The 72,089-nt window shown below is 32.5% G+C and overlaps 2 protein-coding genes and 1 long non-coding RNA gene across 3 annotated transcripts; all 3 read left to right on the plus strand.

The window, feature by feature from the left end:
* The first annotated feature begins 1,602 nt into the window (after nucleotides 1-1,602).
* LOC123660179 lies at nucleotides 1,603-31,082 on the plus strand. Its single transcript, XM_045595280.1, has 12 exons — nucleotides 1,603-1,751; nucleotides 6,237-6,349; nucleotides 7,156-7,244; nucleotides 7,823-7,941; nucleotides 20,695-20,963; nucleotides 21,349-21,440; nucleotides 21,624-21,782; nucleotides 22,243-22,351; nucleotides 22,878-23,047; nucleotides 27,945-28,093; nucleotides 29,553-29,660; nucleotides 30,490-31,082. The coding sequence occupies exons 1-12, from the start codon at nucleotides 1,603-1,605 to the stop codon at nucleotides 30,632-30,634; spliced, it is 1,671 nt and encodes a 556-aa protein (XP_045451236.1). The 3' UTR covers nucleotides 30,635-31,082.
* Nucleotides 31,083-31,869: 787 nt separating this feature from the next.
* On the plus strand, nucleotides 31,870-33,938 carry LOC123660350 (zinc finger protein 277). The gene is made up of 2 exons (XM_045595447.1): nucleotides 31,870-32,142; nucleotides 32,672-33,938. Exons 1-2 carry the CDS (start codon nucleotides 31,893-31,895, stop codon nucleotides 33,730-33,732), a joined length of 1,311 nt encoding a protein of 436 aa, XP_045451403.1. The 5' UTR covers nucleotides 31,870-31,892; the 3' UTR covers nucleotides 33,733-33,938.
* A 28,871-nt stretch (nucleotides 33,939-62,809) lies between these two features.
* On the plus strand, nucleotides 62,810-69,734 carry LOC123660144. The gene is made up of 3 exons (XR_006744139.1): nucleotides 62,810-62,839; nucleotides 65,236-65,238; nucleotides 69,657-69,734. It is a non-coding gene; the product is annotated as an uncharacterized LOC123660144 (long non-coding RNA).
* Nucleotides 69,735-72,089: the final 2,355 nt, after the last annotated feature.

Consider the following 72,089-nt stretch of genomic DNA (forward strand, 5'->3'; position numbering starts at 1 on the left):
AAGCAAAGAGAATGAAAACAGCAAGCGATCAATCTCATCCACCACTGAAAGTTGGAGACAATGTCACCATACCAATCCCAGACGTAGACAAAGGAAAGGCAGAGCTTCGTAATTTAATTGGAGTTGTATTAGAAGTTACTTGTGAGCAGTTATACAGGATTGGGACAAAGAGTGGGATTTTGGAGAAATTGTACTGCAGGTACGTACCTACTAATTCAAATTTAATGTGAGTTTACTTAGTGAATTTGTAAAAATAAATGAATTTGTGTGTGTGTGCGCGTGTATGCGTGTGAGTGAGTGTGCGCGTGTGTGCGTGGGTGTTCGTTTGTGCGTGTGCGCGTGTGTGCATTTGTGTGTGTGTGCGTGTGAGTATTTGTCTGTAGGTTTTAACCGTTTTTAACATTTTATTTTCCAGATCCGAATTTGATGGCTGCAAAGAAAAATTTATCCGGCAGGATGAGGTGCCCAACGTAACAATTACATTACGAACAGCTGCAAAGAACGCTGCTATCGGAACAGGACAAGGTTTTGCACGATGTGTATGTTCTACAGGCTGTAAAAACAATAAACGTTTATGCAAGAAGAAAATATTGGTGTGTAATTCAAAGTGCCATAATAGTTTGAGTTGCATGAATAAATAAAATACGTCATTGTAGACTGATAGCCTTGTAAAGTTAATTAAAAAAACACGTATGTTGCTTACGATGCATAAATAATGTGTAATAAGTAAAACATATAATTTACAAAAATCTCATTATACAATCTCGAATTATGTTTTGATTTTTTAAAATTTTAATTAAAGTTAAAAATTATTTAAGAGAAGCGATTAACGTAATATAGATACTGTGTTCTTATAACCAGTGAATTTTCTGATTACCTATTTTAATGACAAGTGTGTGTCTTCTTTGTATTGATTGTAATGCCAAATTTTTCGTAATAAACGATTTCACATTTAATAAATATCTTTTTATTCACATCTAACGAGTTAATAGTGCTTTTGACTGACGTTTTTTTGCAGTTAAAACTACTTTTGACGGAGAGCGTCAGTCAAAAGTATTTTTAACCGCGAATTTGCAGTCAAAAGTACTAATAACCAATAATTTTCAGTCAAAACCACTTTTGACCAACTTGTCCAGTCAAAAGTACTTTTGACTGATTTCGCTAGTCAATAGTACTTTTGACTGGTTAAGAGTTCTGACTGCAACATATACACAAGTTAACAGAAATATGGGCAACTGGAAGTATCATTGTTAAGGAGTTATTTTATGTTTCATTATGTCACAAAAATTAATACACCTATTCATTTTTTTTTTTTTTTAAGTGAAAACGTATTTATTGTTTTGCTTTATCATAATTATGTATATTACATAAGATATACGTAAAACATTTCATTTTTTCAAATTAATTCACTTCAAGTAGGTATTATTTGTTTTTAGTGTGTGTGTTGTTAATTGAAATAACAAGTAAAACGGTGAGCATTTATTTTAAAAATAAAAAATTTCGTAATCTTTAACAAAACGATCATCCAAATCATCCTATTATTTTTGCTTAATATATATTTATGAATTATTTTACAGAAACCTAGACATCCTTACAATCAGGATGACTGTCCTGGTCATCATCAATGCAGCGGGCGCCGGTTTCGCTGCACCGAGCGTGCTGGTTACGAGACCTGTATCCAGGGTGTCACTGGAGTGGTTACCGATGGACAATCAAACTATATATAGATTAGAGGAAGGGGAGAGTCGAAAGTAAGTGATACAATTTTAAGATTTATATTTTATATTCATATCTAGATAAATATATCTCCTATTTGCAAGATTTATAATATGTAGGTACTAAAGACGCGTTGGCGCAACGGTCTGGTTCAGCACTGGTTTGTGGCTGTTGCGCTGGCGGTTGCGCGTTCGATCCCCGCAAATGACCAGCATTTATATTGGCCATAGAGATGTTTGCCATGGTCTGGGTGTTTGTGCAGTACTTGTGGGTCTCCCCGCCGTGCCTCGGAGAGCACGTTAAGCCGTCAGTCCCGGTTGTTATCGTGTACACCTGATAGCGATCGTAGTAGAGAACTCATAGTAGGGAATATATCCGCCATCCCATATTGAAGCAGCGTGGTGGATGAAGCTCTGATCGTTCTCCTCCATGGCGAAATAGTTCTATCAGTAGTGGTAATTACAGGCTGAAGCTTTAGCTATATAAAAAGTACAAATGATTTTAAATTGACCAATCTCGGCATTTAAATGTCGAACTTCTTTTATTTATTTATTTATTATGTTATGGGCTTACTCTTGACCTCAGTCTAGCTCTAGAGCACAGACGAGGTCGAAGATGGAGCGAGTTCGCCCAGAAGAAGCCTGTTCACTCGCGCTTTAAGCATTTTCGGGTTGTATGAACTCGGAAATACAGACGCCGGCAGGGAATTCCATTCCTTGGCTGTGCGCATTAAAAAAGACGATTCGAAGCGCTTTGTACGTATGAAAGGTATATCAATCAGGTAGGGATGAAAGCCCGCGGTACGTCTGTAAGTCCGATGGAAGAAAGGCGATGGGGGTATGAGCTCGTGCAGCTCCAGGGCACACTTCCCAAAGTACAATCTGTAAAAGGCCGTTAGACTGGCAACCTTTCTTCGGTGAGCCAGAGTGTGAAGAGATTTCACCAAACTGGCATTATCGATTAGCCGCTTGGCTCTGCGTTCCACTGAGTCCAGTGTGGCGAGTTGATATTTAGTTGAGCCATCCCACAAGTGACTGCAATATTCCATGCACGATCGGACTTGAGCTTTGTACAGCGTAAGAAGCTGTTCAGGCGTGAAATATCGCTTAACCTTATTTAAGATGCCAAGCTTTCTGGCCGCAGTTTGCGCTTTGGACTCAATGTAATTGCCAAAGTTGAGGTTAGAATTCAACTCTATGCCAAGGAGGTCGAGGGTATCTGACACAGGGACAGGTGTACCACGGAAAGTAGGAGTCAAGTTGAAAGGACTCCGTTTGGCGGAGAACAAACAAGCCTGCGTTTTGGCGGCGTTGAACGTGACCAGGTTGCAGTCGCCCCATTGGGATACTTGCCCCAGTATTGAATTTGTTAGATATAATTATTTCAGTGTAAGATTGCCGCTTTTAAGAAAGATCTCTGTCTGATATCTCATAAAATAAGTTGTCTTGTAAGGAATGGCACATTGACGTTTGTGACACTATGCTGTTTCTTAATTTATCAATTAATAATAATTTTTTTCTTTGTTATGTTCAATGAGCCAACCAGTACTATCCAAGCCGATTTAAAAAAAGAAATTTCAGTAAAAGCTTACCTACAATAAATGTTAAGGTCGGTTTAAGAAGAAGGACTCTCTGACCAAATATATTAGTTAATCTGTCCAGTATTAGACCTCAACGCGGGTTAAACAGAACACGTTTAGTCGTATGATAAAGCAACTATTTTCGCTACATGTTTCTGTTTCTGTACAAGGCATCGAGAAATTTCTTATCTTAAAAGAATACGCAATTCTTCAGGGAATTACCGTATCAAGATAGAAATCTGAGCAATTGCGTGCAGACGGTTATAAATCAAGTAATCCGAACGAAACGAAATACAGGGTAGCTATCATTACTATACTAAGCAAAGCGCCTGATCTTATCCATATTTATGATTGTTTTTCCATCTCTATGATGCCTGCCCATCACGTAATTTTCTCACCAACAAACTGTTTAGCGAAAAAAATTTGAAACGTTTTCCAAGATTGTAAAATTGTATCGTACATGGTGTTTAATATTTATGGACAGTAGAAGTTACTATTATCATAAATTTTAAAGTTTCCATCGATATATTAATACGCGATTCAATCCCGTCCTTCGTAAGACATCGACAAGAAGTTCGTAAGACTTTAGAACGCTGTCTGAGTTGATTTCTAAGCTTCAACATATGCTCATATATGTCCAGTGTAGTGTAATAAAAATCTTTTGATCATTAAATTGAAATCAATAGAGTTTCTTTTGATTCTCCGTGACTTACACTTTGGGTCACTAAAATAAATACTCCTGATGAGTTATTGTTTTCTAATGTTTACGCTATTTTCACAGATTATATAAAGGCTTATTAAGTTTTTTATATGCCCCAAGTTTCAGATATTTTACAGCAACCATGGTCACGGATGGACCGATGAGTTTAAAAATAACAATAGTGATAAGTCACATCGAATTAAAAGTATTCAAAGTGACGGTGTAACAGACAAAACATTTAATTTTAGACATTCATACTTATGTTTAGAGGCTATGTAGCGGTATTACAAATTTAAATGTGAAGAGAAGTTAGATGGCGAGTTTCAGTTCGGATTGCAAATTGTTTAACTTGTAAGTTTTAGTTGGTATTAGACTATATTAGGATTCCAAAGTTAACTGAAATTACTGGTCTAGTTAATGAGTTACTGTTACTTATTAAGCTAGTACCCACTTTGGGCGCCATTTATAACTTTATTAATCGACTTTAAAAAAAAGGAGGTGATTTTTTTTTTATATAACTAGTTCGGCAAACAAGCGTACGGCTCACCTGAGGTAAGAGATTACCGTAGCCTGCAACACCAGAAGCATCGCAAGCGCGTTGCCGATATACTGCTTGAAAACAGTATTATTTAGCTGTGATCTTCTGTAAGGTCGAAGTACCACCGTCGGTCTGCTCCATATTTTGAGCAGAAAATTCCTGCTGTGCCCGCCCTACCTCAGTTAAAATTTCATTCTCAAAATTTTTAATTGGAGGACTAACTTCGATGATTTTCCTAAATCGAAAGCTGATGCTTGTCGTATGGTCTCATTTAAATTTGATCGAGATTTGAGGGTTTTTTTTTTTGAGTAATCTTTGATAACGGGTATATACTTGACTATTTTTTGTACCTACAGTGTATTACTTGTCGATATAATTAAAGTTGGGTTTTTTTCGTTTGCTAAAAGAACAAAATTATTAATACGATAATATTCTTACTGTTTTAGGCAATCTAATTAAATACAATATTTATTTTATGGTTCACCCTTATTGTCTTTTTGGCTATGGCTCTGGTACTATCATTATTACAATTTAAATCGTTCTATACCTAATTATTTATTGATTATAATGACACATTTTTTTTCTTAATAACATAAAGTCGTATAATGTAATATAATTTTGGCTAGAAAAATGTTGATTTTTCAAATGTTCAAACTATGCGTCAAGTTCATTTATATGAATGCTATTCTTGGAGGATTAATATTAGTTTTAGATTATGTGACCTATAAATCTCAATAAAATAATCAGTTTGTCTAAATCGAACGTTCTGTAGAAAAAGAGTAAAATTTGTTGAGTAGTTCTGAGTAAAATTTTGTCGGTACATTGTAGGATGCGTACATCGATCCGCTTTAGAAGAATGTAACTCATTTAAAACATGCAATGTACGATATAATTAAAAATATTTGTGAAAGATCAAATTCAATAAATGTACGAGGTGATTGTAATGTGTATTAAAAGAAACTAGGACTTCAGTTGCAGCGATAATTAATCCGTTAAAATAATTTTACATTTGACCTATAATACCATCTGTTGGGATAATTCTTAACCAATCAAATAATACAAATGCCTCTATGTCTTGGCACTGACATTGCGTATTTGATATATCACTGCTTTGAACTAAACATTATCTATAAGCACTACGATTCAGCCTGTAACATCCCACTGCTGAGCATAGGACTCTTTCTCCATATAGGAGAAGATATAAAGGCTTTATATAGTTTATTTTGATTATGTTTTTAGAGCAAGGTTTTAAGAGCAAGGAGTCGATATTTTAATAGTGACAGAACAACATGATCGTACCATTTTGTAAATATTAGTAAGACACATAATAAACGTACACTCAGCGGTCCTCAGTAAGAATATTTCCTGTATCATCTAACAAACGCCCAGACAATATTAGTATAGCCTCTACAAAATTTTACCGTGAGCGTGAATTGAACCGCTACTGCAAGAAGTAGTGACATGTCTTGTCACCGCTGCACCATCGCGTCGTCGAATTTCTAGTTAAAATTCGATGATAAGTTGCGAAAGAAACCTTGAGGACATATAGTTTTTTTTTTTTTTTTTTAAATTATAGCACAATAGTCAATATCCGAAAAATTATAATACTTAATACTATCAAAAAAGTTCTTTTTTTTGCTAAGGGAGTAAACAAAGAAACCAAAATTAAGTGGATAATATTAAAACGACTTAATTTATTTCAGCCTGGAATTGAATACCACACTGATATCACAGACAGTGGTATATATTACAGTGAGCCCGTGTTCACGACACTTGCACTGGGCGTTCTATCGTGGACCGGCAGGCACTAGTAATAGTGAGTAGTGATAGTAATGTTCAAGTAAATGGAAGTAGCTTTGCTGACATATACATTAATGCAACGTGTGTGCGTGCGTGCGTGTGCGTTTGTGTGTTGTTTCCCCAGAGGTATGGCCTAAAACCTCTGGCGCCAACGTTCTCTACCCCCGCGGAACCGCCGCTAGGCATTAATTCGTGGAGGAGGGCTCTAGCTACTGCTCTTCCGTCGTACTAATGTCACGGGTTTTGTTTTCCAACCGCTTTCTTTCCAACCTGTTCCTGAAGAACTTCCGTCGCAAAAGCGCTTGTCGCTTGCCATGCTACCGCCAATGAAAGCATAGCTTTTATCAAAGACTCCGGCTGAATTTTCTTCGTTAGGGCCCCTGCCCAGGTATTGCTTACAGGTCGAAACAAGGACACAGAAAGAACGCGTGCTCCGAATCTTCACTTAATCATGTGTGTGTGCGTGTGTGTGTGTGTGTGTGTTTGTGTGTATGTATGTGTGTGTTTGTGTGTATGTATGCGTGTGTTTGTGTTGTTTGTGTGTGCGTGAGTGATTTTGAAAATGTCAATTTTTGTTTTAGTAGCATTTGTTTTGCTCTTTATTAATGAAGTATGTTAGCAATGAAAACTGACCTTAAAAGCTTTTGTTTTATGCTGTTACAATACGCTAACAGTAGCAAGTTTGTCGTAGTTGATCATGACAAATATTAATATTTTATATGTGAGTGTTTACTTTTACTCAACATAGTGAAAGAAAAGTTTAAGATTTAATTATTTTGTTATTTAAAATGCAAAATTATAAATTTTTAATGAAATTTGCAGCTCAACTTATACTGGTCGAGGAAAATGGTGGCGGAGAGATGCACACGATTAAATTTCTTATATCAAAACAGGAAAGATATGTGTTGCAGGTAGATATATCATTTATCTTTTTATAGATAAATATATAAATATTTATAGTTTACACCCGTCACATATCTATAGTTTTATTTGATTTCTCTTGGCCGGTTTTTATGATAATATAGAAGCCATTGATATACGTTTAATGGTGTTTAATTATTGAATTAGTGACGAATATCCTAATGTAGTGGTGTCGATTGGTCCTTTGAGATTTGTTGATCTGTGTTAATACATAACATATAATTTACACTTATTATTATGTTTTTATAAATTATACGTTTTAATAGAAATGGATAAAACCTTAGTTATAGTTATATATATTATGTATTAATTGCACTTTTACAGTGGAGTTTTTACGGTACGACTCATAAGTGAAAAGATAAAGAAAGTATTGACAAGAGACATCCAGTTATAGATAATAAATGTAACAACATTTTTTAAAAAAAAGTTAAACACTTGAAATAAAAAAAAAGGTCATCAAATTATGTATTCGTATTTTTACAACGCTGGATACTTGTTTTCAAAAATAACAAATTATATATTTTTTTTAAAGAAATAAATTCCTGAGGTAATACTAATTTGTTTTCAGTTGTCATCACCTAAGGGCGGTGCGGCGGCGGTCAGCGTCCGCGGTGAAGCTACCCGTTTAGTGCGTGTGCGTTTGCGTGTCAAATCTAAGCGGAGATTATCGGCCAACTGGGACCCTAGGTAAGCTTATATATTTTAACTGGAATTGTTACTGGTTTATAAAATTGTACAGTATTTTTCGTCAAATAAATAAAGAATTATTATTATTATTATTATAAATTATTATTTCTTTAAATGAAAGTACTGAAACAGTAAATATAGATGTACCTATATACCTATTTGTGTATGTCTAATAAGCAAATATATCTTGATTTTACCTAACCTGATTTTTTGTGATTATTCATACCTAATCTGTATCGTTAATGTAATATTCTCATTACTCATATGTTTACTTAATTAATCATCATCATCATCATCACATCACACAATCATCATCATAATCATCATCATCATCATCATCATCACTTCAGCCTATCGCAGTCCACTGCTGGATATGTCCAGCAGTGGACTGCCTCCACAAGTTCGCGTCAAAAATGGCGTGAACTCATGTGTGTAGCCCATAGTCACCACGCTGGGCAGGCGGGTTGGCGACCGCAGGGCTGGCTTTGTCGCACAGAAAACGCTGCTGTCCGTCTTCAGCCTTCGATGTATTTCAAAGCCATCAGTTGGATTATTATTCCGTCATCGGTCGGTTTTTTTAGTTCCAAGGTGGTAGTGGAACCTTGTTATCCCTTAGTCGCCTCTTACGTCAGCTACGGGAAGAGCGCGGGTGGCTATATTCTCTACTATCGTAGCCACACAGCTTATTTATATTATATATATTTACTTAATTAATATTACTTGTAAAATCACAAACATAAAAGTTCGTCAGTATCTTCTGCGTTGCGTAATCACGGATGAACCTGTCCACTCAATTTTTTTTAATGTTAAGCAACCCAACCACTAAATAAGATATCAAGTGAAGTTTACCGCTTGCCTATCGACCGATCTGACCAGTATCGAAATTGCGTGAAACAGCGACGAGGATCTCATTATAATAACAATTTTATATCGGTTGTTAGTCGAGTTCTTAAACATTATGAAGACATAAACTTGACCGAACAACGATAGTTCGGCATCGGTCCATATCATTACGAGATAGGTTTTACTATTAGTTTTATTACAAACAATATATAAGCAGATTATTGTTTTATACAATGATGTTTACATGGAATTTGTGTGAAGGATAACTGAGTCTTTAATTTTTTTTTTTTAATTTACTTTCTGTATGATTACAAATCTTATAATCTTTATAGATTATTTTATTTATTTTTGTATTTAAGTTCAATTGTTGAACTTTTTACCAAAGCTATTTTCTATCAAAATAACTGAATATCATACATAAGAGGTGCTAATACTTCCTTGTATCAACAATCTATCTCAAGAGCTGTTAGCACCAAAACAACATTAGGTTAAAATCATCACGAATATAATCATATTAGGTTTCGTAGCAGTAGTAAATTCATTAATTAATTTGGTATGACCATTATTATTTTTATCTATCTCTGTTATGCTCGTTAAACGTTTGTTTGAAAGAGACTGATTTTACTTATTCCGTATGTTGTTTAATACTATTTCGTACACATTTCACAGACACTACACAAGTGCAATATGTGCGTGTATAACACGTGTCGGCTTTAGCTAATTTACCTGTACGTAAATGTCATTTCACTAGAATTAACAGCCCTGAAATACGAAATATATGAGTGACGGTCCCATTATTTACTAAATATAATGTGAATTTACATCAATGTTAGAAATAAATCAACTTACCTATATTTACTGATACTACTTTATCGATGCATTTATGAAAATGAATGAAATGAACTAAAACAAAAAAACAACACCGTAAAATAAAAATAAAATGAGTTTAATTACTTTTCATAATTAGTTAAAATAATAATATAGTTATTCCTAACCTCATTCGTTTCTTATTCGTCTAAATATCGATACGCACATAATTAATTATACGACATTAATTAAATGATTTTTAATTTTAATAAATAATTTATACCTCGAATGTATAAATAAATAAAAAATGTCTGTAAACTTTAATATAAATACATCGCTATTAAAGTAATAGGTAACAAATTAAAAAAAATGTATTTTATAAATAAAATATAATAATTGATTTAATTAATTAAGAAACATTGTACCTGATTTAATACCCTGAATTGATACTATTTTTCGTTTCTGTGTTAGATTTATAAAAAACAATAAGTTTTAGATGTAAAAAAAAAATTGTAATTCTAAGGATACGATCGTCATTTGTTGTTAAAAAAAAAAACTCTGTTATAATCACTCATAATATGATTCGATTTACGTCACGTTTTCGCGCTTTTGATTCAAACAAACAAAGAACTATTTTCTAAATAAAACATTCGATATTCAAAATGGTAATTTTAAAAGTTATACTAAATATAATAAAAAAAAAATTGCAATAATTGCAGTAGTCCTCTGACAGAAACGTCAGATGTATTAACGGGAAAAACGTCTTAATATATAAAACCTGTAAGTGGAATAGCACCGTTAACCATAACTCTCCCAGGCCATAAATCTAAGCTGTCCGTCTGTTCGTCACAAGAACAAGTATTGATCAATTATGATATGCCATGTATGGTGTTAGATATGACTCGATATACTGAGCTTAAACTGTGTGTTGCAATGTATTTGTGAATTATTGTTGGCGTATTTGGTATACAGGTAACTAACTGTATGTGATACTTTTTGAGTATTACTTTTTACTACTATTATTAATACTATATATTAATATTAATATTTAATTTAAAAAAAAATTACTATTCACCACGTGCATGTAAGGGATAATTCGTTTTTCTACATTTTTTTTTTTTGATTGAGAAAAGTTTAAACATCAAATTAATTGATTGATATTACGATTTATATTTGCCAGAAAATAAGTTTTAAATTTTTGTTATGAAGAATTTAGTAGCTGATACATTTTATTCGGTTCAATATTATATTATTCATAGAAAGAGATGAGGGCTTAGTAGCAGTGTTTTTTACGTAAGACATGACAAATTATGATTGACAGTTTTTTTAGAGTAACTGCGGAATTTTTGCCGATGCTCTCCTCATTTATCCGAATCGATGACACCTTCACTATATCTGAAATTACTTAATTGAAAATGTCTCTGATTTCGATTTGTAAAATGATTGTAAAGTCCGTTTTTCTATAATGATTAAAAATTTTGATTTTGATTTTTATTCTTTAAATTTAAATATAAAAATATGTTTTTAGTTCTAAGTGATAAATAATAAATTATTTTATATTTGTTGCGTACGTCATTTAATATGGAGCTAATAAAGGGAATAATATACCTAATTATGAAATTGTCTTTCGTCACATTATGAATTAGTGTCACTCAGGGTTGTCGATCGAATATCTCCTAGTTTTAAAGATACACATGCACATTAAATTAAGATGAAGCTAAATATTGCAATATTTACATACTTAATAATGTCGTAGCTAATATTTACTAAAATATATAATTATATACTAGAAATAAAAAGAATAAAATACTCTATGAAATTACATAGCAAAATATGTTTAAGTCCCATCGTCCGACAACCCTTTTGTCACCTATTAAGAAATATCGCTCAACTTGCAACGTAATCTACGCACTTTTGACAGGCTAATTTTCTTATAAGGATTACTCAAGAACGAATTATTAAATTTGTTTTCTATTGCATTTTATAACTTGATAACATTTTATTTTTAGAATATTTTTGAAGTAAAACTACTTTAAGCACGCTCATCTTGGGGATTAAGCTGGTAAATGCGTGACGAGAGTGTTACGAAACGTGTGATCGGATGTGGCGAACGGAAGTTGAGAGGGAGATATAAGTTAGTAAAGATAGAAAGAGAGAGTGTTACGTTTCGTAAGTTTTACTTCAGTCGTGTGGTCGTTCGATTTTTTAGAATAAATTTATTTTTAAAAAGAATCAAATTCAAATGATACAAATTCTTATCTTTATTAGAAAATCGAGAAAATTTGAATGCTATAAAAAGCAGTCCTGTAACGAACAGGAGCAGACTAGTTAGATTAAACGTTGCTTAAAACTCGTTATCTAAACTATCTAAAGATTATATTCTTTATCATACCTCATCATCATCATCATCATTACAGCCTATACAGTCCACTGCTGGACATAGGCCTCCACAAGTTTACGCCAAAAATAACGTGAACTCATGTGTTTATCATACCTAAAAAAAAATATTTATTGAAAAACAAGAAAAAGTACAAAAGGCGCTTAAGGCTTACCGCAAAGAGCAATTTTATTCCAGGCAATCTTTGAATGGAAATTGAAAAAAGAATTTGCTGTACTGAAACAACAAATTAGTATAAATAAATATAAAACATTATCAAATATTATACTAAAAACATTATTATATTTTACAATATTATTTTATTTAGACTTCTGATATTGTTCTTTACAGGACTAAAAAAATAATAATTGTGTTTGCTCGCGAACGAAAAAAATAAGACTTCAATTACATCGACAAGTAACACAACGTAGGCAGACGATAAAATAGTCAAGCCAATACGCGTTATTACTCAAAAAGTAGTTATTAGCTCTCGGTCAAATTTAAATGGTACCACCAAATAATCATTAACTTTCGATTAAAACAAGAATCATAAAAATCGCTACACCCATTGAAAAGTTACGCGTTTATAATACAAGTTAAGTCGATGAAAAATAGTGCAGTACATACGCATTATTAGATATAACTCGGAAATTAGTCGTTGGATCGCAGTTAAATTTAAATGAAACCATATAACATATGCCCTTCACCTTTCAATTAAAATAAAAATTATGAAAATCGGTAAAACGTAGTGGTTATATCCTCTTTGAAAATCGGTCCACCCAGTTAAAAGTTCTGAGATAACATACATTAGAAAAATATACACGAATAGAGAACCTCCTCCATTTTGAACTCCTTTTTTGGAAGTTAGTTAAAAAAAATAAAAATAGAATATGTATAAGGATATGTATAAGGAGCCATTTTGCAGTTGACGTAATACTTAAAATCTTTTTTTTATTAATAAACGGTTTTATAAGACACCTACCTACATCATACCGGTTTATAATATAAATTTGAAGATTTTATTAAAGATAATCCACTACTACTTACTATTGGTCAAAATAACTTTAGCATAACAAAACTTTTTTTTAATTACAGTATTATAAAATATTGCAGACCGTAGCATAATACGCTACTATTCAAACACATGCTTAGCAATCATAAACGAGAGTGAAATCGAACGAGTTACATAGTAATAATTTCCTAATAGGCTCGTAATTGGAATAATTGTCGATATAAATTACATCCACTCCATTCTTACTAGCAATATAAACAATGTCAGTTGGTGTCATTCATCTTTCATCAAACTACTGACTTTAAAAAATATACAGTGGTACAAAACAATATAGCTACATCATTCTTTATTAAATTTACAATTTTCTCACTAGGCATTTCACTTGTGGTCATTGATCTGTGACATAAATATTTACTTATCTATTCCTGTCAGGCGCAATGTGCTGTATTATAGCCTACAACTTACATACTTAATCAATAAGCTTTTCCAAAACAATACAAAAACAATATTCAGTGAAGGTCATAGTCTACTAAAATTATTACCGTAGTTCGCTGGGAAATTCATTTAGCTTGCCTTGAACCCAAGTTCACTGTTAACTTATATCACAATCGTCAATCAGTGGTCGACATATGACATTTTGGTAAAATTGGCAGTCTTGGTAATCTACTAATTCCAATATATCATTATAACACCATTATGGTGATATGAAAACAGTAGACTACCAAACTGTCATTATTTTAATAATTAATCATTTATAGCCTGCTTTCGCGATAATTATGAAGAAATAGATTCGGGAGCTAATCGTATAATTTTCATTGAACCTTAATAATGTTTAAACGATCATTTTTTTATAACACAGGTAATAAAAAAATAAGAAATTGACTATAAAAAATATTTATAATTGGTTACAGCAATGCGAAATAAATACATGGACAGACAAATTGAGATATCCCTTTTTATCTCATAAAACATTAGTAAAAGAATACTGACATTTCGACAGGGCATTGAACTATTGTTTACAATTTGCTTCATTACAGATCGAACAACATTCCGAAATGCAATGCATTTTTGCCTTTTTTTTTATAACTCAAAGGAGGTTTTTTATACTTATTTTTGCCATAAAACTTTTTGCTACATTGTAGTAATGCTCGGAACATAGGGACTGTTTTAATTGTATACGATCATGGACCAATACTGCCTCCGTATCTACATTCCAATATGTAGTAGATCGCGTATGTAATGGCTGTTTTATTTTATAAATAAAAATAAAAAATATGTAAATTAAAATGTTAACGTGTGCACTCCTACTCAATAAAGAAGAATTATCCCAATCATGCAACTGAATTTAAAATCTTTTTTTTTAATATTCTATTCCATAATACGTATATTTTTTTTGCATTAAAGGTGATTTTAATGCTATAAAAATTCAGTCTCAGACAATCAAAGCTATGCGCAATCTAACTTCCTCTCTTATTAAATAGCGCCAAAAACCTGAATGTTATTGTCCATTTTTTAAAGTTTTTCATTTGCGTTTGCGTAATGATTCTTAAATATAAATAAAACTCCAACAAACAAATTTGAAGTTATGTTTATACTTTTTTGACCCCGAGTAAAAAGTTATGTGGAAGTCAGATAGACGAGAACTTTTAAAAGTTTAAAAAGAGTTTAATGTTACACAAGTTGTAGATCTCTTTAAGACTTCAATATATGAATTTTATAGGTTGACTAGCTGACCCCGCAAACGTTGCTGTGCCATATATGTTATTAACCCGCTTGATCCCCTCCCCACCTTATAACTTAGGGGTATGAAAAATACATTTTGGCCGATTCTCAGACCTACCCGATGTGCCCACAAAATTTTATTAAAATCGGTCGAGCCGTTTCGGAAGAGTTCAATGTTTAACACCATGACACGAGAATTTTATATATTAAAGATAGAATAGCTAAATAATTTGATTCACCATAAATTGCTTAGAAGTCAAGAATGTTGAGCATCTTGTGAGAAAGAGCTTCGCGATGTAACCTTAGTATTTTTTCTATCTCTCATCTACAATAAAAAGTATTAAAAAAAACATTTGAATTTACATATCGCAATCACAATATACATTCACATTAACGAGCGAACCTACAACACGACAAAAACGATCCAAAGTAATTTTATGTTCGCATAAATTTTACTAGTATCAATAAAATGTATATAAAAAAAAATCTGTATTCCTAGTAACGCCGACAACACTCGTAAGCGCTATAAAGATAATAATTAAGAGTAACTACGGTACTCGTGTATATCAAATGCCAATATAAGATGACTACACTATTTGCTGGAACGCTACTGGTATACAACGATAAATAGAAATACACGTACGGACACTCGGCAAAGGCAAGCTTCATTCCTTCAACTTTTTGCGCCATCTCATTTCAAATATCAAAGGAATTTATCTCCTTACATAAAGGATTAAAGTCAATATTCCATTACCTTTTAAATCCTTGAACTTGAACGGGAAATTTGATAGGCAATTTAATATTTTAATTCTATATAACGTAGGTCTAATTTTGTTTGAACAGAAATTGTAACCTCCGGCTCCATTGATCGGGCTTGATAAATTAAGTTTTAGTGACACTTTTGTTTATATGAAGAGGTAAGTGTAAATTTAATTTTGAATAGTACATTTAAAGCGGATTGCATTACTTGATACTATGAGGGCATAATTTTATTACTCGAGTTCTGACGTAAGTCATAATGACATTAAATATGAGAGAATTTTAGTACGCGGCTTTGCTTGTGTAATAATATAATATGAAGACTACTTTTCTACCTACTTTTTATATCATTGTTTAATTGATTTTTTAACTTTTTATGGGTACTAAGACAGAAGTATCATAATTTTGCGTCCTATTTTTCAACTATAAACAAAAAAATTATAAGGGGAAGTCTGGCTTTTTCGCCGAGGCCAGCCCGTCGCTGAAGGGATCCTGTTGGCTGCAGATCCGGGACCCTCCAATTAAAGCGGCTGAAGTCTACCGCAGGGGTTTGGTCGGTATACGGTCTAGGACTGCCTACCCGGGCTTCCTGGATATCACCCGTAAATGGGTTCTGTGCGATACAAAAAAAAAGGCTGAAGCGTGTAGCAGCAATAAAAAGAGTTGGATATTTTTTTTTTTTTTTTTGAATTAAAATAATTTATGTACTAAAAATTAAGAAAAATAAAATAATAAATATTCAATATTTGTATACTTGTTTATCTAATTAATAAAAACTGAAAGTTTCTAATCGATTACAAATGTTCATAATCCATTAGAAAGCTGAATAATGCAGAAATAACAGGCTATAAAAGATCACGTTACGATTTAAGCGGCATAATAGCCATAAATGTTAATACGGGTCAAATTTCAAAGCCTAGACTTTATAGGTCAGTTTGGTCAATCCTAGTATAAAATTACTCAAGCTATTATAAAACAAATAAATGGGCTTATAATATATCTGAATTTTACTAGCATGTTAAATGAATTAAAATACTACATATTTACTTCAAATTAATTTAGTTTTGGGGTGACGTACAGGTGAGTTATAGAAACAGGCAAAATAAAAAAAAAATTGGATGTCTGTAAAGTGAGTTTACGGACGATAGTTTAACGTGACAACATCTATACTTACTTATACTTTTAGGCCAATCGAGTAATTTATAGTATACTATTAAATTTTTATAGTATACGAACGGAACGGGACAATGCGGAGCGTAACGCAATGAGTCATCGTTTTTAGTGAATGTCGCTGGCATTCATCGATTTATTAGACGATGTCAGGTCAAAAATAAAAAATAAAAATTGACAAAGAATTTTCTCAATATTTTGAATGACATCGTTACATTTTTTTTTTTTTTTGTAAGTTTGTATTGTTTTGACTAGCCCGTTGGTGCAGTTTGTAGTGACCCTGCTTTCTGCTTCGAGGGTTGTGGGTTCGATTCCCACCCCGAATCTGGGTGTAATATAAATATTTATTTATATACTTATATATGTATTATTTATAAGTACGTTTATCGAAAAAAAAAATATAGCTATATACCAGTCGGCTGTTCCCTATAACACAAGCATTAAGTTGCTTACTTTAGGAACAGACGACCGTGTGTGTATTGTGTAAATGTTTATTTATTTATTTATTTATTATTGTTTGGTAGAATTGGTTAAATAGCCATTAGTCCACCCATTGTACTTCACAATTTGTTAATATAAAGCAATGTTTATAATGTGTTTCATATAATTGCGGTGTAAAATAAAGTACAAACGAAAAAGTACAGACAACTAATAATAATTCAGATATTATATAGGCAAAACTTCATAATCTAATATTTTTTTTATACAACTAGGTCACTCGACAGTAAGTGATTACCGTAGCTTATAGACCCTGCGTTGCCAACCCTATCCCCCCCCCCCCAGATATTCTGGTCACTTTACTCACTAAGAGGAACATAACACTGCTTGAAAACAGTATTATTTAGCTGTGATCTTTTGTAAGGTCGCGGTACTAAGGTACGAGGTATTCCCAATCGGGCTGGTCCAAACTTCCCGCTGTGCCCTACCTCAGTTAAACTTTTTTACAAATGGTATCAAGAAACTGTTTAAACTTAAATAGTGGCGTTAGTATTCGCTTGAAGCCGTTAATTGTTTCTTATCGAACATCAATATATACTACAGTTTACAATTAATTCTGCAATTATATTCACATCTTACTACATGTGTTTTGAAATAACAATGAAGCTTGTAGCGTTACAAAAACCAGTATTTAATCTTCAGGGTTATACAATAGACTAAATTAAGGATAAGAGCGGACTCTGCGTTTTTGAAAACAGTATAGCGATGATGCGCATGATCCAATGAAAAATTACGAACAAACGTTATGTTAGCTATGTTAGCTTTTATACTTTCACGTCACGTTTCTGGGATTAGCACATTTTGTTAATGTCACGTAACATTTGTTACAAATTGTTTTTAAGCAATTTTTGACTAGTGACGTGTATATAGAGCCCACGAATCACAAATTAAGTCACCAAAAACATATTTGTTGTTCCTTAACAGTACGCACACTAAAAATAAGTTATTATACCTTTGAAATGTATACATCATATACGTAAGAACGTTTAATCCGACGCGTACGAGACTACAAATATCCTTGAACGCACAGTCCATACATGGCTGAACATTTAAAACTAACCAGGTATACCTAGCGTGTCGATCTATTAATTGATTTAATAGCGGCTTCTTTAATTATTATTTTTTGTTCTTAAGTCGTTATTTGGATGCCATCACATACGAGCACCGTGTGATAGTTTTATGGCTAAGTTATCGCTTCGAATATAGCCACAGAAGATCTTAATGGACGAGGCATATGAGCATATGCTACACAGCCGTTTTCTTTATTATTTCACATTTATTATATTTTAAACATTTTTGAATATCATATAAAAATTGACCGCTCCAGCGGGGTTCGAACCCGCGTCTCCGACTGACCGTGTCGGCGCTCTAGCCAATTAAACTATGGAACGATGTACCCGCTAGAGCGAAATTTTTGATATGATGATTTTTATTTTCGGTTTAAGCGAACCGTGGCGCCGTCTATAGTGAGTTATTTACAGAGACCCGTAACTATTCAAAGTTTCATATTACAATGAAAATCTTTGACAGGAGACGACACCATGCTATTTTTAATATGTACGATTTTTTTTTTTTTTTTTTTTGTGGATAACACATAATATTTTGTCTATTATGTTCTAAAACTTTAAATTAAAAGGTTTTTTAAGTTTTATTTCTTAGTTAATTTACAAATATTTCTAATTTACTTAGTATATTTCTAGTGTATCAAAGAACAAAGCTATTAAGAACGCCCGTGTGTAAATGATCACTTGGAAATTAAGGTTCTGCATTTAAAAGTTTATCAATTTTTTTATAGGACTTCTTTACATTTCCATTATTACGAATAAATAATACCATTTTTTATTCGTAAATATTATTTTCACATTTACTTTTTCTTATATTCAATAAGTAATTAGACTAACGATGCCATCACACGATGACATTCGAATAAAAACTCAAAGGCTTACGACGTTCTATAAACGTAACTCACTTTACCTTTAATGAAATTGAATAGAATTTTTCAAAACGCATTACCTACTTAAAACATAGTCTTAACCGACAATTAACTTTTTTATTATAAAAGAATTTTGTTAAATGGTGCCGTGCATTTTCAGTTTCTAAAACGTTATCTATAATTTACACCTTAATAAGTAAAATATTTTCATCGTATGATCATTAAGGGCCTTAAAAACTGAATTAATTATATAAATTACTAGCTGACCCCACAAACGTTGTTTTGCTTTATATTTTATTAACCTTCTCAATCCCCCGCCCCCCTTATAACTTAGGGGTATGAAAAACAGATGTTGTTCGATTCTCAGATCTACCCGATATGCACACAAAATTTCATGAGAATCGGTCAAACCGTTTCGGAGGAGTTTAGCTACAAACACCGCGACACGAGAATTTTATATATTAGATTAATAATTATTTCGTAATAAATCGACCGTATAAAGGACATCATCAAATATTATCACTAAAAGCTGAACATAAAAAATAGCATTGCTATATAGCTAGCATTACTTGTTCACTTAAAATTTTGATACTTGTAAGCTTACTAGACTTTTTAGTAACCTTTCTTATAATCATTATTTACTTTAAATTGTGACTAATAACAATGCTTAATAATACGTTGTTTATATGTGCATTGCTATATAATACCGTTTCATGCGAATTGGACTTAGTGTCCATCATTTTGTCAATATCAAGAATTTTTAACCAGTTCTCTTGATTGTCAATAATATCAAAGCATCGGTGTTGAAGGAGTTACTATACGATTGTAGATGGCAAAGTAACTACCACATGGATGTCGGATCGCTGACAGATCGCAATGTCGTGAACATACGGTTTTTCTGCAAAGAGGTTACTTCACCATATTTAGAAAACTGCGTTAATAATAAGCAGATTTCTAGTCTTTCTGAACAGTTCTAGAACTTTCCATATAATCATCAATTACTTTAAAGAGTTTAGGTCCAACAGCCCGGTTATATGTTTATATATGGTTGTGGACTTAAATACGCACCAGCACTAAAAAATTTAGTGTTAAATTAATTTAAAAATTCAATTGTTACTGAAAAACGCAAATAAAATCAACATACTTACTTTATTTGAAGCATTGAGAGATTTTTGGAAAAACAAAAGCCGACATATACGCGTATATTGTATTATTAACATTTAAACAAAAATAAATGTCGCACCGAAAATATCTAACGAGTGAAATATACCCAACAGAAGAAATATAATTATCACTGACTAGCTTCTGCCCATGACTTCATCCGCGTGGAAAAGTTTCTTTGGGCTAACTGGTGAAGCTTTCAAAAGAAAAAAAAAAACGATTTCGAAACATTCTTCATTGGTGCTCCGCTTCTATTGGTCATGCATGATGATATATATAGCCTATAGCCTTCCTCGATAAATGGCTATCTAATACTGAAAGAATTTTTTCAAATCGGACCAGTAGTTCCTGAGACTAGCGCGTTCAAACAAACAAACAAACTCTTCAGATTTATTATATTAGTAAATTAGTAAATAATATTAACTTTAAGTCTTAAATAGGTTTAATATTAACTGAATGTATATATTTCAGCCCAATAGATCCTCAAGAAACGACATACTGCGTAGTCACATCCCACAGAAAGAACTACACATCTCTATGCGCAGCTCAATACGACATTAGATCCAGTCAAGCGGAGAAGCAGAATCGCTTCTCAGATGAAGACCCATCAAATGAAACTGATCGGTCAAAATCGAACTCATTCAATAATACCATAACACAAAGTAACAGAATTGAAATCGATGACGGTTTTAATATTTTCGAAGAGAATTTCAAAAGTCTTTACAGAAGAAAGAAGTTTGGTAAGAAAATATAATATATTTTTTTTTACATCAATTCGGTGGCATCCGGTCTATTTGATCACAAATCCATTGGGTAGGTAAGGTTTACCCTAATCTTGCTGTCAAACACATTTTACCACAGAAAGACTACACTACTTGAAAGGAATATTCTTGACTTTGTATGACTTCCTCTGAGAAAGTATTTACACGTAATTAACATTAAGAAAAAAACTATAAAACTATGTTTATGAAATGGAATTACTACTTATGCATAAAACGAGCTTATTCAGGAAGATAGTTTTTTTTTGTATTGTGTCTTAACCTCTAAATGTAGAAACTACAATAAAGCTATAAGCCATAATAACAAAATTTTAGTTATTATAATATCTTAATTTTCCTCAAATAGGTCGTAGTACAAAAGTATCAAATGAGGATCCGGTAGTCGCGTGTGTTGGAGATAGAACTCACCATTTAATTGAAAATTTAGATCCAAGCACGGTAAGTGTACAAGCTTTTTTTTGTAATAAATTGTTATTAAGAACTAATCTTCCATAAGTCGAAATAGAACTTGAACTTTTGATGATGCACCAAATGCCAAACCAGATGATTTATGCTAAGGAGTTTTGCCACTTCTGATTTCTTGAGTAATATCGTTGCTACATTTCTTTTGTTTTCTTTCAGACATATTTTGTAAGTGTTTTCGGCGTGGCACGAGATCGAAGAGCTGGTTCCTTACTTACAACTGGCACTGTCCGACCTCGAACATCAACAGCTAAAAGACTGAGAGAAAATGTACCATATAGAGCTGATATTAAAGGCAAAAATGTTTATTACCTAAAGGTAACTTCGCTAACCATCCATTTTATTAGTACTGAGGTGGAGTTAATGTGACTTTATTATAATACATTTTTCGTAATACGAGTTTGTGAGCCTCACTTTGAGGATACTTACTTTGGGTAATTATATGACATTTACACCTTATAGTAATTTTTATCACGCGTATTTAATCCGAAGACGCCTTAACTGAACTTAATGCTTATTCTGACCGATGTCAGTAATCGTAGACGCAACATTACAGTCTCATAAATTTTACCATTCATTTCATGGTGTGATAACTTCAAACATTTCATTAGTATTTACTTTAAAATCAGAAAGAAAATACGAAATAGTTCGATAAAAACATTTCGTGTACATAAAAAAAAAAAAAATCCTTAATTTATTAAACGACTTTGGTTTAAGATTTTTAAATTTCTTTTTTTTTTGTATAATTAAAAATACATCTTTTTTTTTTTTGTTTTAGACCTCATCTGGTGGATCAGGTATATGGTTAGTAGTATCAACTTGCAGTGGGTCTGTGGACATAGAAGTATCTGTTAGAGGGAAAAGATTGTACGTCGCCAAGAACATTGGTATGTAACAACTCTTACTAAATAATTTCAGAAAATAATGTTTTAATGCTCATCAAACTTCAAATGACCCATAAATATACTAAAACTAGCTGAAACCCCTCACCCTGAAACCTGAATGCCCCGCAAACGTTGTTTTGCCATATATGTTAATAACCCCCTTAATCCCCCCTTATAACTTAGGGCTATGAAAAAAAGATGTTGGCCGATACTCAGACCTACCCGATATGCATACAAAATTTCATAAAAATCGGTCCACCCGTTTCGGAGGAGTATTTTAACTAACAGTGTGACACGAGAATTTTATATATGAGATACCGGCTAGTAAACATTAAATTCAGAGCAAATTTCTTAATTTAATTTAAACAAAATGTATTTAATGTTGGTTCTCTTTCACGTAGAGAACTTTATCATTATTACGTTAACTCTAAAATATTTTTCCAAATTTAGTGTTGCCATTATTGTCTAAGCGTTAATTATTTTCTCATACTATAACAGACGTGAAATACAATACTAAATATTCTTACAGAATCACATTCGAAGTTTTATATACCGCCACCAGTAACAAGTTCATCTATACAAGAAACTAGCGATGAAGGCTCCGTTCAATTCGATTCAAGCTCCGAAGAGGCTAAAATAAGATATGTTATGCGAGTTTTTCCGAACAAATGGTATCGAGATGAAGCAGTCACAGTCGAGGTAATTATACAACTAGGGTGCAAGCAAGCTGATAAGTAAGTGGTTACCGTAGCTTATAAACGTCGGGGACATCGCAAACACGTTAGCGACCCTACCTCCGCTGTCAATCGTCTTATAAAATTAGATATATATATATATATATATATATATATATATATATATATAATAATAATTATACTTTTTATGTTCCTTTTAATAGAAATCCCAAAATAAAGACTATATTTGCGTTTCTCTAAAACAAGAAATTTATTTATATTACCACATATTTTCTATATTTACAATTCTTAGCATTTTAACTACATTATAATTACAATATTTACTTACCTAAAACAAGAAAAACAACATTTAAAGCCTTTATTTAAACTAATTTCTTTACAATCTTAATGTAAAAATAATTCTGTCATCACAACAAAGTTTTATTTTTCTGTCCTGACAATAAAATAAACAAAAAGGTTCTAATTAAAAAAAGTAACAAAATATAAAATGAATGTTGTGTTTTCTTTACATATATATATATATATATATATATATATATATATATATATATATATATATATATATATATATATATATATATATATAAGTAGTAAGTAGTGGTATATTATGTTTCTATTATATCTTCTTCCATATACATATAAAAATGAATGTTTGTCTGAATGTCCTTTATAAAATCGTAAACTATGCATTTGATCATGTCATGATCTTCAGCAAAGCGCTGTGCATGAGCCCATAAATGTTTCTGAGTTGGTACGACCAAAAAAAAACGTAGCAACGCGTGCAGGGTACAGCTAGCTAGTTATATAATATAGTACGTTTTAAAAATTGGATTTAATTAAAGACACGTTCTATTTCCTTGAATCTCTTTGTAGTGTGTACCTACATCTAATAGTTAATAGGATGCGTGTTTCTTTGTCTATACATAATTACCTACTGAAGGTATTGACGATTCATAGAAATGACGCTTTCAGATGGTTTCGCTGATTAAATTAGTATTTAACATTTAATTTACCTATCTGTTAAAAGATTTTATCCCGTGAAACTTCCTTGATTCCAGCTATAATATATACGCCTGATAATAATCATTAATCTTACTACATGATTTGCGAAGGGCGGGTGATAATCTGATAGTACACTAGAATAACAAACCCCACTAAAATCCTTAAGAATTATACTTATTAGAAAATAGTATGTTTATTGGTAAAAGTTATATGTGATAAAACATTTTATGATTCATAGTAAAGTTAATAACTACATAAATATTGATCTGATAAGCATCGTAATCCAAGTGGGTGGGAAATTCGACGTTTTATTAGCGATATATAAGGAAGTTAAGTTGATAACCTTAATAGCATATTAAAATAAAGTAAAAAAAAAGAAATTTAAATGCTATAATATTAAACATTTTTGAATATCATATCAAAAATTGACCGCTCCAGCGGGATTCGAACCCGCGTCTTCGACATACCGTGTCGACGCTCTAGCCAATTAAGCTATGGAACGATATACCACTAGAGCGAAACTTTTGATATGATGATTTTTACTTTCGGTTTAAGCGAACCGTGGCGCCGTCTATAGTGAGTTCTTTACAGAGACTCGTAACTATTCAAAGTTTCATATTACAATGAAAATCCTTGACAGGAGACGACACCATGCTATTTTTAATATGTACGATTTTTATTTTTGTGTTACCCACAATTAGGAATTCTAAACATTTTTGAATATCATATCAAAAATTGACCGCTCCAGCGGGATTCGAACCCGCGTCTTCGACATACCGTGTCGACGCTCTAGCCAATTAAGCTATGGAACGATATACCACTAGAGCGAAACTTTTGATATGATGATTTTTACTTTCGGTTTAAGCGAACCGTGGCGCCGTCTATAGTGAGTTCTTTACAGAGACTCGTAACTATTCAAAGTTTCATATTACAATGAAAATCCTTGACAGGAGACGACACCATGCTATTTTTAATATGTACGATTTTTATTTTTGTGTTACCCACAATTAGGAATTCTAAACATTTTTGAATATCATATCAAAAATTGACCGCTCCAGCGGGATTCGAACCCGCGTCTTCGACATACCGTGTCGACGCTCTAGCCAATTAAGCTATGGAACGATATACCACTAGAGCGAAACTTTTGATATGATGATTTTTACTTTCGGTTTAAGCGAACCGTGGCGCCGTCTATAGTGAGTTCTTTACAGAGACTCGTAACTATTCAAAGTTTCATATTACAATGAAAATCCTTGACAGGAGACGACACCATGCTATTTTTAATATGTACGATTTTTATTTTTGTGTTACCCACAATTAGGAATTCTAAACATTTTTGAATATCATATCAAAAATTGACCGCTCCAGCGGGATTCGAACCCGCGTCTTCGACATACCGTGTCGACGCTCTAGCCAATTAAGCTATGGAACGATATACCACTAGAGCGAAACTTTTGATATGATGATTTTTACTTTCGGTTTAAGCGAACCGTGGCGCCGTCTATAGTGAGTTCTTTACAGAGACTCGTAACTATTCAAAGTTTCATATTACAATGAAAATCCTTGACAGGAGACGACACCATGCTATTTTTAATATGTACGATTTTTATTTTTGTGTTACCCACAATTAGGAATTCTAAACATTTTTGAATATCATATCAAAAATTGACCGCTCCAGCGGGATTCGAACCCGCGTCTTCGACATACCGTGTCGACGCTCTAGCCAATTAAGCTATGGAACGATATACCACTAGAGCGAAACTTTTGATATGATGATTTTTACTTTCGGTTTAAGCGAACCGTGGCGCCGTCTATAGTGAGTTCTTTACAGAGACTTTTACTTTTTTCTTACAGAGAGAAAAGTTTCGCTCTAGTGGTATATCGTTCCATAGCTTAATTGGCTAGAGCGTCGACACGGTATGTCGAAGACGCGGGTTCGAATCCCGCTGGAGCGGTCAATTTTTGATATGATATTCAAAAATGTTTAGAATTCCTAATTGTGGGTAACACAAAAATAAAAATCGTACATATTAAAAATAGCATGGTGTCGTCTCCTGTCAAGGATTTTCATTGTAATATGAAACTTTGAATAGTTACGAGTCTCTGTAAAGAACTCACTATAGACGGCGCCACGGTTCGCTTAAACCGAAAGTAAAAATCATCATATCAAAAGTTTCGCTCTAGTGGTATATCGTTCCATAGCTTAATTGGCTAGAGCGTCGACACGGTATGTCGAAGACGCGGGTTCGAATCCCGCTGGAGCGGTCAATTTTTGATATGATATTCAAAAATGTTTAGAATTCCTAATTGTGGGTAACACAAAAATAAAAATCGTACATATTAAAAATAGCATGGTGTCGTCTCCTGTCAAGGATTTTCATTGTAATATGAAACTTTGAATAGTTACGAGTCTCTGTAAAGAACTCACTATAGACGGCGCCACGGTTCGCTTAAACCGAAAGTAAAAATCATCATATCAAAGTTTCGCTCTAGTGGTATATCGTTCCATAGCTTAATTGGCTAGAGCGTCGACACGGTATGTCGAAGACGCGGGTTCGAATCCCGCTGGAGCGGTCAATTTTTGATATGATATTCAAAAATGTTTAGAATTCCTAATTGTGGGAACACAAAAATAAAAATCGTACATATTAAAAATAGCATGGTGTCGTCTCCTGTCAAGGATTTTCATTGTAATATGAAACTTTGAATAGTTACGAGTCTCTGTAAAGAACTCACTATAGACGGCGCCACGGTTCGCTTAAACCGAAAGTAAAAATCATCATATCAAAAGTTTCGCTCTAGTGGTATATCGTTCCATAGCTTAATTGGCTAGAGCGTCGACACGGTATGTCGAAGACGCGGGTTCGAATCCCGCTGGAGCGGTCAATTTTTGATATGATATTCAAAAATGTTTAGAATTCCTAATTGTGGGTAACACAAAAATAAAAATCGTACATATTAAAAATAGCATGGTGTCGTCTCCTGTCAAGGATTTTCATTGTAATATGAAACTTTGAATAGTTACGAGTCTCTGTAAAGAACTCACTATAGACGGCGCCACGGTTCGCTTAAACCGAAAGTAAAAATCATCATATCAAAAGTTTCGCTCTAGTGGTATATCGTTCCATAGCTTAATTGGCTAGAGCGTCGACACGGTATGTCGAAGACGCGGGTTCGAATCCCGCTGGAGCGGTCAATTTTTGATATGATATTCAAAAATGTTTAGAATTCCTAATTGTGGGTAACACAAAAATAAAAATCGTACATATGCTATAATATTAATTAAAAAAAAAAAACATAATTAAAAACCTTCTACAAAAATTACTTTTGTGTGTTTATCGCCATATGGAACGAGAATTTCCGTTTTTTATAGCATTAATATTAAAAAATAACATTTTTTTTAATAATTATAATGTTCGTATTTATCCCTGAAAATAGTTATGCTTTGTACATAATAAATTGTAATTGGTTAACCATCTTTGGGAATCCAATATGTTTGATTTAGAGCAATGTCACTTACAATTTATTAGCTAATTCTGCAATGTCATTCAAACCAAATGTCTGTGTAACTGTTGTAAAAATAAGTTACACCAAAAAAACTAGTTAACTAATAAATAAGTTTATGATGACCTTAAAAAGAATTGAATCAAGCATGAATTAATTTCGGACGATTTCTTTTTTCCTTAATTTTACGGAAACAATAACTTACAGGATACGTAGGGATGTTTGTGGTGCAGTTCTCTTTGCCTTTACTACTATATAGCCCTTTTAAACCCTATTGAAATATAGACACATTTATTTAACAAATAAACTTAAAATAGGGCTTTCGACGAAGCAAAAAAAAAAAACAGTTCCTATTAGTAGGTATTAGTAGTTTATAAGCACTATTTTGTATTCAGCTCACAGCGTCAACGTCAAGATGGGGCATGAGCATTCCCGAGCTTGTGGAAGATGGTGGAACTGTTCGTGAGCTTAGACCAAGGAGATCGTGTAGATCCGTGGACATCGCCTTCCTACCCGCAACACATAATGCTACTGATGTTATTAGGTAATGTATCATCCACTCTCTTTCTCATCTTTAGGTCCTTCCCTTAATCATTTTAAAGGTAAAAAGGAAAAGGTAAATCCTATATTCTTTTTACCGTGAAGCTATTTGCAAATTTATCTGGTTTGTATGTGTATAATCAGTAGTAGTAACCAAATACTGGGGATTCCCATCTTCTCAATTGTAGTAACTTTGTTTGACTATTAACTTTTACGATTATACTAATGAATATGTTATAAATACTTTCACGACAAAATTCACTATTAAAAAGGTTCTGTAACTGTCCTAGATCTCAATATGAATAACCATACCATTATAATAAATAAAACCCACATTGGAACAGCGTGATGGATTAAGCTCTGATCTTTCTCCTACATGGGAAAAGAGGCCTGTGCCCAGCAGTGGGATGTTATAAACTGAAGCGTATAATAAATAAAAAAGTAATTGTCTTTACTGGCAAACGAAAAAATTGACTTCAATTTATATCGACAATTAATACTACGTTCACAGTCGAAAAGATGTTCAATTAAATGCGTATTATTAGGAATAACTCTAAATTAAATTTTTATAGGATTACAAGACAAGCTCAAGCTTTCGATTAAAAATAGAACGATCAAAATCGGCACATCCGCTATGAAGTTATGAGGTAGCACCAGTAACAAAAAAAAAAATACAAAAGGACGTTATGCTTATAATCGATTTTTCTTGTCGTTTTTTATATGTAACTATATCGTTAATACTACCAACAAATAAGAGTGTAATGGAATTTGCACAAAATACCGATTTTAAGAGTTAAAAAATTTCGGTTAGTAACGAGTATTAAATTGCGTTCGAAGAGAAAGCCGATATACATTACGAGCCTACGACCTTCTGAAAAACACATAAATATTATTAAAAATGTAATCGCCATCTGCAACTTTGTTGCATGTGATGTACGATGAAACAATAAAAATCGAAAGATAATAACAGCGGTTAAACTTCGTGTTTCAATTCCTTGAGCAATAATAAATTTCTACCTTGTGAGTAACTACCCTCATTTTTATATCAATTTGTAAGGCTATATTACACGAATTAAAGTTCACAGTATTATCCCTTATAAGAAAATATACTTTTAAGTGCATCACTATTGTATGTCCTCTCAATAGTTGCTTACTTGTAAAATTTTATTATATTTTAGTTTTTTAAATACATCTTTTTTTAAATGTAGGTATCATAATTTTTAACTAGCCAGCTTCAATGTATATTTGAGAAAAACTAGTGTTAGTTTATAATTTTTCTAAGCCACGGTAGGGGGTCAAACACAATAATAGATATGAATAGATAAAAAACAATTGTCCAAGCGGGAATTGAGCCTGAAACCGTCGGCGTTAATAAAATTCATCCCAGAGTGGTTGATGAGTACGCTAAATAATATTTTTATTTCTTATATTAATTTTTTTGTAATGTATGTTCTTGTTTTCAGATATTGTATTTTATCTCGTGAAATAACTGATAGTGACGTCACAATCTGTGCTTTAACAAAAAAATCTGTAACGAAGACTCAGTGCATAAGTCATATGCAGCGACCTCCGTAAGTAAAGTAATTTTTTACTTTTTTTTTTATAGCAGACGTAGCATGCACATTTATGAGTACCTATAAAAAAGTAAATATAATACTAATTATTATAAACTTGGTTTCATAGTACTTTTTAGTATCAATCGTGCTTAAAAAAAATGTTAAAATTGAATTATTTAATTTCAATATTTTTTTTTCTTAAAATAATTGTTTGCTCGCAAACGAAAAAAAAACGACTTCAATTATAAAAGTCAATGGGCCCAAGAGAGCAGTATCAGATATCGATTAAACAAAGAATCATAAAAATCGGTGAAGAGTTATGTGGTTTAATACAAACGTAGATCGAAGAAAAAATTATTATTACATATATAGATATTATATATATATATATATATATATATATATATATATATATATATATATATATATATATATATATATATATATATATATATATATATATATATATATATAAATATTATAATTATATATACTTGAATAGTACTTGTCAATTAAATTTAAATGGGACCCATATGACACGCACGACCTTTCGATTAAAAAAGAATCATCGAAATCGGAACGAAGTAAAATGGTCTGCGGTAACATACATTTAAAAAAATACAATCAAATTGAGACTCCTCCTTTTTGTAGTCGGTTGAAAATAGGAAAACACGAGAGATGGTGAAAAAAAGTAAAACAACGAAAACATAAATATAACAAACCCTACTGCCTCCTTTTTTGGAAGTCGGTTAATAAATAAGGAATACGATATAATTTATTATACTCTTGGTAATACATCAAGAGTCGAGTGTGTGTATATTTTAATTGTATTTTTTTGTTTCAGAACAAGGGTGATCGTACAGAAAGTGGTTGGATTGAAAGCTGGAAGAAAATATGCCATACAAGTTACTGCTTCATCAAAAGGAAGTCACGTGCCATACAAAATTTTGTACGTTGATACAAATGTGTCATGTAAAGATGAATATTAATTATCAACTATTAAGCGCATTAGAAAATCAGTATTAGGTATATTATTATTTTATTGTATGTGTACTGTGAATTTTTCATAAATATTATTTCCAACCAGTTTTACTGGTTTGAAGCTTTCATGTATATAAAAACGTTGAACAAATATGTATTTATTTTTCTAAATCATACTATAATAAATTTAAAAATAAAAGTGAAATAATTAGTTGTAAGCTACATGTAAGTTTTAAAGTTTATATCAGAGAGGCATTTTTTGTAATTATCATAAAAATTGTCAATAACATAGATATTATTTAAATTTAATACCGTAATGAATTTCCTAATAGATTTACATGAATTCACCCTATTATAAATAAGTTTCTTGTGGCATTTAGTTGAACAGATATGTAAGTTCCTACTATTTTTATGCAGAGTGTATTTAAATATATAATTATTATAAGTGATAAGAAATTATTGTTTTATTTTCCCCATTCAATTCAAGTCAGTAGTTAATTTTAACATTGTATCATTAGTTTTACAGAGTAGCGAATCTTAATAAATTAATGTTTTCATATTAAATAGACAAAAAATGAGCTACTTATCTTACTTAAAGTCCATGTAAAAGTTATGAAGTAATATGCAAAATAATAAAACAAGCCAACCTGCGTAGGTTATTTCAATGAATCGCTTGTATAGGTAAATATAATAATTTGAATTCCCTAATTTCAAAAGAGTTTACTTTGACCTAGACTTTATCATACGTGTACAAAGTTAACAAAATAGTTTCAATTATTATCTACTCTAAGTTACAATATTCACACATTAATAATACAATATGATTCTATGTATTCTAGTAGTGAAATACCTACTAATAATATCTTCCTCGCATTGTAATATTTGCAAGTTTATTCATACAGTCGTATAATAACATATTTTTATATAAGTATTTCCTTTTTATAATTAAGTACATATTTCATACTTTCTTTCTTCTTATACAGATAGCCCACCTACCTAATTCAGTCAAATATTAGGATACCTCCTTATTGTTAGTTTTCTTAAACTTTATAGTTTCTTACCTATGCCTGTAACCAAATAATTCGCGTCTATAATCACATAATATCAATGTCATAATGGTGACAATGACAATGTCAATATGAACACTTTGCTGTCACTATAGAGGTTACCCTCCGTAGCTGTAAGTAAATAAATTACTATATTACTGCCAGCACATCGTAATAATAAAATAAAGCACAATATAAAACTAGTAAAAAGTTTCGAAACATGGGAACAAACGAGAAACAGTTCTTTGGTCCTTTGACTTTGCATCAAAAAAGTGAAAAACCATCAATTTTTAAGTGCGATAAACCAACAGAATGTTCTTGTGTTTTATGTGATGAAATATTCGTATTACCGTCCTCTGAACAACAATTCCTAACGCACTTGTTCATGGAACATCGACTGGTTATCGCAGATGTGAATGAAATTGCCGATTTGAGAGATTATATGAAGTATTGGAAGCTAAGATTCAAAGGTAACGTAGGTTACGTTTATTCAAACGTTACTTCAATATTGCTTTTATATTTATAGATAAATTTGATTATGTGTTTTGATTTACATATAATAGAGCTGAAGGGTTAAGTACCAAAATCTTCTTGATCTGAAATAACTAAGAAAGTATTGTATGCCCTTAATTTGTAAATAACCTTATATTAGGTGTAGAATTTTTATGTGTATGTTTTTAAACAATTCACTGATTGCTGAATCTCTATGGCTGCTTAGTATCTTTATTAATGCCTCACACTCAATGGCCTCTGATTTACTCCTGTGTCGGGTGTCTGAATAGGAATAAATACTAATGAGGGCTGTTAAGTGACTTAGATCCACAGAGGAATGTAATAGGTGGTGATGTAATTTGATCTGTGCTGAGATATTTTTTTAGGGATATCTGTGGGATTTGTTATTGTGTAATAATGTTAGAAATGCTAATATTAGAAAAAAATGGGATCAGTCGGAATATTAGTTATCTATTGTTACCAATTCTTTTTTTTTTTGTTTTTCAGATCAAAATTTACCATACTTTTGTACGACAATGCTTCTTGATAACAAACCAGATGGTACAAAATCTAAAAACGAGGAATACTTTCTTTTAAGTGATATTTTACCTGAGGATAAAGAACTACGACAAAACCTTAGACAGAACAAGTTAGAGACATTGTTAGAAAGACACGCTTTTGAAAGAGAAGATAAAAATTATTCAAAGGAGTGCCTCTTTTGTCGACATGTTTCAAATGGCACACGAGCGACTTATTTGAATCATTTATATGAAAAACATAATTTTCATATTGCTAAACCTGATAATTTAATATTTGTAGATGACCTAGTTGATTTAATAGCTTCAAAATTAGAAAAACTTCAGTGCATCTATTGTGAAGGACTATTTAAGGATCGGACAATTTTAAAAGAACATATGAGAAAGAAAGGACACAAAAGAATAAACCCAGCTAATAAGGAATATGACAAATTCTTTCTAGTCAATTACGTAGGTGATAAGCAACCAGTGTCGAAACCTAAATATAACCAACCAAGTACTTCTAAATACAAAAATAATTTCAAAAGAGAGGATTATGATCGTGATTCCAATGTCGACAGTGATCCGGACTGGTCAGAATGGACCGACGAAAACGGACCATTAATTACGTGTCTTCTTTGTGACCAAACTGAAATGGAATATGAAAATATCCTAGACCATATGGAAAAGAAACATGAATTTTCATTCACAAAAGCAACGGTAGGGCTAAATTTTTATCATAAAATTAAAATTGTCAATTATATCCGACGTCAAATACACTTAAAGCAATGTCTATCTTGTGAAACAAAGTTTGATGACTCTAAGAATTTAGAAAAACATTTGAAGGAAATGAAACATTGGGAGTTGCATAAAGAAAAATGGGATCAGCCTGAATATTATTTCCCAACATACGAAGATGATTTATTTCTGTGTTTCATTCATGATGAGGATGAAAGTTGGTGGTCAACTGATGAACAAGAAACTGAAAAGCAGGATAATAATCGGTCTGATGATATATCAAAAGCAATGGCGATGTCTGTTCTTAATGACTGAATAAAAAATATTTTATTTAAAATCACAATAACTATATATTGAGTGAGTATTTAGATAAATATTTAAATATATTCTATCTTTATAATGGACTTAACTGTTTGTCTTTTGTGTATTGTAATAAATTTGATAAAAGCAATATAATCTGTAATTATATAAGTAGAATGTAATTATTGCATCAGTGCTTTACGGTAAAGACTTAAGACAACTGTTTTTATTTTATATTCAATCTTATTATTAAAAATTAGGATAATGGTAAAAAGCATAATTCTATTATACACGTAATTATGTATATATCATTCAATGTTTTTCTCAAATATATTTTATATAGCAACAAACATATGTATTTGTATCTCTTAACTGTGCCTCGGAGACCACGTTAAGCTGTCGATCGTGGTTGCTATAATGTCCAACTGAAAGCGATTGTTACTCATAGTAGGGAATATATCTGCCAACCCGCATTGGAGCAGCGTGGTGGATTAAGCTCTGATCCTTCTCCTACATGGAGAAAGAGGCCTATGTAGCCAGGCCAGAGCAGTGAAATATTACAGGCTCAAGTGTGTTTGTGTGATAACATACACATATATGCGACAACACGCAGTGGAGCAGTGTGGTAAATTGAGCTCCAATCCTTCTCCTACATGTAGCAAGTTGTTACAGGATGAATAATCATGTCTTTTTGTAAAAATATTTTACATTGTTAAAATATTTTTTTAAAAGAAATAGCAATAATTAATCTATTATAGAACCTTTAATATAATTGCTTACAGTTAATATAATTGCTTACATTTGCATGTTATTAATATTATAATATGGAAAAATAACCTTGCATTTTCATTATTTTAACTTATTTTAAAGTTTAAATTATTGATTATCTAGTAAGGATGAACATGAATAAACTGCTATTCACCTGATATCATGTAGCGCTAGTGACACTTATAAGCACTCCAGCACCACAGAAGCCTTAATTGATCTGCTTGCTTAAGAGTCTAAGAGATAAAACAAAAGGAACCTTAATTGATTTTCTCGTTAAAGTTTAAATGTGTTTATGAAGTTAAAAAATAAGAAGAGTAGGTACATTTACTAACATAAATACTATATATTATTCTATCAAAGCAAATGTCGTATGCATATTTTAGTTACCTTGATAGTACATACTTTGCTATTAAATAGAAAAACTACTTATAATAATAATAATAATTTGCAAGAACATGGTGTTGAAGTTGTACAGAATTAACATATATATTTATGTCAATATATATATATATATATATTTATGTCAACAAAATAAGTCGTACGAAATCTCACATTTCCGAACCTGTTCCTGTCACGCTGCATAACATTTTCGATCATATGAACCGAATAAATTTTCAGATATTGTCACTAAGCAATATTTCGCACCTGCTACACCTCTTCAACACTAAAGGCCAGAGTTCACTCAACAATGAAATCCTCACTAAATTGAATTTAAAGGCATATTCTTTAGATTTATTGACATGACCTATCCAGCAAATTTAGGATCAGAATAAGTTGTGCTTTTACAAGATTTTGATTTGAAGATTTGGTGATTTTATGGGTAATCTGATAGCGATCTCTTTTAGATATAAGTTCGCTCTTGGCAACTGCCATTGTCATATTGCTGTAATGTGTTTTTTAAGTGCAATAAAGAATATAAGATTTCACTGCCCATCTTTTTTTCATACCGTGGGCCTTATACTATTACTTTAAGAATAAATTATAATACCTACCACACTTTGTTTTCGCGGTAATGGGTAGCAAATATACATTTTTAAGGTCCACTTCTGGTGTTGCCGGCGACTATAGGATAAGTGTAACCGCTCACCCTCGGGTAGGCGTACGCTTAATTACCACCCAAGGCAAATAAAAAAAAACTTTTTTAACTTGATTATAAATGAATGGAAACGTGTTCTACCCCAAATAGTTTAATTTCACAAATAAATGGATACACATCGGCGTAGAAAATCTAACACGGTTTTCTAGCGACCCTTTTGAACTATTAAGCATTGAGGCGTCAACGAATTGCGGTTTACTATGTATTTTATGGTAAAACAATTATATATACATACTGTAGGTACCTATGTAATAAAATAAAATAATTCTCGGTACAAAAACAAACGAGGTAGGTAAAATAACTAAGTTTCTTAAGGCTAAAAGGTTCTAATCACATTCTTTACTATGTGAATTTAAAACACAATATTATTATAGTTGGTAATTTCTGAACATAATATCAGAATTTTTTTAATTTTTTATTGACGCTCTATACAGTATCTTGAAGCTATCAGCGAATAAAAAAATATTTTTGAACTGTTAGTAAAATTCTTACAATAGTATTATTAGTATTATTTATTAGCATTATTCAGAATAATGAAATTAGTACCTAATGCATTCTGCACAGTTTTACTAATTAATAAGAAACATTAAGTTTTAGACCTATACCTACACATGGTTAAAAAATGGAGACGATCGAAGCAGTCAGATTTAGTTAAATGTTTTTTTTTTTTTTTTTTTGTAAATATCTAATAACTAAACAAAGAATAAGAATACCTGCCAGATGGAGTAAAGGAACATTGAAAATTAATAGCCTAAGGGGATGAAAGTTTGTGTGGTCATTTGTCATCTGTGAACTTGTGGGAAAGGATTTCTTATGTTTCTTTTTAAACATAAAAGTCACATAAATATTTTTGGACCTTTTATTGATAGGATAAATGTAAGGAGCCAAAGAATATATGCGCACGGAAATACAATATATTTTATCTAATGCATGATTCACATTATGTAATAAAGGTTTTTCTTACTCTGAACAAGCTAAATGAATGTTTAATTTTTTAAATGTGTAAAGCATTACTGCATTATATATGTAATGTAGCATTGTGTAATGTAGCATTTACTGCATTTATATGTTACTAGCTGTGCCCGCGGCTTCACCCGCGTTGAAATCAGTGTGTCACAAAGTTTTCCCGGCAAACTTCCAGTGAAACTCTCATCAAAATCGGCTTAGCCTTTACGTAAACCTTCCTCTTAAACCGCATGAAAATCCGTTCAGTAGATTTTGAGGGAATCTATCACATACGCTTTTGGAGACTTTGTTTTATAATACACTAACTGTTGCTCGCGACTACATCCGCGTGGCTATAAAGATATGCATTACTATTAAGATGTTTGACGCAAATTATTGTTTTATTTCAGTTACTTGAAATGCTTATCACACTGAGTAACTTTTTAAAAGGCACAATTTAGTATAATTTAATAGTTGTTTTTATAAAACCTCTCTATACACCACATTCTTAGTTTTATTTTCAGGCAGCAGTATAAATAACCTATCAGGCGAACTTATATGTTTCATACAAACTATCAACCACAATTAAGCCCTTTAGCGGTGGAATATCGCAAAATCCGTTCTTAGCGGACGTCTACTAACTATAATCTACCTCCCTGCCAAATTTCATCTTTGTCCATCCTGGGTGGATGAACCCTCCAGCGGTTTTTGAGTTCTCGTGATGACTGAGTCAGTGACCTTTCTCTTTTATATATATAGATTTTATGCATTATTTGGACACCATCTCATCATCTATAGAGCACACATTTTACATTTCAAGTCTCTTACTTCAAAAATATAGAACTTTCATACAAACTTCTAACCCCCGTTTTACCCCTTTAAGGGTTGAATTTCATAAAACCAGTTTTTAGCAGATGTCTACACCCCATAAGGAAACTACCTGCCAAATTTCAAGTTTGTATCTGTTATAGTTTCGGAGATTTCGTTATGAGGGAGCCAACCTACCATCCCCCGGTTTAACCCCAAAAAGGAGTTGATCTCTAAAAATACATTATTTGGACACCTTTTCACCATCTATAGAGTTTACATTTTAAATTTCAGGTCTCTTACTTCAAAAACATAGGACTTTCATTCAAACTACCAACCCCCGTTTCACCCCCTTAGGGGTCGAGTTTCGTAAAATCGGTTCTTAGCAAATGTCTACGTCCTATAAGAAACCTACCTGTCAAATTTCAAGTTTGTATATGTTATAGTTTCGGAGATTTCGTAATGAGCGAGTCAACCTACCATCCTCCATTTTAACCCCAAAAGGGTGTTGATTTCTTAAGATACATTATTTGGACACCTTTTCACTATCTATAGAGCATACATTTTAAATTTCAAGTCTCTTACTTCAAAAACGTAGGACTTTCATACAAACTACCAACCCCCGTTTCACCCCCTTAGGGGTCGAGTTTCGTAAAATCCGTTCTTAGTAAATGTTTACGACCTATAAGGAGCCTACTTGCCAAATTTCAAGTTTTTAAGTGTTATAGTTTCTGACATTTCGTGATGAGTGAGTCAACCTACCATCCCCCGTTTTAACCCGAAAAGGGAGTTGGTTTCTAAAGATAAATTATTTGGACACCTTTTCACTATCTATAGAGCATACATTTTAAATTTCAAGTCTCTTACTTCAAAAACGTAGGACTTTCATACAAACTACCAACCCCCGTTTCACCCCCTTAGGGGTCGAGTTTCGTAAAATCCGTTCTTAGTAAATGTTTACGACCTATAAGGAGCCTACTTGCCAAATTTCAAGTTTTTAAGTGTTATAGTTTCTGACATTTCGTGATGAGTGAGTCAACCTACCATCCCCCGTTTTAACCCGAAAAGGGAGTTGGTTTCTAAAGATAAATTATTTGGACACCTTTTCACTATCTATAGAGCATACATTTTAAATTTCAAGTCTCTTACTTCAAAAACGTAGGACTTTCATACAAACTACCAACCCCCGTTTCACCCCCTTAGGGGTCGAGTTTCGTAAAATCCGTTCTTAGTAAATGTTTACGACCTATAAGGAGCCTACTTGCCAAATTTCAAGTTTTTAAGTGTTATAGTTTCTGACATTTCGTGATGAGTGAGTCAACCTACCATCCCCCGTTTTAACCCGAAAAGGGAGTTGGTTTCTAAAGATAAATTATTTGGACACCTTTTCACTATCTATAGAGCATACATTTTAAATTTCAAGTCTCTTACTTCAAAAACGTAGGACTTTCATACAAACTACCAACCCCCGTTTCACCCCCTTAGGGGTCGAGTTTCGTAAAATCCGTTCTTAGTAAATGTTTACGACCTATAAGGAGCCTACTTGCCAAATTTCAAGTTTTTAAGTGTTATAGTTTCTGACATTTCGTGATGAGTGAGTCAACCTACCATCCCCCGTTTTAACCCGAAAAGGGAGTTGGTTTCTAAAGATAAATTATTTGGACACCTTTTTATCATCTATAGAGCATACATTTTAAATTTCAAGCCTCTTACTTCTAAAACATAGGACTTTCATACAAACTTCCAACCCCCGTTTTACCCCCTGTGGGATCGAGTTTCGTAAAATTCATTCTTGGGGTAGTTTGCGCTGTATAAGGAACTTCCTTGCTAAATTTCAAGTTTGTAGGTGTTATAGTTTCGGAGATTTCGTGATCAGTGAGTCAACCTAAGATCCCCCGTTTTAACCCCAAAAAGGGGTTGATTTCAAAATATTCATTATTTGGTCACCTTTTCACCATCTATAGAGCTTACATTTTAAATTTTAAGTCTCTTATTTCAAAAACATAGGATTTTCATACAAACTTCCAACCCCCGTTTCAGCCCCTTAGGGGTCGAGTTTCGTAAAATCCGTTCTTAGCGGATGCCTACGTCTTATAAGGAGCCTACCTGCCAAATTTCAAGTTTGTAGGTGTTATAGTTTTGGAGATTTCGTGATGAATGAGTGACCTTTCGCTTTTATATATATTATATATTATAGATTTGAAACTATATATTTTTAAAACAGGAAATGAAAACTTACTACCTTCCAGATATTTATTTACTAATAACATTGAAACAGTCGAAACTTTTGCACATAATTTGCTGTACGTGATACAAATAGGGCACGCCAACTATAATGTCTAGTACAATGTCTTCGTAAATGTTATAGATCAGGTAACTTATAAAATATTCAAAACACCAATGGAGTTTCTTTGTTAATTCATCTCCATAGTATTTACATTCCGAATTGGTGGAGACTTCACAGTAAATATTTACTCCATTACTCCCCTGCTGAAAGTTTCAAATAAAAAACGATGATTGTATGTGAAGCTATTGTAAACTATTGTATGTTTGAAACAGGGATTCTGAAATTTTGTTTTTTATTTGGAACTTTTAGCAGCGTCAATAAAGGGACAATTAGAGTGATTTTTTTTTACTTGAACGGAGGAATTTTAGAATTTTTAATTTTCATTTTAAGTACAATAGCGAATTCATTTGGTATATTTTATGTTTAATGAGTTATGTGCTGTTCATAAGAAAGGATTGCTTAAATTCTTCTAAAAAAACCTTTTTTTATTATCTAAGTAGCTGTACCCGCGACTTCGTCCACGTGGAATTTAACAAAAAGTTATTGTTCAGTTTGCAGAGTAATAAAATAGGTCCAGCCGTTTCAGAGATCAGCCAGAACAAATAGACTAACAGACGTCATACAGACAGACAGACGAAATTTTAAAAAAATGTTATTTTTGGTATAGATACTGTGTATACATCCATATGCATTTAGTAAGAAGAGGTTATTTTAATATTACAACACACACTCCAATTTTATTTATTTGTATAGATATAAAACCATAGAAAATGCCTCTCCAAGTATACAGTACCTGGGTGACCGAGCTTAACTCGGTATTTTTAGTAAATCGTGTTTTTTGGAAATCATATCTAAATACGAATTACATATTTATAAAATATGAATAATATTTTTTTTTTGACAATGATAAAAAATATAAATAAATATAAAAAAAATAAAAATAATAAATAATAATGATAAAATATAAACAATATTTTTCGATTTTACATATAATAAAATAAAAAATAACGAGATCGAGGATTTGGACGGTGGTCTATTCGGACGATCGCGACCGGCCGATTTTTCACCTGATATTACAACTTTACTGACATTTGCGGAATTTACCTTCGTATTCTAACGATATTTAAAACTGAGATAAAATGACATTTTCTAAAAATGAATCCTAGTTAGATTTATTTATCTCCCCCGAAATTCCCTGCATACTAAATTTCATGAAAATCGTTGGAGCCGTTTCCGAGATTCAAATACTATATATATACAAGAATTGCTCGTTTAATAGTATAATAATATATCAACATAAGGTGTGATCTAAATCTAATTATAGTTGAATTTCCATTGTTACGAAATATTGTTACGCTAAAATGGTTCATCTTCATACTCTTATCAAAAAAGTAAAAAAAAACAGCTTTTTCGTGTTCGACATACTTATATTTGAAAACCACGTAACAGTCCTCGTAAGCAATTTTCACGTGACCGAACTAAGCGTATTGGAACGCGACCACTTTTTGTGTGAATATGGCCTCGACGAATTTCCGTTATAATTGTCCTACTACTCTATCCTATCTATGAGAAAGGACTACCTTACAAAACCCCCATCCTGTGTTTGTGATATTGAATATCTCTTGACGTTTGTATCCCTTCCTTTTTGTCCTTTCTTATGTAAATATTTTAAACGAAATAAAATGAAACTACAAATATATCTAGTAAATGTTGTACCTAATATAGAATAAATGAATGAATTAGATATATAATTGTGTTTATATCTTTGCATAATTATGTAAAGTCGAGCTTATGTGTGACATTATGAGGTACTTTTAGGAGGTTATTAAGTACTAGCACTAGTTATTAAGCTTTTATCTTTGTTTTTTTTTACCCACTTCAAAAAAGGACTCAATTCGTCCGTGTATGTTCGGGGATAACTTCGTCGTTTACGAACCGATTTCGTTCATTCTTCTTTATTGGAAAGAAGATATCCTAAGTGTTGTACCATGATAAGGAAACCACGATCTGATTGGGATCCCAGAGAAATTGAGAGAACCCTCGAAAATCCGCATAACTTTTTACTGGATATACCGATTTTGATTATTTTTAATTTGATCGAAAGCAGATGTTTATCATATGGTCACATTTTAATTTCACCGAGATCTGATTACACCTTTTGGAGTTATTTTTGATAATGCGTATTTACTTGACTATTTTTTCGTCTACCTACGTTGTATTACTTGTCGATATAATTGAAGTCGGTTTTTCTTCGTTTGCCAGCAAACACAATTATAATTCTGTTAAACTAATTTTTGACTACTCTACACATATTTTATACATGTAACAAGTTTCCCTATTTAACCCTTAGTGTTGATAAAATTTATTGAAGTTAAAATTAATCGAAAAAAAAAAAAAATGCAAGGCTTAGACTGTCATAAGGTCTAAACATACTCTAGTTGTGTGTAGTTTAAGCTATGTTTAATAATATATTTGTAATTTACTATTAAATATATAAAAATTACATACAAAAATACATACAAAAATATTTATTTTAAGATATCTTTAAAAGTGGTTCACAATAATCCAAGACACACGACATGTTATGAAAACGTTTTTATTTTATTTAAACTGAGTAATAATAAATATCTAAACAATTTATTTTAATCCCTCAGCTGTGATTTGATCGAAAGCCGATGTTTATCATATGGTCACATTTAAATTTCATCGAGATATGATTACACCTTTTGTAGTAATCTTTGATAATGCGTATTTACTTGACTATTTTTTCGTCTACCTGAGTACGTTTTATTTATTGTCGATTTAATTGAATTGGTTTTTTTTTTTTTTCGTTTGGCAGCAAACAATTATTATTTTTACTAACAATTATGGATCCTTTGTCACTGACTAATAAACATTTTTATTTTTATCTTTTATTTTTTTATATGTATATTTTAGCCTTAGGCAACATAAATTGTCCTGTACCATTTTTTGATAAAATACAGATGCCTTATGCAATATATTATGCCATATAATTAGACTTTCTTAAAATTTAAATCTGAAAAATATACACCGAAGTATGAATTTCAATCTGAACGGTACACAGTTAGATGGTTTGTATTGGCAGACAGTCAGTACAATAACCTATAGTTCAGACATAATATTAATTTCATAAATGCTTTAATTCTACTCCATTACCAAATTAAATCTATTTCAAAAATATAATAAACCTGAAATCTAAGAGAGTTCTTTAAGGATATATTCAGTTGATTTGGTTTCCTAAATGATATTCAGGGATTATATGGATATGATCTTCTGGATAAGAATATGAATACGAATATTTATATAATGTAATTTATGTTATATCGATTGGAGATTATTTTTAACATTATATATCAAGTGGCTGAATGACATCACTAAGTCAGATTTTAATATTTTTCGACATTAATTGTTATTGTAGTGGACACTTAATTTAATAATATTTGAATTGTGTAAATCATTATAATAATCATCATCATCATTTAAGCCTATCACAGTCCTGTTGGACATAGGCCTCCACTAGTTCGCACCAAAAATGGTGTGAACTCATGTGTTTTGCCCATAGTCACCACGTTGGGCAGGCGGGTTGGTGACCGCAGGGCTGGCTTTGTCGCACGGAAGACGCTGCTGCCCGTCTTCGGCCTATTTATTACAAACCCAGCAGTTAGATGGTTATCCCGCTATCGGTCGGCTTTGTAGGTTGCAAGGTGGTAGTGGAACTGTGTTATCCCTTAATCGCCTCTTACAACACCCACAGAAAGAGAGTGGGTGGCTATATTCTTAACTACCGTATTAATTAATTAATCTGAGTACTCTGTATAAAATTTCTATGTAAGTCAGCAATGGTTTTTAATTTTGACTTATGATATATTTCGTCATGGTCTCGGCTTACTGAAATGTCGGGAGCTTCAAAATTACGTTCACGGTGAGTCCCCTAGACTCAATAGTGTTCATAAGTGATCGTAAAAGTTTAAAAACTTATACGAGTATATACATAGTAAAATATAATGATTACGTAAATAAGGTCACGTCAACAATTTAACTGTTAAAAATTGTACTATTTTAAAGGTTATAATAGGTCTTTACCTATAAAATTACCGTTTTTGATGAAATAAGTTAACGCACTTTTTTCTATATTTTTTGTTTTTATTATTCAAAGTAATTACCCATGGAATAAATGTATTTTTGCCAAGGTAGTGGTAACTTATTGATGCCTTTCTTGAAAAATCTGCTGGATGGAAGGCAACAAACTCTTCAAAAGCATTTTGTACTGCCTCTCGGGTATTGAATTTTTTTTCCGCCAAAAATTTATCCAAATTCTGGAAAAAGTGGAAGTCTGTGCAAGGATCTGGTGAGTACGGTGGATGACGGAGAACTTCCAACCCCAGCTCTTGTAACTTGGAGACCGTCTGCTGTGCAGTATGAGGTATATATTCTATCAAAATGCATTATCTCAAATTTCTAAAAAATCACAGGTTTTTAAAATGCATTATGTGGTGTGAGCTTTTAAAGCAAATACGTGATGATTTGCTGTAAATAACAAAAACTAAGACTGTAGGTTCCCTAAACTTGCTGTAAGTAAACGAATGTAAAAATCACACGCCACAGAAATGCTGTAAGTAGCGTTAAGTTTTTAAATGGGAAGAAGTAAGTATTTGTAAAGCAAAAAATGCAGTCTTTCTTTTGCTGTAAGTACAAAATGTCTAAAATGACTAGATTTTGGTCTACATACAGCATTTAATCTTGCTAAAAAAAATATAAGTACGGGCGTTTTCAACGGCGTATGTAATTTTTTTTTCATCGTAGAGACACACGACCCGGGTCATTCGATGCGGCTTTTTTTTTCTGATTCCAATGGTAGTAAAAAGTCACTTTAGGTATTTTGTCTACTTACAGCAAATATGCTTTCCTACGTCGATATGTAGTAAAATCCTTATTTTCTTAGCTCTACATATATTCTCATTGGATATGAGTTTCGTGGGTAAAACGCAATCCAATGCCTCCAATTGTTCAAACTTATTTAAATTGATAATTTAATTAAGAATAATTTTATTATAGCCAAATATAAAACACAGCTAGTTCTTGGTAAAGCTCTGAAGTTTAACGGTAGTCCAAAAAGAACCATTCTAACTATTCAACACCATTTCTCAGAGCTCCTGGAGAGGGTCAGGGGTTTGGTCGACAGCGCTTTTGCGATGCTTCTGCGTGTCTCAGTAGTCGTGTACAGGCTACGGTTATTGCTTTCCATCAGGTGAGCCGCTCTTGTTTGCCGACCTAGTTGTATAAAAAAATAAAACCAGGTTATTTTTACTCAACCTAAAAATCAGCTGAGCGTAGCCGATAATAAAAATAATCAAGCTCCGGAAATGAGATGTAGACGCTACATGGCGTAGAAGGTTACAATTATAAAAAATATTATTATCATAAATGTTTTATTTTGAAACTATTATGAATAAAATAAATATATAAAAACTAAATACAGAATAATACAAGTAAAAAAAATATATACATTTCTTATAACATTGCACTAACGAAAAAATGAGTGCTTAATGACTAAGATGTTGCAAAGGTATCTTATGTAAGTATTTAATATATTTAATTTAAAATTTTTACTATTAATAAAGAAACTTCACAAAAAATGAATGTCTATTGCAGTTTATGTCACTGCATATATCTTAAAGAAATACATAAAGGTTAAGCTATGTAATATGCAATTAAATAAAAACTTGAAAAATTACCCCCTCTCTTCCCGTGGGTGTCGTAAGAGGCGACTAAGGGATAACAAGGTTCCACAACCATCTTGGAACTTAAGAAGCCGACCGATGGCGGGATAGCCATCCAACTGCTGGCTTTGAAATACACAGGCCGAAGACGGGCAGCAGCGTCTTTGGTGCGACAAAGCCAGTACTGCGGTCACCAACCCGCCTGCCCAGCGTGGTGACTATGGGCAAAACACATGAGTTCACGTTATTTTTGACGTAAACTTGTGGAGGCCTATGTCCAGCAGTGGACTGTATAGGCTGTAATGATGATGATGATTGAAAAATTAAATCACAAACCAATAGTGTAATTGCTTCATAGTATATATAAAATAAATAATATTTCTACTAGATGACTGCGTATAATACGGATACCGTTGCCCCTGTACCTATAATACACCTTGAATAATATTATTCATTAACTTTACCATTTACGAAAATAATAACTTATTTTGAAGATTAGTCACAAAGTTTAAGTTAAATGATTTTCAACATACAAAGGTAGAGTACTTAGTAATTAAGTCCCAAACAATTTTGACTTTCTACAGCTTACATACTATTCTATGTAATACTTTGTTTAATTCAACTGTGTCTTAACTCTGTGTGTTATTGTAACCTTCTACGCCATGTAGCGTCTACATCTCATTTCCGGAGCTTGATTATTTTTATTATCGGCTACGCTCAGCTGATTTTTAGGTTGAGTAAAAATAACCTGGTTTTATTTTTTTATACAACTAGGTCGGCAAACAAGAGCGGCTCACCTGATGGAAAGCAATAACCGTAGCCTGTACACGACTACTGAGACACGCAGAAGCATCGCAAAAGCGCTGTCGACCAAACCCCTGACCCTCTCCAGGAGCTCTGAGAAATGGTGTTGAATAGTTAGAATGGTTCTTTTTGGACTACCGTTAAACTTCAGAGCTTTACCAAGAACTAGCTGTGTTTTATATTTGGCTATAATAAAATTATTCTTAATTAAATTATCAATTTAAATAAGTTTGAACAATTGGAGGCATTGGATTGCGTTTTACCCACGAAACTCATATCCAATGAGAATATATGTAGAGCTAAGAAAATAAGGATTTTACTACATATCGACGTAGGAAAGCATATTTGCTGTAAGTAGACAAAATACCTAAAGTGACTTTTTACTACCATTGGAATCAGAAAAAAAAAGCCGCATCGAATGACCCGGGTCGTGTGTCTCTACGATGAAAAAAAAATTACATACGCCGTTGAAAACGCCCGTACTTATATTTTTTTTAGCAAGATTAAATGCTGTATGTAGACCAAAATCTAGTCATTTTAGACATTTTGTACTTACAGCAAAAGAAAGACTGCATTTTTTGCTTTACAAATACTTACTTCTTCCCATTTAAAAACTTAACGCTACTTACAGCATTTCTGTGGCGTGTGATTTTTACATTCGTTTACTTACAGCAAGTTTAGGGAACCTACAGTCTTAGTTTTTGTTATTTACAGCAAATCATCACGTATTTGCTTTAAAAGCTCACACCACATAATGCATTTTAAAAACCTGTGATTTTTTAGAAATTTGAGATAATGCATTTTGATAAATCATTTATCAATTCATTTTACTTTTACGCCATTGAAAAAATGATAGTACTTTGAAGTTGTGTCGGTGTTACCGCATCGCTACCGGCTCCGCCCGCACCCTTCGTTCCTTGTACGACATTCTGTTATTGTCGTTTCTGCTGAGTATCCGTAATAAGTAGCGTGATTTAGATTGAACCTGAGTATTATATCACGAAAACGTAAGTAAATTTTCCGAATAATTATTATTAAGTGTCGATAATTATTTACGTATTGTATTTTAATCGAATCTATCTGATACAAGCAAAGATATTTGTAATTTGCCATAATTAGGTTTAATAATTTTTTCTAGGTAGTTTCAAAGTATAAAAATGATCAATTTACTTGTCCGTCTACAGATTTTTTATGAATATCGTTACACCTATAATCCCTGACGGAGTAGGCATTTCACCGACGTATTTAGTCTCCAATGTGACTGGTGGCGAACCAACCAATATACTACGAGCACAAACCCGGTTACGAGCTGCAATTGCTGCAGTTTCACAACAGTAAAACCACATATATTACACTTTGACATAGCCGGGAATCAAAACCGGAACCTCATGACCTATAATCAGCAATCACAATCAATAGACCAACGAGGGTAACAAGATATTTTTTTAAGCTGCATTGCTTATTTTAGATGGCGAAACGCAGGGAATGGATGGACGAATTGAGACCTCTTCAAGAAGACATTGTTGAAAAGCATTCAAGAAAGAAACCTAAAATACAAATATTAAGAAATGAACTATACCTACAAGGCAATTTAATTCCGTCGAAATTGAACAACAAAACAATAAAATCACAGACCGATGAATCTAATATTTTTTCGCAAAACGACACCACGACATACATGGAATTTGGAAGAGGACATGACTAGTAGCAAAGAATTGACTCCAACTTTTCGAAAAACCCACGAAACATGTATTTTTTTTTTTATTTTATTTATTTATTTCATTTGGACAAACAGTAGTTGCTACATTATAACTTTCACATAAAAACTATAGGTACTACAATTAAGATTAAATGCGCAACATTTTAAGTTGTCACAACATGCACTAAAAAATGTAACACTAGTATTATTAAAATATTATATCTTCAAATTGAAATACAGATGAGTATAATTAAAAATAGATTTAGTAAGTTAAAAAAAAAAAAACAAACATAAACAGCAAATACAAAAATCACTTATAATTAATTAATCCCTCAGCAATCCCAAGACAACTTTTTTTTGTATTACAAAACACGCTAAATTAGATTTTACTGTAACCGTCCAGAATGAAGATGTTTTGGATAAAAGTATTCCACATTTAACAGCTTGTAAAGCCTACTTTTCAGTTGAGAATGATGGTAAGCAAATCAAAACCCAATGTCTCTATTCTATCCCAGAATTAGGTGGTGATGTTGAGAGCAATATGGAACAGCCTCAAAGTAAATCACCAGCTACTGAGAAGAGAGCTATGATCGAAAGCAATGTAAAATTGATGGACCCTGAAAGTCTACCCTCCGGTCTTAGAACATGTGCAGCAGTAGAGAGCCACGCGCAAACGCAACTTCAAGGTCCATCTCCAGTTGCTACTCAAAGTAACGTGCTACAGTTTCGGCGTCCATCTCTAGTACCTTCAACGAGTTTTGCGATTGAGAGTGACGTAGTGCAGGTATCATCTTCAAGCTATTCTCTGATTCCTGGCATAAGTACTGCTACAAATGGCGTTGTGCAGATGCAATTTATTCCTGACAACAGTTCTACAATTGAGAGCAATATAGTGCCAATAGGATCTCCAAGTCTATCAATGTTCCCTAGAACGAGTGACAGCAACCTGGTACAGATACAGTTTCGAAGCAGTTTACCATCCCCTGAAACAAACAAAATACAGATAACAGAGGATAGAGGTACCAGAAGGATAAATCCTAAAAGATGCAAGAAAAAACTAAATTTCGATAAATGTTATCTTGATTGTGTGGACGATGTGGATACGTTATTATTAAATGAAGCATTTGTATCAGATGACTCAACAGATTGGAGTGAAGAGGAAGAGTCATCTGACGAGATGGAAGATGGAGATCAACACACTAAAACTGCAAAAAGAAATAAGAACAAGCAAGGCAAACATAAAGACAAAATAAAAACAAAGACAAATCATAGGCACACAAATATAGAAAAAAATAAAACAAGAGCGTTGATTAAAAAAGAAAATGAAGAAGAAAAGGAAAAAGGGAAGTGCAATTGAGCAGCCTCAATAGTGCAATGCCGAAATCAAATTTATATTTGACTAAGTTACCAATATCCCAACAAAAATATAATGACTTAAAAAAATTAGTAGAGAAAAAAGTGATTCCAAATATTTACGCCAAAGAATATTTAGGTTTTAAGTACAGCTGTAAAACAAATGACTCTTTACCTGAAACCGATGAAGATGACTGAATAAAAAATGTGAATGATTCGCGATAGCATAATTTTAATATCAATGGTTTATTTACTTTTCCTTAAATATGCTTTTGATTGAACACAATGTCTTCATGTTAAGTTTCAATTATAATTGTATTTTGTTATATCTTTCGTTCTATAAAATGAGGCAAATTGGCACTAAGTTTCTGTTTTTTAGTTTTAAATAAACATTGTTTGATTGGATACAATGTTTTTATTTACATCTTGCATTCCTAACTAGTTTTAGGGCCTTACTTTTTATATTGAATATTTTATTTTTTTACGTTTTATCTCTTATATATGTTACCGGCCAAACCCGATTTCAGGACAAACTAGTTTTGCCTAGGCTAAACTAGTTCTTCCTATACGTGTTAGGATTAACTAGTATAGCCTAGGCAAAACTAGTTTGTCCTTAACCCGATAGGATAAACCAGTTTAGGCTAGTCCAAACTAATTTGTCCTAAGCCCGATAGGATAGACCAGTTTAGGCCAGGCCAAACTAGTTGATCCTGATATAAATACGCACACTTTAGGATAAACTGGTATGGCCTAGTCTAAACATTATAGTATATCAAGAAAGTCAAAATAAATGGATAAAGTGAATAAAATACTCTGTAATTGAAAAAATAATCATTTTTATTAAAACCATAATGAATCGTCGTTAAAAATTATGGATAATTGGTAATACAAACAATCATACTATAACAAATAATAAGTGTTTTTTAATAGAAGCAATAATCATATCTCAATTATTAAAATTGTTATTTATTTTTACATAGTTTACTTTGGTGGCACTTAGAATTGCAGAGTATGAGTGCCTTTTTGCACTGGCATCTGTTTGTGGAACAATTTTTGTAGCAGCTGCATCTCACAAAACCTTGGCCTGATCCAACTGAATGTTTCGTAGCTGCAGTCCTTAACGATATTTCAGAGCCTTGGTTTACATCTGCTACCTCTAAAAAAGTTTGATTGCAAATGCCGAATTCTGATCTGAAAAAATAAAGTAAAAACATATTAGGTACTTTAAAATATCATTAATGCTTCAGAAAGATAGATGAGTAATTAAGTAACAAAAAAATAAAACCTGCAATATTGATTCGTGATTTTTCTGAAGAATAACTCCAATAATGTTTCTGAGATCACCTTTGCCTTTGTCAACATCTGGAATCGGTATAGTCACATTATCTCCAATGTTGGCAGGTTTTTTTTTTTTTTTTTTTTTATATCACTAGTTCGGCAAACAAGCGTACGGCTCACCTGATGGTAAGAGATTACCGTAGCTTATAGACGCCTACAATACCAGAAGCATCGAAAGCGCGTTGCCGACCCAATCCCCCCCTCCCAGGAGCTCTGGTCACCTTACCAACAGGAACACAATACTGCTTAAAACAATATTATTTAGCTGTGGTCTTCTGTAAGGTCGAAGTACTACCCCAGTCGGGCTGCTCCATATTTTGAGCAGGAAATTCCTGCTGTGCCCTACCTCAGTTAAAGGTGGATGAGACTTGTCAGAAGTAGCTTTCATTTTCTTTGAGTGTTTCACAAGATTTTCTGCTGCAGTTGTTCTAGCTTTATCAATGTCATTTTCAGATGAAGAAACTTTTTCTCGATTACTAACTTCGACAACGTTATCATTTCTATCTTCTGTTAGGTTAACATTCCTGAATATCATTTATGATTTCTTGCGGCAAAGAGGAAGTCGAAAGTCCTACTCTGGGTTCTATTCCAAATAATGCCTCGTATGGTGATTATTTTATTCCTGAATGGTAGGCGCAGTTTTTCATGAATTGAACGTATCTCAAACCTTCTGACCATTTCGTTGAAACGTTGTCATTCATCCAAGACCCTATCATATTCTCAATATCTTGATTGGCACGTTCAACTGAGCCCTGGCTTTGACTGTGTCTGGCAAGCTCACTTATAACATTATTTACAAATTCCCTACCGTTATCAGATTGAAGAATGCACGGCGCTCCTATAGTTAGAAATATATCATTCAAATAGTAAGCCACCTCTGCCGCCCTCTTACGTTGTAGAGCGCGAAGCAGAAAAAAATTTGTTAGATGGTCTTGGTAAACCATAATAAATTTAAAATTTCCATCTGGTTGTGTCTGAAAATCGATCAGATCTACCTGGCAACTACTATTCATTTCCGAATGAAGAATGGGCTTAGAGACTAATCCTCTTTTCTTTGTTTTATTTTGATGACAGACACTACACATAGATAAATACAAGCTTATCATTTCTTTTGTGATATTGGCATATTTTTTTGATGTTTCGGCTAACATCCTGTCCCGAAATTTTTTTTTTAGACTGTTTAGACTAGGCCATACCAGTTTATCCTAAAGTGTGCGTATTTATATCAGGATCAACTAGTTTGACCTGGCCTAAACTGGTCTATCCTATCGCGCTTAGGACAAATTAGTTTGGACTAGCCTAAACTGGTTTATCCTATCGGGTTAAGGACAAACTAGTTTTGCCTAGGCTATACTAGTTAATCCTAACACGTATAGGAAGAACTAGTTTAGCCTAGGCAAAACTAGTTTGTCCTGAAATCGGGTTTGGCCGGTAACATATATAAGAGAAAAATACTTTTTTAATTCATCGTATTGTTGAAACGAAGTTCCGGCAGTATAATTAGAGTTTCAAATTTTATTTCAACAATTCAAAAGACCACATTTTTTTTACAAATGGTAAACGACATTTTTTTTCAACCAAACATTACATTACCGACTGACTCACTGCATTTCTAGATCTAATCATACTTATAAATTTAATCTTACATTTTGAATTGCAGTACCCAAATAAATAAATTTACTACATACAGCATATTTACCGCCTGTAAATTAATAATATTTCCATCTACGCGTACATTTTTCTTCCTTAGTTACAGCGTTTTAAAGGTAGGTGATTTAAAAAACTGTTTGCTGTAACTAGCCAAACATGTACTTATAGTAACTTTGGATAAAAAATTTACATTGCAAATAGTGTCTGGCAGCTAAATAAACCTATGTTTCAAAAATGGTAGCAATATCATGGATAGGTCAGACACTATTAATTTTTTTCCGAAATCAATAAAGTTTCTTGGCTCTGGTGAACAATTGCAATATGTCTACTTACAGCAAATATGTTTTCCTACGTCGATATAAACAAACAAGAAAAACACCAATAATGCAGTGAACATTTGAATTATATTAAAAAAAAACAACGAATTTTATTTCAGAAAATATCTGAGTTATTTATTAAGAGCTAGATTTATTTTTAAAAGTCATCTTGAGCTCGCTAGTGCGAGAAAATATTGTAAGAAAACAATATCTTTCGTAAGGTCGTAAAGTATTAAAGTACAAAATAAATGCGGCTGACATCTACGATTTACGGTCTTAGGAAAGTAAATGTATATTTATATTATATTTCATACGGTACATTCACACACAGTTTATGTTCATACAGTACAGTCACAATGTGATCTAGACTAAAATTAATCAGTTTGCAAATATCTCGGTGACCAAGTTCATTTTTAGGGCTCCGTACCTCAAAAGAAAAAACGGAATCCTTGTAGGATCACTTAGTTGTCCGTCTGTCTGTCAAGACACTTTTTCTCAGGAACGCGTCGAGGTATCAAGCTCAAATTCATATCAAATGCTCAAGTCTACTGTCCAATGAATGTGAATCAAATCCTGCAGAGTACTTTTCGTAAACTCAGAATCTTGAAATTTGGTACTAAGGAACGTCTTATAGCACTGATAAAGGAAAAATTGCAAAAATCATACATTTTTAGTTATATAATATAATAAAAATATTTTTAATATTAAAATATTAAAAACGGTAAGTACGGAACCCTCGGTGCGCGAGTCCGCTCGCACTTGTTCGGTTTTGTCCTTTATAGCTTTTAGTTGAGTTTTACTGAATAGAAAACAATAGCCCATACTTAGATTAACATTTCCAGGCAAAAGTTCATTTCTCATATTGGCGTAGGTGTGTATTACTCATACATAGTGTTCTCCTAAGTATCTTTAGGAATACTCGAATTTAAAGTACAGTTAAAAGTGATAAACTTAATTTAAACAAATGTTACTTAAGGTATGCATGTGAAAATGTTGACAACGATTTAAAATGGTGTTTTCTTTACACAAATCTGTTTCAGCTCTGACTCAGTAATAATTCGAGTGTGGGCTATAGATAGGCAATATCAGTTAAATTTTATTTCTCTTCCATAGTAATAAAAGCCTTAATTTTTCTCTAAGCAACAGATCAGACATAATAATCTACTCAATAGATCAGACGTAAATATTTTTATTAGACGCTTAGTGATTTTTATTACCATTTAATATGGAAATACAACGACCGAAGTGAAATATCCCCAACGCTTAAGTAGAAATGAAATTGTTCTCGATATTCTTAATCCATTTCTATAATAATATATGATGCAGTAAATATTAACTCTATTAGATTGATTTAAAAGCTCCAAAAGCAGTACAAACGTAACTAAAGCTTAAAGGAATACTATTTTTAAATTGTATAAGCAAAATATTAAATTATAGAAGGAAGCTACCAGCATGTTAGCTTTTTCAAAATTTTTTTTAACTCCTGAAGTTTTTTAACGTTCCTTCACACTAAAGGTCGCTAGCGACAGTGAAATAATTATTAACGTAATTTTTCTTTAATTGTAATTGGAGGTTAGTGTAATTTTAACATGTTTTATAAATAAAATTTTATCTACCTCACTAGCCTATCAAAGTCCACTGTTGGACATAAGCCTCCCCAATTTGGCGCCAAACATGCCAGTTTTCCGCAATTCTCATCTAGCCACTACCGGCAATCTTACGTAGGTCGTCGGTCCAGCGGACTAGAGGGTGTCCCATTGTATCTAACTAATAACCATAATTTTAATAATTCACATTTAGCTATATTTGTCAATAACAATAACGATCATACGTTTATTATTTTTGTATATGCTGGCGGACTATAAATAGAAAAATAAAATTAACACTGACTGCATTTGCAAAAATCTGGTAAGAAAAAAACAAAACTCCTTACGGTTTATCATTCATTCTAAAATTAAACCCGTAGTTTTAAGACATTATATTCTAATAATCTTCAACGTTTTACATTACTAAAACTAAGACAAGATTATCTATTGTTAATACACAAGAGAAGCCCACAGATTAGATAAATACGTAAAGGCTGACCTTTTGTGCGAAAAGCTATTATATTGGTCGATAAACAGTAAATGGTCCGTGTAATACAAAGTAGGTTACTTTACTTAATACTGTTCAGTATAGATACCAAGTTGTTCCCGGTTCGAAATATGTTACTACAGAGGTCGAAATTCGACCACAATTAAAATTTTAAATTAATGAAAACCAAAAAAATAATTAAAATAAAGAACCTTTTTAAAAAAATTCAATTTCACTAAAGACTTTTTTTATTTGACAATCACAAAAGAGTACAATACGCGTATGAGTGTCAAATACATGGTAGTGTATGTAATGGTTTTTTCTATTGATTTAATATATTTCTATGCATAATTTAAAAAAATATATTAGCATTCTGCACTCCTTCTCTATATAAACTATAAGTGTACAAAATTTCATACTTCTCCGTCCGCACAATTTTCGTAAAAAGGGTAAAAGTTTTGGCTTCACGGATTAATATACAGATATACGTAATAGGGAAGTAAGAGATGGTGTATGAAATAATTAAACAAGGAATATGCTAGATATTATATAGTTTATAGTCTATGAGAAGTTATCATTTTTCGGGAATGTAAATTATGCTACGGAGAATTGAAGACCGTCAAAACATATTTAATTTATAGCTATTACTTGAAAGCTAACAAGCAAACAATATGTTCGCAGTACTCATGGTTTATTGGTAAGTGACACTGAAAGCAAGGACAAACTAACAAAAAAGCACCAAAAACAACCGAAACAAATTGGTAAAAGTATTAATGTAGGTACAATTACTGTGATGCCTACAGACAGTCAAATTTCAAGGCATTATAGTCTCAAATTTTCACGCTGTTCTTCCTATTACAGAATACCTAATAAAACGCTTCCAAGCCCCGACGTCCCTCGGATCATCAAAATATCTGCATCATTCGTTACCACTTTATGTTATGACTGTGTGCTTCTAGTAGGAGATCCGAACTAGAGACGAGCTTCACTCAAGCAGCAAAATAAAAAGTATTTTATATCAACTTTAGTATATTAAATAAAACGTGATCAGGTTGACTAATAAAATCCTGGACAAGCTATATTATATTCGTACACTTTTATCCGTATCTCTCTATTTTGTCGTATATTTATCAAAATCATCAAAATTTTAATTAAATGCACTTTACATTACATAATCAAATCGATCAAATACTCATACAAACTTGAATCGATTTATCGTGAGTATCGAATACCGAGTTGTATGGTTACTTCGCTATTTACGTCCCATACATAATTATGTCCAAACATATTGCACATAGACTCGGGGTGGGAATTGAACCCACAGCACACAGTCACTACGAACTGCGCCAACGGCCTAGTCGAAGTGATATATATTTTACAAACAAAACTTACTCCTTGTTGAGTAATACATGCTACTATTAAAAAAAAAATCTAAAATAAACGAAGTATCTTGTTCATTATTGTATTTTATTCAAAGTTCGTACTATAGTGTGAAAAACAGATACCGTTTATCTCTATTGGGTGATAAATACGAAATTACTTTAATGTCAATGCGTAAGCCTCTTTTATTGATAAAATAGGCATTCCAATAATACACTGTACGAATAGAAAGAAAAAAATGTTTTATTTGACCCTTTTCGTGAATACACATAAAATTTATAGTACAAATAGTGAGATGAACACTTAAGAAAATTATAAATAAAAATATGTCGATAAAAATTCTGGACGTTTGAAGTTAGTATTTGTTTTTTTTTTTATTGTAATAATTATTTAATATTGTTCGATTTGATCTATCGCAATCTACTGCTAGACATAGGCCTCCCCGATTTCACGCCAAACATCCCGCATCACCGCAATCTTAACTTACGTAGATCGTCGGTCTAGCCAGCCGGAGAGCGTCCTTCACTGCTTTTGCCAATACCTGGCTTCAAGTCCAGGACACATCTACAATAATTAGGTAAGTTTTTGTTTCTCGTTTTAATTTCTTTACCTTGAGATAATTCAATGCCTCGTAAAACTCGATGACAGTCAATTTGGTATGTTGGTTTTAAAGTATCATTAATATTGACGGTCACGACTTTTGTTTATTCTTGTAGGTCAACCGACCGAGCCTTGGAGAGAACGTACAGTTATCAGGTATAGTTCTGGATTTTTAAACAAAATAAAAACCATCGTTTAGAGATTGAGTTACTCTTAGCAGACAAATTACCAGACTGTAGCGTTACGTATTAAATCCCAACGTTTCATTATCATCATCATCATTTTAGCCTAATACAGTCCACTGCCGGACATAGGCGTCCACAAGTTCCCACCCAAAATGGTATTCATTTATTCAAGCGGGTTGATGAGCAGGAGCCCGACTGGGGTAGTACTTCGACCTTACAGAATATCATAGCTAAATAGTACTGTATCCAAGCAGTGTTTTGTTCCTGTTGGTGAGTAAGGTGAGCAGAGCTACTGGGGGAAATTCGAGGTAGGGTCGGCAACGCGCTTACAATGCTTCTGGTGTTGCAAGCGTCTATAAGCTACGGTAATTTCTTACCATCAGGTGAGCCGTACGCTTGTTTGCCGACCTAGTTGTAAAAAAAAATCTGTATCAAACGAAATTAAATTGTGTAACATTTTTTATCAAGGTCTTTACGTCTCTAGTAGGCATCCATGGTCCTATTTGAAGCTCTAAATTCGTATTTATTAGATTACCTTATAATGTCATGTCGAAAAAAAATATTCTGTAACAACTTCAATGAATTGTTCATTAATATATTCGTAGAAGTGTAAAAATATTTTTTTTTTGCATATTCTTTTTTTTTGTTTTTATACAGTTTATTTTTTTGTATTTATAATTCACTTTATGAACGATTTTAGTCAATATAAATTTGCAAATTTAGTTTAAAAAAACAAACAGTATGATCAAAATTATTTCTTGAAATTAATGTTATGCCAACTAAATTATTAAAAAAGTTTTACGAACACCAATTCTTTTATCGTGCCATTCTTTATTCAAGTTCAAGTAAAAGAAATATTAAATCGTTGCTTTACAAGTAGGTTTATATTAATACTTAATTAATTAATTTCAGTTAGTGAAAAGATATCATTAATTAGAATTTCACGGACTGGCAAGATTCAAGAAATACTCTTCTCAAGGCTGCAAATATAAATAATAAGATATAGTAAATAAAGTAATTTATTTTGAAAATCCCACAAATAATTTTAGTAATTCTAGCTTTCACGTAGGTCGTTTTATTTAATTTTTTTCGGACTACACGGCCTTTCCTGTAACAAGAGTTCAGGTAGGTTTTCCCGCCATGGTTCCCTAAACGATACCATAAAAAGAGCTCTTGCCACGATCGACGTTCCTGCTCTTATCGAGCCAACTGGAATTAGTCGCAATGATGGCAAGAGACCTGATGGATTGACGTTGGTTCCCTGGGAAAAGGGACGGGCGCTTTTGTGGGACGCAACCTGCGTTGACACACTTGCTCCGTCTCATGTCAGGGAAACAGCCTTAAAAACGGGAGCTGCAGCGGAAAAAGCTGAAACGATTAAACGGCACAAATATTCGTCACTAATTCCAAATTACATCTTTGTGCCGTTTGCAGTCGAAACACTTGGACCTTGGAGTAGCAGCGCTAAAAATTTTTTAAATGAGATAACACCTCGCCTTATTGCCACCACTGGTGACAAGAGGGCTGGTGCATTTTTTGCCCAGAGAATCGGCATAGCGATTCAACGGGGAAATGCTGCCAGCATTCTTGGCACAATTCCACGCGGACATGATTTATATCAAAACTATCTGTAAATATTTAGTTCTTAAGTTGTGAATTGTAAATATGTATAATATTTTGTATAAATAAAGTTTTTATGTAATTTCTAATGGTTGAACAATACTTTTAAGCCTTAAAAAAGTATTTGTTCAATCTTGCAGGTTATTCTAATCTTGTATCTTTACATTAACCTTTATATAAATGAGTTTGCCCACTTTGTTAAGATGCAACATTATTTATTCTGTGTGTTAATCGTCATGATATATATCTGCACATACAATGTGAAATAAAAACTGGAGGAGGCCTTTACCCGAAAGGAGCCATGACAGATTAATCTAAAATTACCTACTTGTTAAACATAGTTTCTATATATATTGGATGTTATGGAGACGGAAAAGGCTTATATAATAATATGATAATAATAATAATAATAATCGTCATGATTGGTTATTACACGGAACAAAAAACAATCATCATCATCATTTCAGCCTATCACAGTCCACTGCTGGACATAGGCCTCCATAAGTTCACGCCAAAAACGGCGTGAACTCGTGTGTTTTGCCCATAGTCATCACGCTGGGCAGGCGGGTTGGTGACCGCAGTACTGGCTTTGTCGCACCGAAGACGCTATTGCCCGTCTTTGGCCTATGTATTCCAAAGCCAGCAGTTGGATGGTTATCCCGCCATTGCTCGGCTTTTTAAGTTCCAAGGTAGTAGTGGAACTGTGTTATCCCTTAGTCGCCTCCTACGACACCCGTGGGAAGAGAGGGGGTGGCTATATTCTTTAATGCCGTAGCCACACAGCACAAAAAACAATGCTGTAATCAAATTACTTTGCAAATGATTAAAGGTGTAATGATTAAAGATAAAATTATTTAGATTTTTTTTGCATTCGAAATTCTTTATTTAGATTAGGTGCGATCGTACTTCAAATAAAAACTAATTAGATAAACACCAACCTTCACATTTAAACTCAATATTAAACATGTTGGTAAAGAAATTCTCTATCAAACACGTCAAACATCTATAGAATATCTGCTTGAGAAACTCCACAAAGAAATCCACATTTTATTAAAAATTTGATCAAAATAAAATTGAACATCAATTTTTCGATTATAAAACCCTCAATGCATATAACTTTTAACTTGACTTATTTTAAAAATTTCTACTTGCCCGTTCTGTTTCGTGAGTGACGAACGTGACAACGCTTCGTGACAAAAAATGACGGGAAAATATTAATAAATTGGTGTGCTTATAAACTGTCTCATTTTGTCACATTAATTTGTGTCAAGTAAGTTTTTGGTCACATTGTATTATATCACGTCACATCGCTTCACGTGGCGTCTCGGTGCTTACTCATATAGTGCAGCAACTTAATACCCGGAGTCGAGTCATACTATACGAAGTTGTCTAGTTAAAGCTTAATAACGCAAGGCCTTTACAGTAGTTAACGGGACAATAAAGTCCAGTTAGATGAAAGTTCCTCATAAATCCCTCGTACTTAACAATTGACCGTAATTAAACATTATTGGTTTACACGTTTTTTATAGAATTACGCGAACAGTCGTGTTACGTTTCTTTGAAATAATGTTTCAAGAAATGAAAATAACTTTTTGTAATTGTTTTTATAATATATATTTAGTGTTTTCATGTGATAAAATCACTCCAAAATCGTCATTTCACAGCACTGAATATATGGGATGTAAGTGCGATACTGAACAGCGAGAATATCTTGTTCAAAATCTAGAGAAGCCGATTTGGGGTAGTCCCTCAAACTTACAGATCTCCGTCAAATAATACTGCTCTCAAGCAATGTTGCAGGTAAGTGGTGTAACCAGAGCTCCTGGGGAGAATATCGGAGGTAGATAATTATGTCATATTGCAGGGATCCGTAGTCTGTATTACCCGCTTAACAATGAGCAGAACGTGACCTCGTTTATCACCCAAATGGTATAAAAGCATACTATATTATACTATACTATAATATTTATTATAGACACGCCCAAAGAATGATATGACCAAACGACTACTGGTATAAGTTTTTAATTATGACCGTTCCGTTTGACGTAAGTCTTTGTAAGACGTCCAAGAAGGATTTAACAACTTTTCTGCTATAAAACGAACGCTCCCAGTAAAATGCATAATTTAAAGTTACGATCTTTTGCTCCTATTATTTTTAATAAAACACTGCAGGTGGTATGTGTCTATTATTAGAGCACGTCTGTTATCTATTATACAAGAAAATAAGAAACGAATGTATAATATACTCTAATAGGAACAGCGTTTGCATAGATCATATCCCTCGTCTATGTATTGTGTTCGAATTACAAGGTTGTTCCGGCTTTAGAGGCTGTACAAGTGTTCAGTCTGAAACAACTTTGAAAATGCTCGTCAAAATCAGGGAGACTAGTGCTAATTAGCGTGTTTAACTGATTTTAAGCAAAGTGGTGATTCTCAATACGATTTTTTCGGTGTGTGTTACTTTATAAGTTTTTGCTACTTCTCTAGATGTAGCGATAGCAAATTTTAATTTTAAGTTTCTATTCATTAATAATTGTGCTGGAGAAAAATGTGTACCAGATACTGGGCTGCTTCTATATTGTAACAATGCTACTCTATAGTCAATGTTACCATCATAACATTTAAATAATATTTTCTATTTGTACAGCACGTTCTGCCATTCCGTTCGACAGGGGATACTGTGGGCTAGAATAAGTGAACTTAAAACCCCATTCCGATGCAAATAGTTTACATTCTCTTGAGTCAAAGGGGAAGAAAAGTTGAATATTTCTTTAAATAAATAGGGTTGTCACTTAGAAAATAATCAGGGCAATCATTATACAGTTAATAAGTTTATATAATTTTTTTTAAAAGGGGAAAGATGTAGCTATAGCGAACGCAGCCTTACGCTGTCCTCCTGAACGCAGCCGAAAGTGTCGTCCTTGTCATATAAAATATAGCCGGAATACAGAGAGACATGTTTATAACTAGCTCATAACTAGATAATATATTTGTACATTAATAAAATACAGTGATACAAGTAATAGTATTTTATTCTAAATAAACCAACAACAATACACTAGATTTTGATATTGCTTTTTTTTGCTTCAAAGAAGGTACTTGTGGTGTCTTCTCGTTTAAATGAGAGCCAAATCTAACGAGAGGTTTTAATTATTTGATTTTGATTACTTTGACGATGTTCGTTTCATTACTGTCCAGTGTAAATTGAAGTTCAAATAGCGTTTTGTTTGAAAACAAACGCAATTAATTGTAACTGGAACCACATATATTAGCAGATTACGTGGCAAGTTGCTAGTTAATTTGGCACGATTCAATGATATTATTACCGTCGTTTATTGCAGTTTATACTCCTTAAGAAGTAATATAAAATCCGTAGTATAAAAAAGTATGAGGAGTGAAATCTTGTGAAACGCTGGCAGTGACGATTTACCGCGCTACACGTGCGTGTATAATGTAGGAGGAGTTGTGTTCTATCTTCGTTAATATATTATCATAATCATTCTTAAAGAGTTCATTCCAGTAGCGTATTGGAACCGGCAAACACACTTTTTATTTTATTTTATTGCATTATAACGACTTACAAACGTCATTTATAACCCGGATTAAAACTTGATACGTGACGCTGTACTGTGAATTTATGACTCAGAATTTTTTCTATGACATCGTTTCCTCATGATGTTTCGCATGAGATGAATTTATAAGTAAGCAATACTTCGAAAGCATATTCGGACTAAAATTTTCTTAAATAGCATTCATATGATTTTAAACCAGTGAATAATATTCCAATGGAAAGATCTCTATATAAGTTATCTGAATACATTTAAAATGTTACCTAAAGTTCAAAGTACACAAATATTATTATTATTATTTTTTTTTTATGGAAAGAATGTTCCAATGACGATTAAAAATACTTTTTATTCCTTTATGTCTTAACTGTTTTGTATTTTAACGACTTTTATAAAAGTTATAAGTATTATCGTAAATACTTTTAATTTAGACAAATTATGATAGTATTAATTAATTAATTATTAATGCAAGATATCCTATATTGTTATTCTCAAAAAATCAAACTCAAACGCTTCATACTCTTCACATTTTCGTGTAATATTAATAAAAAAAGTAAGTACATAGTAGTTTGGGTAAATAATTTTATTTAATTTCCGTTACCTTGTATGCTGGATATTATATATGTGTAAAACTGAAAGAATAACTTAAAACATTTAAGCTGTATTTTGTACAATCAATATTTTGTTACTTTAAACGGATAAACAAATCATTTCTACTTATGAATATTGCCACGGTTCGCTTAAACCGAATATAAAAATCATCATATCAAAAATTTCGATCTAGCGGGTACATCGTTCCATAGCTTAATTGGCTAGAGCACTGACACGGTCAGTTGGAGACGCGGGTTCGATCCCCGCTGGAGCGGTCAATTTTTGATATGATATTCAAAAATGTTTAGAATTCCTAATGTCCCACACATTAATAAAATAAATAATAATATAAATAACACAAAAATAAAACTGTACATATTTAAATAGTTACAAGTATTTTTATTAAATTGTGTTAAACCCACTTAAAACATATATACTCTCTTAAATAAAACTTGTCTTTATGAGAAATATATTAAGTAATATAAAAACGTTTCATTTTACTTAAAGACATAAGAAAATGTTATAATATACATTTTCGTGTATTTAAATTACGTTGTTCCCTTACAATTTACCAATGTTTGGAAAAGACAATTGCTTTCTGAAATTATAATGAAGGTTGGTACACAATATGCTCCGTTAAAGTATTTGTTTTAATTTTTTAATATAAACATTACTAATGGAATTGTAACTCTGATTTACATACGTGGTGGCCATAAAAACTAACTTTTTTAACTGAGGTGAGGAGGTAGGTCACAGCAGGAATTTCCTGCTCAAAATATGGAGCAGCCCGACTGGGGTAGTACCTCGACCTTACAGAAGATCACAGCTAAATAATACTGTTTTCAAGCAGTATTGTGTTCCTGTTGGTGAGTAAGGTGACCAGAGCTTCTGGGGGGATTGGGGATTGGGTCGGCAACGCGCTTGCGATGCTTCTGGTGTTGCAAGCGTCTATAAGCTACTCTTACCATCAGATGAGCCGTACGCTTGGTTGTCGACCTAGTGGTATAAAAAAAACTAACGTCAGTTTGCAACTTTGTGTTTAATTTATTGAAAAAAAAAATCGTAAATAAGTATGCTTGGGGATATACGAACGTGCTTGTAGTGCTCCTCGTGTTATAGGCATCTGTAGCTTAATTTAGCCGATCATATTCTTGTTGGCCATCGTAATAGCTTGAAAATGGTATTAGATTTCTTTTTACGTAATTGGTAAAATAATAATATTACTTCATGCATTTCTAGTTTTAAAATATATATGAAAGTAGAGCTGTTAAATTTAACATCATATTTTAATTCAATTTTCGTGAGAGCTAATTTTTATAAAAAAAATATAAATAATAAATTTTACTCTGTGTAATTGTGCGAAACGATGTTCTGCCTCCTAAATTACCTTATAAAGTACCTTTTTTAAAAGACGAGCGTACATACATCCTGTTTCTTTATTAACTTGAAACTCGATAAAACAGGGACCTTTTAAATTGCAGGAAAATATTTGCTTTGATTTCAAGAAATGAACGAATTTTAATGGAATGGCGCAAATATTCTCAGGGATTTTTTCTACGTTTTCGTTTCTTCTTAAATCAACCAACCATACACAAACAATCGTTGTTTGAGTTGAACAATCTGTACGATACAACTATGGAATGCTTACATGCCACCCATAGCCTGGGTTTTGACACTACGACCTGGGTACACCTCTTTTGGTACATCGTCTTATAAAGAAACAAGTGTAGGGCTAAATGTAAACTACTCCTTGCAGATTGTTGTGAGTGGCCAAGATCGAGATGAGGAAATGATAAAAGGACATCGCGCTGGTCTTTATTGAACACTGATTTGAAAAATATGAACGTAATGTAAATATGTATATAAATATAAAATGTACGTAAAATTGATACTTAAGCTAAAGGTAAAAAAATGAGAGACCCTTACACATGTCCAATTCTAATAAATTGACACCGTTATTAAAAAATCGAAGTCACGCAGTAAGAACTCATTTTAGTCACGACAACAGATAATTATATTTGTCATAATCTAAAGAGACACTCATCCGTATTTTCCACTTGTTAATTTTCTTGAAAATATTTTATTCACGCGAAATCTTCTGCCGGAATACTGCCAGAAACAATATTTTTTTGTTTAATATTAATTAATGAATCATTAAAGGAATAAAAAAACTAGGTTCGAGTTGAACTCCTACACGAAGAGTTCCGTATCGCTAGAAAGTGTTCTAATGTGAAGAAGTGATCTGTGTGAATATTCTTTATTTTATACCACGAATTAGTAGTAATAAAAGTTATACGGCACTAAAATGCTTGTGTTTTGAATTCTATCGTCGGCCTAGTCTCTAAGCAATCTATTCATCGACATAGTGAAGGACATTATAACATATACTAAAGCTGGACAAGGATGCAAATATAATTAATATATCTTATGACAGTCGGCTGTTACCTGTAACACAAGCATTAATTTGCTTATAGGAACAGTCGACCGTGTGTGTATGTTGTATGATATTTATTTATTTATTTATTATTTATAACTAGTGGTCGCCTAGATGTCGAAATTCCACCAAAATAAAAAATTTAAATTTAAGAAAACCAAAAAATTATGAAAATAAATAAACTTTTTTTTTAATTTTTCTATTTGACTACAGACTTGACAATCAACAAAAAGAGTATATACGTGTGTGTGGAATTCATGGTAGTGTGTGTAATGTTTTTTTTTTTAAATTAATTTAGTATATTTTTATGCATAATTTAAAAAAATACCATTCTACACTTCTTCTCTATATAAACTATAAGTGTGCGAAATTTCATACTCCTATGTCAGCGCAATTTTCGTAAAAAGGGGTACAAAGTTTTTGCTTCACGTATTAATATATAAATAAACAGGAATATAAGCACAACACGCAAAAAGTACATAACAACGTTGTAAGAATGATATACGATTTATTAACAAATAATTAAATTCTTTGTGATTTAAATTTTAATATAATTTCACTTGCTAACGCCAATTTCTATTTCGTGCCCAAAAGTTGTCCGGAAGAGATCACTCTTTTAGCGATAAACCGCCTTTGTACATCTTTCATCTTATGTTATTATTGTGTTGCTTCTTGTAATGGTGTATAATAAAGAGTATTATTACTATTTAACTGGATGTCACTTGACCCGCTCAATATATAATAGACACATAATATAATAAATAGGTACTTATATAAATAATATGATAAATTTTCATATACTTACAATTACATATATAAATATAAGCCGGAGAAGGATTACGCCCCGCTGGGGATAGGGCTGTAGGCTGAAAAATCGGCGGACAATCCTGGCCGAGTCAAGCAACACCGCCTTCTGCATCCTGGCTGCGAGCGAACCTTCCCGGATCCCTAGTTGCCTCAGATGGTGAGCGAGGTTAACCGGGATCAAACTGTTGGCAAATATTACGATGTGGATGAGTTTAAGCGGGCCTCACATCCCACATGTCGACAATCTCGTGCGTCAGGTCCAGATATTTACGTTTTTTCTTAGAACCGCAAAACCGCGAGAACAATCTAAATGCTAAGAATTGAAAGTTTCATAAGCGCACTGAATTTCGATTGAGCCTGTAACACCTCACTGCTGGGCATATGTCTATGTCTCCATGTAGGAGAAGGATGTTCTCTTCTGGCGCTGCATTCACTGTACCAGAAATCGTATAACAGTTAGAGAAGTGTTGAGGTATATAAAGCGAGATTATCATTAGAGAATTGAATAAAAAATACAACACGTTTTTTTCCCCAACCCATAAACGTATGTTATAGACGTAACATTGCGTTCTGTTCATTAGTAATGCTCTAAGCATAGAGGCCAAGAAAGTAGCCATAATAAAAACAAACTAGGTACTTTCAGTACATTTTTATTGTATTCTTAACATCTTTGTTCTTGACCAATGTATGGTTAAAGGTCCCATTGGGAGGAAAAGATTTTATACAAATTAAGTACAAGAGGATAGTATTTATTTAAAATATAATTAGCATATTATTTATTCTTCATTGAATTGTCCTTACTCATTAAAAATCCATAATTAAAGATAATAAAATATTTAAAGAATATAAATCTCGAAAAGCAGTCTTCTTTAATCAAGTCACTGATTAATCCTTATGAAAATTGACACGATTAAAAAAGTAAATGTTAAAAATATCTTTCTTAAATGTTTTATTCGAGATTTATTTGCTAATACTAAAATAAAATCGAGAATAATTCATTGCTCTTTTATACGCTTAGCCATTTAGGTTTATTGTATTTCAAGAATAAGTTTTATTTTTGTAAATTTAGTTTAATAAAATTTTTGTTATCGAATGTTTTATTTCGTTTGTTTTTGTTTGCTTGAGATACAAAAGCTATCGGATTTTAAAAAGAGAATAAAAAACGTTTCCCAGAAATGCATTTCCAATGACTGCCAGTTTTAAAAAAGATTTTCATCATTTTAAATACGAAACTGATAGCAAAAGCACAATAACAACTTTAAGCGATCGTGGAAAAGTGGTAGGATTTCGTATGAATTTAATTCTCAAAATCTTATGAACATTTGTGAGCCTGTCGATCATAGATATCAAAATTTCATGTGATCATTGCTCATTAACCTAATTACTCAATGGCAACATTATGACTAATAAGAACACAACGAATATATTTTTTATAGTGATAACGAAAAATATTTGCCCAAATCAAACGGTCCGTGCATGGGACACGGTACAAAAGTGGCTAAATAAAGAATAAAGCTGTTTTTGAGTTTGATTTCGATTCTATAAATGCCAGCAATACCATTAAATATATTTAAAAAAAAACGTAACAACATTATGAATTAAAATATTAAACGTAAAGTTCAATAATAGTTTTAATTTTTATTTTATATTTTCTCATGTATTGCCAATTGTCAGATTATCACTTCGGAAAGCTACATCTTACACATCGTTATGTATCAATGTTGATCTAGTGGAAAATTAGGATTGAGTTCATTCGTGCGTACAGCCATCAATTTTCCTGTATCCCAATAAAATTACCGCAGACACGTAACACTTAGTTATTTCGTTGTAGACATAATAAACAAGTGTAAATTTTTAATAACTGTACAAAACAAAAATGGAATTAAGTACAATGCTTCTTGCATTTACTGCTGTAATTTTTTTATTTACTTATTTATACTATATATATTTGTACAGACATACCAACAGCGTTACAAATATTACATTACAATAAGTTATTCTATACAATATTAAGGTAGTATGCATGCCAATTACATGTAAGTACATTACTCGTCATACTATACAGTCAAAAGGATAAAAATACAAAAAAAAAGTGAGTTCACGTTACATACTCTCACGCAATAGGTAATATAGAAAAAAATAGGATTTATGATCTAAAAAACTATAACAATAAACTTAACAAGTTTGCAAGTTATGTGGAAGATAATGAAAAGAAATGTGCAGTTAGGTTTTTTCTAATCAAATCATTAGAAATATCTATATCTACTACTAACGTAATGAATCTGTTGTGATCAGAGCATATTTGCCGTATTGGAGAAACTTCAAGAACGTTAGATCTACATGAGTAAGTCCACGTAATCCATATAACCTGACAGGGTTCTTCAGTGTCAAGTAGCAGTCGGCGGTTATAGAGCGAAATGTCAAAGTGTCTTAGCCGAAGGTCATAAGTAACTTTATGGGATATACCAGAACTGTCAAATGCCAGGGGCCACGTAAAAGATCTTGGAATGCTTTCAATTAATTTAAACTAAGTCGTTGTGTGAACTGAGTCGAACCAAATCAACCTATAAATTTCAAAATGCTAGGCAAGGTATCGGCTACCTTAAAAGAAGGGTTTGGTGCTTTATCCATCATGTTGCTTACACACTACTAAAAATTCGACTATGAATGTGTGGATACTTTCCCTACTATGAGTAACGATAACGACCAGATCTCTATGATTACTACCTATATTCTCAGAGACACAAAACGAAGTCAGTCAGTCAGTCAGTTCAGCCTATTGCAGTCCACAGACATAGGCTTCCCCAAGTTCGCGCCATACATCCCGGTTTCTGCAATCCTCATCCAGCCTAAACTGGCAATTTTACGGAGATCGTAGGTCCAACGAGCTGGAGGACCTCCCAGCTTTCATGAATTACACTCAGAATATAAATTAATACATGTACATTTGTACACGTTAACAAGCAAAGATATTTGTATTTTCAAATATGTAGGTACTTGTCAACTTACAATTAGTAGTAAATCGTTATTTTTAATTTAAAATATTTTAACAAATTTTGATTATATCGAAATTCAGCAAGTATGTAGCTTATCTACGTAAAAGATCTCTTACCTTATATAGTCTATCCAAAATATAGTGAGCTGTGAGCGTTCGTTCATTCAAGATAATATTTGAAAAAAAAAACGCAATTTGACTTTTTCGAAAGTGTAGCGACGGTACAAAACAAATAGGAGAGACTTCTAATATCTGAAAGTTTGAAAGTAGTTTGATCTTGTATTCCCTAGAGATTATCTTGCTTCGATAAAGTTTTATTATATTTATACAACATATCGGTATTGTGATGTCGAGACGTCGCAGTAGATCGTATTATGTTTTGATTTGAAAAATGTTATAAAGCTAGATAATATTTATTTTGACTTGTATTGTTTTATTTGAAATGCTGAATTTATTTGTTCTAGAGTGCAATATATGTATTCCTTCCTACATATGTATATTTTCTATATTTATTTACTTTTCTTTATACTAATGCCGACGTACACTCTAGTGAGATAGTACTTGTTCGAGATGAACATTAGTATTTATGCAAATTATTGTTTTCGGTCTGGGTGTCTGTCATTGTGGGTCTCTTGATCGTTTCTCGGAGAAACCGTTAGGCTGTCGGTCTCAGTTTTCACCACGCTTTTATTAGATTGGGTTGTATGTATGTAATGGAATAATTGAGCATAATTTTCACCGATTTCCAGAAGTTTAATTAATTTGAACCCTTGCACACGTATCAAGGACCGATGACAATGCAATAATTTAATAACAGTTTCCCAATATCCTTATTAGTACCGCCAGGATAAATAAATTCTTTAGTGGATCCTCTGTAAGGAAGTAAGAGAGATAAAGCTAGCGCGCGATCTGCGCATGCCTGCAGTTTCGGACTTACTCTTTCGCTCGGGCCACTCGGCACAGCACAACGGAGGCAGATACTTTTTCTGGCTAGTAGCATTTTTATCTTGTTTATTCCTTACTAACTATTTCCCGCCCGCTTCGCGTGGCGTAAGTTCGTAGCTTCGTTCCGCGTAGAATAGTTATAATAGATTATTCTTATTATAGATTCATTGTTATAGATTACGAAATAGTTCGTAAGGCATTTCAATACTATAACATGTCCACAAATAATTAATTGAAAAATCGAACTAAAAAATAAGAAATAAATTATAGTTAAAAAAAAAAAAAAAACTTAAAAATTTTGATTGATTGTTCGGTCATCTACTCCTGTAATATAAACTCTTTGTAATTAAAAATTATTTTCAACTTTTTAGTTCGATTAGCTTATAATTGTGTTTGCAGGCAAACGAAAAAAACCGACTTCAATTATATCGACAAGTAATACAACGTAGGTAAACGAAATAGTCAAGTAAATACGCATTATCAAAGATAACTCCAAAAGTTGTAATCAGATCTCGATGAAATTAAAATGTGACCACATGATAAACATCAGCTTTCGATTAACTTAATAATCATTAAAATCGGTAAATCCAGTAAAAAGTAATGCGGGTTTTCGAGATTTTCCCTCGATTTCTCTGGGATTCCTTCATCAGATCCTGGTTTCCTTATTATGGTACTACACCAGGGATATCCCCTTTCCAACAAAAAATGAATTATTAAAATCGGTTCATAAAAGACGAAGTTATCTCCGAACATACATAAAAAAGTATATACGGTGGAATTGAGTAACCTCCTTTTTTGAAGTCAGTTAATAAAAGCGTGGTTTTTTAGTTTTTTTTTTTAAACTATAATTTATTATCGTACACACCTGAGCTCAATCCGCCAACCCGCAGTTGAGCAGCGTAGTAAATTAAGCTCTGACCCTACTCCTACACGAAAAAAGAGGGCTATCCCAAGCAGTGTTATGCTATAGGCTAATCAGATATTAATATGATTACAATGAGATCCTTATTACAATTACTATCGTAATATTAAGTAAACTAAAATCTGTTATAAGAATCATTGAAAAGTATATGAGTTATTATGACGATGAATTGAAAAGTAATAGAAGACGAACGTGGGGCGTCGCCGATGCAAGTTCAATCTTGACTACCTACTTCATTTTGTTGGATAATCGTATCATAACCATATTAAGGGGTCTGTTTTACCCATTTTCGATAAAGTTTATCCTACCCATAAGTTACGAAGAGACTTTAATAGCAGGAGGTAAAACAAGCCAGCATCGCCTGTTCCACTTCAATTAATAAATTATAATTTTTAGATTCACAACTCCAAGTCTTCTTCTTCCATTATCATAAAAAAGTGGAGTTCAATGGAGGAAAAGGAATAGCACCTCCTAAACTTTTGTCAGTTGTATACCGTAATAATTATATCAAATAACATTAACGTTAATCAATGAAACAGACCCTAAGCGCAAAGTCACAGGTAAATTATACAAGTATATCCTCGGGAAGGTAATTTACCAGACAACAATATAGTTTATGAACTAACCGCATGGACTACGTGCCTTCGAATAAGATATTAATAGATAAATGACTAGTTACGTACCTGTAGACACTAATGATCTATATTGGTGCTTCCAATCTTATCCTGGACTTAGTGGTAACACGTATATATGGCTAAATTTAGATAAATCTATGTGTTTGAAAAGTTATTATTGTTCTTAATGTTTTTGTATTTGTATGGTTCAGTCCAGTTGTATGTGAAGACTTAATTGGTATATGTCCCTTGAACTAAAATTTTAGTTTATATCTAAAATGTATGTCTTAATAATAATAAAAAAAAAACAAATAAACATCATTATTCAACCAGACCTCCCCAAGTTTGTGCCAGACATCCCGGTTTTCCGCAATCCTCATCCAGCCTTCACCGGCAATCTTACGTAGATCGTCGGTCCAGTAGGCCGAAAGATGTCCTACACTGCGTTTGCCAACACGCAGCCTCCACTCCGGGACACATCTGCGTCAACGGTCATCGACCCAGGTGACCAGCCCACTGCCACTTCAACTTTATCTTTCTTTATTTATCTTTGAGAGAAACCCCAAGCATAACCCGTTCCATTGCACGTTGAGCGACTTTAAGCTTGTGGACCAGTCCTTTCGTCTTAAAGCGTCATAATACAGGTAAAATAATTCATTGTCCAAGTAAATATATAACCGTTTTATTTGATATAATTTTTATTCATAGTATCATCAAATAAATGTGACATAAAAGGGAATATAAGATTTTAGATTAACAAAGTTACTTCTGTTACGAAAATTATTCGAAAACGGGATATTTACCATGTTTGATTATTTTCGCTTTGCGGAGCTCG

Source organism: Melitaea cinxia, chromosome 15, assembly GCF_905220565.1.
Source record: "Melitaea cinxia chromosome 15, ilMelCinx1.1, whole genome shotgun sequence".
In the NCBI taxonomy this organism is placed as follows: domain Eukaryota; kingdom Metazoa; phylum Arthropoda; class Insecta; order Lepidoptera; family Nymphalidae; genus Melitaea; species Melitaea cinxia.

What these genes read in the sequence shown, in the direction of transcription:
- LOC123660179 (XM_045595280.1), top strand. Translation starts at nt 1,603, where the DNA reads ATGACTGTCCTGGTCATCATCAATGCAGCGGGCGCCGGTTTCGCTGCA. An exon ending in GAGGAAGGGGAGAGTCGAAA is followed by an intron (nt 1,752 to 6,236) that starts GTAAGTGATACA and finishes AATTTATTTCAG; the next exon opens with CCTGGAATTGAATACCACAC. An exon ending in ATGAAGCAGTCACAGTCGAG is followed by an intron (nt 23,048 to 27,944) that starts GTAATTATACAA and finishes TTTTGTATTCAG; the next exon opens with CTCACAGCGTCAACGTCAAG.
- LOC123660350 (XM_045595447.1), top strand. Translation starts at nt 31,893, where the DNA reads ATGGGAACAAACGAGAAACAGTTCTTTGGTCCTTTGACTTTGCATCAA. An exon ending in TTGGAAGCTAAGATTCAAAG is followed by an intron (nt 32,143 to 32,671) that starts GTAACGTAGGTT and finishes TTTGTTTTTCAG; the next exon opens with ATCAAAATTTACCATACTTT.